Raw genomic sequence first — 70,568 nt, forward strand, 5'->3', positions numbered from 1 at the left:
GCCTAAATCCCGTGGATGGGGTTTTGCTTGTTTGTGCGGCCCGGTTTCTAGCATGCCGGTGCCAATCTGTAGACCGGACAGTTAGGGACCCTTGATGTAAAATATGGAAACCACAACAAGCAATGAAACTGTGAACAGAGGATGCCAGGAGTGAAATAGATATAGTGATTAACCATTAGCAAGTCGTCCTTGACTTATGAGCAGTTTCTTGGCAACCATTGAAAGGTATGACAGATACCACAGTGTTCCAAGTATCATGCAGAATTAAATCAGAGTCCAAGGCAAAGCGATCCTTAAAGTTCCAATTTAATAAGTCATCCATCTGTGGAATCCCAATTCTGGAAGTTACCTAAGATTCCCACCCAGTTGAAAGTTCATGATCTTGTCCCCATACCCACAAATCCATCACTTTGTCCAATCTTCTTCTTCCACACTGGCATCTCCGCCCAGGTGCTTCCGGTCAGGTGCAGAGGTGCGGAGGCAAAAGATGACCTTGGGCTTCTAGAAAAGAATGACAACAACACATTCCACAATTCTACTCCTTTCTATTCCCCCCTCCCAACTACTACACTAATGAAAGAGCATAATGAAATAAGAGAGTGTGTGGCAGGCCAAAGATCCTAAAAGGGATATAACTGCAGGCCTGACAACAGCCTGATTATAAAAGTTCTGATGGCCACGCCCCTCCCCGTCCCCCCATAACACATGACTGCCTTTTGGACCCTTGGCAACCAGCCTCCCTTATGGCTATTTGCAGCATCCACAATTTGTGATGGCGTTTGCTTCTGTTTTTCAGCCAAAATGCCCCCATAGCGATCAATGGGTTTGCGTAATGATCGTGGTGTTCAGTTAATGACCAGAGTCACTTAACGACCACCACAAAAAGCGGTCGTAAATGGCAGGCACCATTACGGTTGCAGGTTCGAGGACTTGCCTGTATCTTAAAGCAGGATCAAACTAATTTGTGGAAGTGAAGATAATTGAAGAGAGAGTGGGTGTATATTTTATTTAGTTATTAACAAGCATCTAGAAGCGTAGCAACGATTAAAAGGCCTGGAGACTAAAACATAGGGAGAATGGTTGCAGGGTTTGGATTTGACTAGTCTAGAGAAAAGAAGAATTAGGGGTGACATGATAACAGTATTTCAGTATTTGAGGGGCTGCCACAACAAAGAGAGGGGGGATCAACCTATTCCACAAAGCATCTGAAAGCAGAACAAGAAACAACGGATGGAAACTAATGGAGGAGACAAGCAACCTGGAATTGAGGAGAAAATTCCTGACAGTGAAGACAATAAACTAGTGGAACATCTTGCATCCAGAAGTGGTGGGTGCTTCATCACTGGAGGTTTTAAGAGACTGGACGTGTCACGGCGGCCTCTCTCACTAACCAAGAAAGAAACCACTCAACTCCATTTTGCAGAATTAAGAGTACTTTCACTGGTCATGAGTAGATAGCAGCTAAGCAAAGCAAGATCTGAGGCAAAAGCGCACATAATCATAGATATCAATACGTGACCCAACTCCCTCCCCCTGTTAACCCCATCCCATAGGGAGACAACTTCAAAAAACATCATCAGGTTGGTATGCTGGACAGTTGGCCTTGGTGGCAAATCCTCCATCTGCACATGCACAGTAGATGGTGTGAACACTCCCTTTTCACAGTCACTCCTGCACTGAATACTTTCCCACCCAAATACCATGCACCCTGTCCCCATTTCAATGACAGCTGAAAGCAAGCAGCAAAACAGAGGCTGACAGGACGGCTGCTTGTCTTAAATGGTATATTATAGGATCTCCTAGTCTGAGCAGGGGGTTGGAATAGAAGACCTCCAAGGTCCCTCCCAGCTCGATTCTGATTCTGATTCTGATTCTGTTTTCCAAAGCATCAGAAAGCAAGACAAGAAGCAACGGGGGGGGGGGGGGACTAATCATGGAGAGAAGCATTCTAGAACCAAGGAGAAACTGCCTAACAGTGAGGACAATCAACCAGTAGAACAGTTTTGCCTATGGGTGCTTCATCACTGGAGGCGTTTTAAGAAGAGACTGGGTAGACACTTGTCTCAATTGGTATAGGGTCTCCTGCTTGAGCAGGGGCTGGACTAGAAGACCTCTAAGATTCCTTCTAGCTCTATTCTGATTGATTGATACAAAATCCAGGTCCCTCAGGGCAGATTTCCCCAAGATAGAAACAAGCCGGAATTAACCTCCCTGTTGTCATTTTCAGGTGATGTGGTCTTTCGAGGACTTGATGTTGAACCCTACCCGGCCACCACCTGTCCAGTATTCTGTCATGACACAGGTCCATTACCCCACAGTGGCATTGCCCATGCAGTACCCACCCTTGGCACCACAGTCCCAGTACCCTGCCATCGGACAGCCGGCCCCCCATCCCATTGTGGTGGAGCGAATGCCAACCCACGCTCGGCAGAGGACGCTTGGCAGGAAGTCCGCGGCAGACGATGGTGCCACCCTCCGCCCTTACGGTAAGTTGATCTTCCAGGGGAGACAGAGCTCCCTCTACTGGTGGGACTCCACCTTCCATAACTTCCCTCAGGTGATGTGTGCCAGCTGAGAGTCTTGGGGTTGGAGCTCCATCTTTCCAAAGAACAGCAGGAATGTCTAAAACAGGAAAATTAATCTTTTGGGGTCTTTGAATAGATCTAGTTCTCATTCGGTCTTTAAAAATTAGCTTTTTAAGAAGTGGTTTTCTATCTTGGCTGTAAAAGGGAAGAAACCACCGCAGGTAGTCTTCGACTTAACAACAGTTCCGTTTGATGACCATTCAAAATTATAACAGCACTGAAAAAAAATGATTTCTGACCGGTTTTCACACTTAATGACTGTTGTAGCCTCCCCATGCTCACATGATCAAAATTCAGACACTTGGCAACTGACTCACATTTCTGACGGTTGCAGTGTCCCGGGATCACATCATCTGACAAGCAGAGTCAATGGGGAAGCCAGATTCATTTCACGACAGTTTGACCAATTGAACAACTGTAGCGATCCACTTCACCACTGAGGCCAGAAAAGTCATAAAATGGGACCAACTCGTTTAACAGATGTTTCACTCAGCACTCAGTTTGGGCTCCACTGCGGTCATTAAGTCGAGAACTAGCTGTAAGTCCACGTTCAGTAGGAAAGCACCCCTACGAAGATTACTGGTTGCTTTCTGGGAAGAGGTGATTCATGCAATTTTCTTACATCCTCAGCGTGAAATCGTGAAAAATCTTATGCAGGAATGCCATTTCCTCATTTTTGTTGCTTAACATCCTACTCGTGAAGATTCACAGGGTCTTTCCCACCTTTTGACCCTGTTAAAATAATCAGCGGTCAAGTGAGGCCTCTCTCCAATGTACCATTCTTTTTCTGTGTTTCAAGGAAGCTTTTCTCTCCCTCCCTCATTTTTTTTTGGTGGTGGTGGGTCTGTTGGCTATACCTACAACAACATGTCCCAAAGGTGCTTTTTCCAGAGGCAATTCGACCTTCTGGTTTTTCTTTGAAGATGTTTCACTTCTCACCCTCAGAGCTGGCCGGAGTCCTTCGGGAGTGGGCGGCATACAAAACTAATAAACAACAAGAAGCTTCTTGGATGAGAATCGAAACATCTTTAGAGAAAAAGTTGCCTCTTGAAAAAAACAGCACCTTTGGGATATCGACACTAGGTGTTTTTGAGCTCCTTGGAAGGTGAACCACCCCACAGGAGGCATCTCCCAAGGGGTCCCAGTGTTCGGCTTTTGAACTACACAACCCAACATTGCTTTATTTTTTAAATAATTTTTTAGGGTGTGGGACGTGATGGCTCAGTGACTAAGATGCAGAGCTTGTTGATCAGAAAGGTCAGCAGCTGGACGGCTCGAATCCCTCGCGTTGCGTAACGGAATGAGCTCCTATGACTTGTCCCAGCTTCTGCCAACCTAGCAATTCAAAAGCATGTAAAAATTCAAGTAGAAAAATAGGGACTACCTTTGGTGGGGAAGGTAACAACGTTTCCTGCTCCTCCGGCATTTAGTCATGCTGGCCACATGACCATGGAGATGTCTTTGGACAGCGCTGGCTCTTCGGCTTTGAAACGGAGATGAGCATCAGCCCCCTAGAGTGGGGAACGACTAGCACATACACCATATTGCCAAAAGTATTTGCTCACCTGCCTTTTCTCGCATATGAACTTACTGTAAGTGACATCCGATTCCTAATCCATAGGGTTCAATATGACGTCAGTCCACCCTTTGCAGCTATAACAGCTTCAACTCTTTCTGGGAAGGCTGTCCACAGGGTTCAGGAGTGTGTTGATGGGAATTTTTGACCATTCTTCCATTTGTGAGGTCGCACACTGATGTTGGACGAGTTTACGTGGCCTACTACTTGGTGGCTGAGTTGCCGTCGTTCCCAAACACTTCCACGTTCTTATAATACAGCTGACAGTCGACTGTGGAATATTTAGGAGTGAGGAACTTTCACAACTGGATTTGTTGCACAGGTGGCATCCTATCACAGTTCCACGCTAGAAGTCACTGAGCTCCTGAGAGCGACCCATTCTTTCACAAATGTTTGTAAAAACAGTCTGCATGCCTAGGTACTTGATTTTATACACCTGTGGCCATGGAAGTGATTGGATCACCTGATTCTGATTATTTGGATGGGCGAGCGAATACTTTTGGCAATATAGTATATGTGCAAAGGGAATCTTTACCTTTACTTTTAAGAGAGGAACAATTTCCACGGCTATAAATCTTAGGTCTCCAGCAAAAATCTAATAGTTTCCCTCCCCACTCCCCTTCTGCATCTTCCACCTATCTCTCCCTCCCTCCCGCCCTCCCTCCCTCCCTCCCCCACCCCAATCCCAACCCTTCCCCCTCAGGCCCCATCCAGGAGTTCCGGAGGCCCCTCACCAACGCCGAACGGATGAGGAACCGGAGGATGAGGAACCGGAAGCAGCGCTTGGAGACCAGCATGCAGCTGGTGGAGTCGGCCTCCCGGGCCCCCTCCATGTTGTTGGACGCCATGCGAGGCCTGCACTGTCACGACCTGAAGGCCTTTGACATGGCCAGGCAGGAGGAAAGGCAGCACCGCAAGCAGGAACGGCGGCAGGATCGAGCCACGGCGCAGCTGATGGTCGACGCCATCAAACGCTCCCACAGCGACCTGGGGGAGTTCCTGGGAAGGCAGACTTCTGCCATGGCTGCCATCGCGGAGGTCTTTGCGGGCCAGAAGTCACCTGCCCAGAGCACTCACGCCAATCACAGCTCTTACACAGCGTCCGGCCACCCACCCTGGGGCCCTCCGGAGCCTGGAGCGCCAGTGCCGTCCGGCCATGTCCCTGGCATGCCTTCCGAGCCGGTAACCGATCCAGTCATTCCCTGCCCGGTGCCTCCAGTGGCCCTGCCTGGTGGCAGCGGTGACCCCGTCCTGGAGCCGTCTCCCACCGATGGACCAAGCGAGGCTGTTGCGCCCGACTCCCCAAAGCCTTCCACTTCTGATGCCACTTCCCGGGGTCTTGAGGCCAGGCCCAGCAGGGGCACCAAAAGGAAGGCGTGGGACTGAAAAAACCGAAACAATCGCATAGTTTTTTTTTAGGCCAGTTTCATTTCCAGTGGCCACCCTGGCAAATCCCACTAGGTCTCCCTGCCCCCCTAGTTTGTTAGGAGGACAGCCCATCTTATCTATGCATAAGGAAGCACAAGGCAAAGCTTTAGGCCCATAGGAAGGATTGCTGCCGGGTTCCAAGCCCATGTGGTTGCAGATTATAAAAGAGAGAAAGCAGCAGAGAGCCTGATCTGTCGGAGGTGGATTCGGAGTGCAACTTTGGGGAAAGTTGCCTCTCCCCATCTGCAAAATAGTAATAACCCACGTTTACATAGTCACTTAAAAACAGAAACTCTAAAGGTCATTTTACTTGTCTGGTAATTAAAAGATGGAGGTGGAAATTGTAAGCTCTTCAAATGACCATAAGGGGCGCTATTCGTCTTCCCATTTCTCAAGTTACAATTTATTTATTGTATTTATTGTATATATGTATGCACACACACCAGTGGTGGGTTTCAATTTTTTTTAGAACCTCTTCTGTAGGTGTCGCCTGCTTTGTGGGAGTGGCTTACTGGCCATGTGACTGGGTGGGAGTGGCTTGCCAGCCATGTGACTGGGTGGGCATGGCCAACTTGTAAAATGTGGTGAATCTCAATAACACTCTTGCTTAGCAACCAAAATGTTGGCTCAGAAACTCTGGCATTTGAAGCACACAAGTTGTAAAGCTGTCAAGTTACAAGACCCCTGCACCCCTAACCCTTTAGAAAAAAACCCCCAGGGGTGTTCAAACTTGACAGCTTTAAGATTTGTGGACTTCAACTCCCAGAATTCCTCCTCCAGTCATGTTGGCTCAGGAACTCTGGCATTGAAGTGTGTAAGTCTTAAAACTCTCAAGTTACAAGACCCTTGCACCCCTAACCCTTTAGGAAAAAACCCCCAGGGGTGTTCAAACTTGACAGCTTTAAGACGTGTGGACTTCAACTCCCAGAATTCCTCTTCTTGCTCTTCATCTTGATGATGTGTGCGGATGTGCGGGGGGGGAGGGAGCTGGAACCAGTTTTAAACGGCACTGTAGATTTGTGGAACCTCTTCTATAGAAGAGGTTAGAATTGGCAGGAACCCACTCCTGACACACACACACCAGAGGTGGTATTCTGCTGGTTCAGACCTATTCGCCTGAACCGGTAGCAGAAATTGCAGGTGGCTCTGCCCACCTGCCCAGCTCTATGGCATCCCATTTTTTTTCTGCCAAAAGTGAGCCTGCATACTCACATGTGCAAATCAGTCAGGGAAGGTAAGCGTATACCACCCCTGACACACACACGTATACTGTCTAAGAATAGTGAAGAACCAAGTTGGTTTCAAGAATCAAAACACAGGCTTGAAAAGTTAAAATAGTGATAGAGGGTATGTGTGTGTGTGGGGGGGAATATAGTGTTTACCGAGCTGCTGTTTCGAGTAAGATCCTTTTATACCCATTTTGCAGATGGGAGGGACGGGGTGAGGCTGAGGATATGAGGTGTGCCAAATGTTTTCACATCTGGAATTTAGAAAGGTCCCCTCCCGACCTCAAAAGTGTTGGTTCTGACTTCATGGTGAGATCCTTGTAACCTCTGGAATAATCTCCCACATTTCTGGGAGATCATAAAATCAGGCTGGATTTCTGAAAACATTTAACCTTCTTCTCCCAAGTGTCAGTTGCGTTGGACTGTTTTTTTTTTTTTCAAATTCTACTACTTTAAAAAAAAAAGTGCACTGTTGTTTGGTTCCCTGCCTTGTTTTTACCGTGCTTTTGCTGAGAAATTAGGATTTTCCCTCCATTTCAAAAAATAAAATAAAAAATCCAGTAAACTGAACATTAACCATAGCACTACCGTATTTCCCCCAAAATAAGACAGGGTTAGGGTTAGACAGGGTCTTATTTTCTTTTGACCCCTAAAATAAGCTCTTGGCCTTATTTTCGAGGAGGTCTTATTTTTTAGGTGTAGGAGGTGGCGAGCATGGTCACCTCATGGTGCTGTGTTGCAATATTTTCGGGGAGGACTTATTTTAGCGCCTGCACTCAAAAGCCCAATTGGGCTTATTATCTGGGGAGGTCTTATTTTCAGGGAAACAGGGTAGCAATAGCATTTACACTTACATACCACTTTATAGTGCTTTTACAGCCCTTTCTAAGCAATTTACAGAGTCAGCATGCTGTCCCCAACAATCTGGGTCCTCATTTTACCCACCTTGGAAGGATGGAAGGCTGAGTCAACTTTCAGCCTGGTGAAATTCAATCTGCCAAACTGCAGCTAGCAGTCAGCTGAAGTGGCCTGCAGTACTGCACTCTAACCACTGCACCATCTTGTTGCCTTGATTCTGGATATTGTATTTTAGACCTGTTGAAACAGAAGGCCAGAGAACCACGAGTTTCCCTTGTCTGTTTCTTGTTTGTGTGTTCGTTGTTGTTTTTAAAACCATTTTGTCCCCAATGCGCTGGGTAGAAAGGCTTAAAATGGAGCTGGAGATTATGGCAAGGCCCATAATTTTCTGCTCTGAAATGACTTTTGGCGTTGCAGATGAAGTCCCGCTTAGCATAGGAAGCAATTAAGTTGGGGAATGAACAGCTGGGCTGGATCAAGGAGCCCAAATCATAATTCCAGCTGCATCTGAGGGTTGTATCCAATTTCCTGCTCTTAGTGCTCCTTAGTTAGCTACCTGTAACACCTGCTGGAGTGTCCATGTTCATATGTGCAAATAAATAAAATTACGGTAGATGTCCCAGGCTGCCCCTTTGCCTCTGTAATGTGGTTGTCCCCTTTGAGGCATCTAAACACCAACGTTTGCCCTCCCACCCAATGCCGGTCGCCTGTTCTCAAAGCAACAGGGAAAGGGGGGGAAAATTTCATTGGTAGCAGAGGGAGGAAGTTGGATTCTAGTGGCTCGGGCAGGTTGAACTGCCTAAACCTGGATTCATGTTTTCCAAAGCAGCAAATGTCCCATTTTAGCCTTTAAGTGGAAGAGGAGGAGTTACTGAGTTCCATGGAGAATACCAGCATTTGAGGAAGGAAACCACCCGGAGTGGTACATTCCTAAATTAGGTGCAGGGTTATGCAACCTTGGCAGCTTTAAGACTTGTGGACTTCAACTCCCAGAATGCCCCAGCCAGCCATGAATCTGCCATTCTTCAAGGGAAGGGGGGGGGAGTCTATATTTCCTCTAGACTTGTCTATCCTTCTTTCCTATATATCCTGTACCATGTAATTAACTGCTTTATAACTTCTAGCCTGGCGCCTAGAGGCCTGGCACTTCCTCACCTTTCGGGCAATGGGTGGGGAGGGAGGGCCACGTGGACTGCATCGCTCGGAAGCAAGCCTGAGAAAATCTTATCATTTTTCCAGAGTGTCCCTTACAAAAAACAAACAAACATCTTCACACCTGCGGATTGGCCAAATCCACATCAGATGGTTGGCAGGGGATTCCAACTTCTTGGATTCCTATTGTATTGCCTTAAAGATCCCAGATCCTGGTTTGCTTTCATCCAGCTTTTTTCAATAAAAGGATCCTTTTGAAATGCAAAGTTTTAAGAGTCTTTACCCCCTTGATTAAGGGGGAGAGGCCGGGCCTTACACTTTAAGTCCACAAGCCTCAAAGTTGCCAAGGTTGGACACCCCTGTGCTATTGCTATAAATCGATTGGCAATTCCCAAAATGAGGGCACTTGGATGGCTTCTAGCGATCCAGATAGTTTGCCAACCCTTTTCTGATGCCTTTCACTACAGCGCCAAGCTGTTGCAGGTAGTCCTCGACTTACGACCACAAATGAGCCCAAGATTTCTGTTCAATGAGACGTTCATTTGAGTTTTGCCTCATTTTACGACCTTTCACTTTTCACTTTTCCCTTCCCCTTTCTGTCCTCCTATCTTCCTTTTTCCTTTCCTTTCTCTTCCTTTCTCCTTTCCTTTCTCCTTTCCTTTTCCATTTCCTTTCCTTTTTCCTCTCCTTTCTCTTTTCCTTTCCTTTCTCCTTTCCTTTCCTTCTTTTCCATTTCCTTTTCCTTTCCTTTCTCATTTCCTTTCCTTATTTCCTTTTCCCTTTTTTTCTTTTCCCTTCTCTTCCCCTTCCTTCCCTTCTTCATCCTTTCCTTCTTTTGCATTTCCTTTCCCATTTCCTTTCCTTTCCCATTTCCTTTCCTTTTTTCTTTCCCATTTCCTTTCCCTTTCCTTCTTTTCCTTTTCCCTTTCCTTTTTCCTTTCCTTTCCTTTCTTCTTTCCCATTTGAAGATGCTCTTCAAAGAAAGAGCTGAAGAAGCTTTTTGGATGTGAAGTGAAATGTCTTCAAAGAAAAACCAAGACAGTCCAATTGCCTCTTGAAAAAGCACCTTTGGGACAACCATCACTTGAATGACTGAAAATCTTCTTAGACAATCCAGGTCATGGTTTGTCCTAAAGATTCTTTTTCAAGAGGCAACTGCACTTTCTTGGTTTTTTTTTAACTTGGAAAACTGAAGAAGCTTCTTGGATGAGAAGCAAAACATTTTGAAAGGACCCCCCTCCCAAAAGAAAATCCAGTTGCCTTTTGGAAAAGCACCTCTGGGACCTTATTACTGCCCAATTTTTTAAACGCTTGCACCAATGTGTCTGCAATTGCTTTGGCACAGAAACATGGACAAGGAGTTTGGGCAGTAAAAGGGCAGAAGAGCATCCTCAATTAGAACTGCTCAGCCTAGAAGAGACGGACCAGAGGCTTGCATCTCTCCAGAACCGGGGATAGAAATGGGGGGAGAGGCCTTGCTTCCAAAAGGCCTGGCATCTACTGGAAACACCAGACTCTCTTACAATGCAATAGCAGAGTTGGAAGGGACCTTGGAGGTCTTCTAGTCCAACCCTCTGCCTAGGCAGGAAACTCTATACCGTTTCAGACAAATGGCTATCGAACATCTCCTTAAGGACTTCCAGTGTTGGGGCATTCACAACTTCTGGAGGGAAGCTGTTCCACTGATTAATTGTTAATTAATTGCCTGAGAAACCCCGGATGGGCAGAGAAACGTAGGCTATAACCAGCGAATCACGTTTTCCCAGGAACTGACGAAGCCCCAGAAGACCAATGGGAATTCTCCCTTCTGCAGCGTCATCGGTCTCCGGACAGAGTCTTCCTTGATTTCACCAATCACCAGATGGAGGAGAGAGTTTGGTGCAGAGAGAGAAGGGAGGGAGGGGGATATTTTCAGTCATATTTTAAGACATTAAAAAAACACTGCGCGGCAGTTTGAAACTTCTGCGCGGTGTTTTCTTGTTACGTGGGCGGCCGCGCAGCTTAGAGGGAACATTGCTTTGGAGAATAGGCTTGTCAACCTAAACTGGATGTAGTTTTCTAGATCAGTGTTTCTCAACCTGGGCCACTTGAAGATGTCTGGACTTCAACTCCCAGAATTCCCCAGCCAGCGAATGCTGGCTGGGGAATTCTGGGAGTTGGAGTCCAGACATCTTCAAGTGGCCAAGGTTGAGAAACACTGTTCTAGATCGTACCAAGCAAGATGAGCTTGGGGGGGGGGGATTTTTTGGCTGCAGCTCAGTCCTAGCAAGCTGCTGGGTTTAATAACTGGGAGATTACTGCCCCCATCCCCATCCCTGGCATATTTATTGGGATGTGACCTGCTGTTTTCATCCAGTAGATGGCAATCCTCATGCACGTAAAAGCTGATATTGTAATAACAACACCCTTGGCTCTCTGCCTTCTCCCTGACACCCGTGCTTTCTATGCCTAGGAAAAAGTGTGTTTGGTCCTGTCAGTCCCTATCTGCAGCCTGAGCTGGTTTAGGGCCTCAAAAGGTTTTCTTGCCGCCCCAAGGTGCGCCCCTCAGGAAGGATCCTAGATGAGACCCTGGTCATCTAGCAAGGAATTGACCCATGCTAAAGATATGTGCGTGAATTCATTTTCCCAGAATCCTTTGCAGAGGGCCATTTCCCTAAATCCTTTGCAGCGTCCATCACTTCTGCAAGAGATACTCAGAAACACCGTTTTTCAACCTCGACAAGTTTTAAGATGTGAGGACTTCAACTCCCAGAATTCCCCAGCCAGCTGGCTGGGGAATTCTGGGAGTTGGGAGTCCACACGCCCTTAAACTTGCTGAGGTTGAAAAACTCCTCAGGGATTTTCTTGCAGACTTTATCTCCGTGAAAATAGTTCACTCGGATGCAAAAAGTTTGAAAGACAGGATCCTCAGGCGAACATCCTTTCACACCTCCAAGCAGTCTAAGGAAAAGTAGCTTCTGGGATGTCATCATCTCTTTAGCAAGATCCATCCAAAAGGACGTAGTTTACCTGATCTTGATTATTTTTCTCTTTCATCCAGGGATCAACCCTATATCTTTGCAATATGAGAGGTTGTTGTAACAGGTTTTATTTTTAAATCTCTCTTGGATTATTTTTCTTTTCTCCTTTAAGTTTTGAAAACATCCAATAAAAGTTTGTAAATTTGGGGGCTGTGGTGTTGCTGTCTTCTGTATTATTTGTGCTATTTCTGCTGAAGCTTATTAAGACCGGCCTTTTCAAGGGGATCTCCTTCTTCTCCAGAAGGAGCTGGAGAAATGTTCAAAAATGGGGAAGTTTTGTTATAATCATGGAAGACTAGGCTGAGGAAGACCATTGAGGATGGACTCAAGGTTACCTCATGAGGCCTAGTTTCTTAATATCGAAAGTATTTCCAAGACACCTTTCTTCCCACCAGGACGGTCAGTACAACGTACATCTTCGAAGAGCAACCGAATAAAAGCCATCAAAATGCTCTAAAAGCAAACTCTGTATTTTTAATAATATGACTTATTTATTGAAGATGAGAACCAGTTTAGCGTGGTGGTTGAAGCAGAGGTAGCCTTCGACACAAGAATTCATCTAGTAACTCTTCGAAGTTACAACAGCACTGAAAAAGTGACATGACCATTTTTCACACTTATGACCATTGCAGCATCACCATGGTCATGTGATTTGCATTTAGATGCTTGACAACGGGCTCACATTTATGACGGTTGCACAGTGTCCAGGGGTCATGTGATCATATTTCATGATTTCCCGACAAGCAAAATCAACGGGGAAGGACGATTTACTTAACAACCGGGTTACTAACTTAACAATTGCAGTGATTCACTTAACAACTGTCGTACAATGGGGCAAAACTCACATTTCTGACTTGGCAACAAAAAAAATTGGGCTCAATTGTAGTTGTAAGTCGAGGACTACCTGTAACAGGCTATATACTGGATCCTCCAGTGCTTCAAGCTAATCCCGTTTGGAAACCTGGATCAGCCGTATAAGCAATGGAGGAAAAGAGGCCACCCAGTAAAGCTAGGGAGAGGCCTGGGGATCTTTAAATGCATGCATGGTTGTTATACTGAAAAAAGAGAGGGATAATTATCTTGTACTTTGGTGAGGACTACAACCAAGACGTTAAAATTGCAAGGAAGGAAATTAAAATTAGATACCAAGAAGAATTTTCCAGCAATTGAGCCAGGGGAACTGGCTACTCCATGAAGTGGCGTGTCTTCCTCTGCCAGATGTCTCCAAACCAAAGCTAACAGGTCATCTGTCAAAGATGTTATACAATACAATACAATACCAGAGTTGGAAGGGACCTTGGAGGTCTTCTAGTCCAACCCCCTGCCTAGGCAGGAAACCCTATACCGTTCCAGACAGATGGCTATCCAACATCTTCTTAAAGACTTCCAGTGTTGGAGCATTCACAAATTCTGGAGGCAAGTTATTCCACTGATTAATTGTTCTAACTGTCAGGAAATTTTTCCTCAGTTCTAAGTTGCTTCTCTCCTTGATTAATTTCCACCCATTGCTTCTTTTTCTACCTTCAGATGCTTTGGAGAATAGCTTGATTCCCTCTTCTTTGTGGCAGCCCCTGAGATATTGGAACACTGCTATCATGTCTCCCCTAGTCCTTCTTTCTATTAAACTAGACATCCCCAGTTCCTGCAACCGTTCTTCATATGTTTTACTCTCCAGTCCCCTAATCATCTTTGTTGCTCTTCTCTGCACTCTTTCTAGAGTCTCCACATCTTTTCTACATCGTGGCGACCAAAACTGAATGCAGTATTCCAAGTGGGGCCTTCCCAAGGCATTATAAAGTTATAGTAAAACAGGGCGGAGGGAAGGGAGTAGAAATAATAGGAGTCAGAATAGCTGTTTTGAACTTTGGAACCTCACTCAAGATCTTTATATTCAAGTGAGATTCTGCACTAACAGCTGGATTCTGAATCCTGGTTGTGCCAGACCCCTGATGGGGAACCTATGGCATGCGCAGAGCCCTCTGGGTGGGCTTGCTCACAGTCGCCAGCTGCTCTTCTGGTTTTGGCACGCATATGCACGCCGACCAGCTGTTCTTTGTGAGTGCCGGAAAACACCCTGAAAATGCCCCAGCAAATGGCCAAAAATCCAAGCCATTTTCCAGCTGTTTGGGGGGTGTTTTCAGGCCCTTTTTTGGGCTGTATTTAGCCTGAAAAAAAGGGAAAAATGGCTGAAAAATGATCTGAGCCCTCCCCCCCAAAAAACAGCCTGAAAATGTCCAAAAACTGGCCAAAAAACAGGTATGCACTTGCTGGCCAGGTGGTCTTCAGGTTTCCAGTGCTTTGGCATGCACGAAGACCAGCTGACCGGAAACCCAAAGACTAGCTGGCTGTTTCTGGTGCGTGCACATGCGTTCCAGTTTGGACACGATGCCGAAAAGGTTTGCCATCACTGTGCCAGACAAATATTATCTACTTGCAATTTTTTTTTGCACATTTTCTTTCCTTCCTTCCTTCCTTCCTTCCTTCCTTCCTTCCTTCCTTCCTTCCTTCCTTCCTTCCCTCCCTCCCTCCCTTCCTCTTCCTCCCTTTAGGCAGCTCTCTGTGCAATGATGTTCATCTTCTGACAGCTTATTATCTTCTTTGTGGCTTAAAACAGGGGTGTCCAACTTCGGTGACTCTTTAAGACTTGTGGACTTCAATTCCAGGCAAGAATCAGGCATTCTGGGAGTTGAAGTCCAGAGGTCTTTCATTTGCCAAGATTGGCTACCCCTGGCTTAAAGGTTAATAAGGCCATCTAATCTGTTTTTCAGCATATGCAAATTCAGCCCTTGGCACTTCTGTTTATTCAAAAGAGCACAAACACATCCTTAACCTTAAAGACTTTGTTCTCAATGGGCCTTAATAGCTGACCTCTCTTGCAATTTATTTAGTTTTTTAATTTTCTTTTACCTCTGGTCAGAAATATATCAGTGTATCCCTGGTTATAAAACAAGTGGTACAGTGGCCTAGAGGTTGAGCTCTCACCTCATAATCAGGAGGCTGGGAGTTTGATCCTAGGTAGTGGCAGGTATCTCTCTCTCTCTGGGTGCAATTAATAAATAACTGCTGAGAACTCTGCATTGGCGACAGGAAGGGCATCCGGCCAGTAAACACTCAGCTCTATTCAGCTGCCCCGACTCCACCCCAATGCAAGGGATTAGGGATCATTAAAAGACTACCCCCCCTCCAGTGGTGGGATTCAAATAATTTAACAACTGGTTCTCTGCCCTAATGACCAGCTGGGTAGGCAGGGCTCAGTGGTCATGTGACTGGGTGGGAGTGGCCAACTCAACGTCACTCATGTCGATGGGCGCTTCGCCTTAGCTGTTACAATCTAATAAGGGTTAACTGGAGAGGCAGTTTCTGTAAGCAGGGCAATAAACATTAGGCTAGAAACAACACCAGAGTGTTTCCTTCCTGCCTTCCTTACAGGATTAGCCCTGTAAAGTGGAAAAAACCAAAATGAGATTTCTTCCAACAACCGGTTCTCTGAACTGCTTAGAAAGTTAACAACCGATTCTCCTAAATAGGTGCGAACCGGCTGAATCCCACCACTGCCCCCCCCCCCAATAATTATCCCTTGTTATAAGACGTGCTCCTGAATTACTCAATTTAAAAAAGAGATCAACATAGAATTCAAAGCATTAATATATTAATTAAGGACACCTTGTGAATGGGACACGAAAAGCAAAAATCATATTCTCCACATTTCTCTTTTTCTCCTGATCACGTTGTTTTTATATTTGTCAGGGAGCGAAGCCGAATGTTAAGTACTTTAACTGCTACCACGCCAAAATTAGGGCACTGCTGGCATGTTTTGTGTCCTTGCTAATTCTGTATATCATAAGCTGGAAATCTGGGGAATGCAGAGACCTGAACAAAAATTTGGAATATATTAGTTTATGCTGGAAAAAAAAAATTGAATTTCTCTATGCCCACTGGCTTTTTTTTGACAATAACAAAATGATATTATTTTATCTGGTTAAAGGCATCCCCTCCGCCTTCAGAGCTGTACAAATTGGATGAGTAAATAGCCATTAATACTAGAGGAGAAAGTAAAACACTTGTTGTTTTTTGAGTTTGTTTTTTAAAATGTTGCATGAGGCCTTGGGACTGTAAGCCCCCCCCCCCCTTTCTCTCCTGGATAAAAAGGTTTTGCACTGGATGCTGTCATCTTTCAGCTGCTGGGCTGTTTGTGCCTGTCATCATCTTCTCCAAAGGCAAAACCAGGAGCTGGAGGAATGATTTTATCTGAAGCTGTCTGGAGGAAAAGAGAAAAAAACAGGTAATCCTCAATTTAGGACCATAATGGAGCCTGCCCATCAGGATTGAAAGTTGATGGTTAAAAAAAAAAAGGTGATCCACGGGACTGACCTGATTTTATGGCTTTATGGCAGTTGTTAAGTGAATGTTCCAGTTGCTAAAGTGAACCAATGGTTCATTATGGACCAGTTTGGCCAAAAACCAGAAGTAAACATCCATTTCAAGCGCAGGAGCACTTAAGACTTATATACCACTCCATAGTGCTTTGTAGAACTCTTTGAGCGGCTTATAAAGTCAGCCTATTGCCCCCCCCCTCAACAATCTGGGCCCTCACTTTACTGACCTCGGGACGACGGAAGGCTGAGTCAACCCTGAGCTAGTGAGAATCAAGCTGCTGGCAGTGGGCAGAGTTAATCTGCAAGGTCACATTCTAACCACCGCGCCATCAGGGCTCCCTAAGGCTGTCATAAAATGCAGTCACAGGACTGCAAGACACTACAAGTGAACATAAATTCAGGCTGGTTGCTGGGGCCTAAAATGCAGGCCCACGCTCATGTGGAATTGATCTGCTATCTTGGGCATTTTACGCCCACCCACGGGCCACATCTGGCCCTTTGGCTGTCCATGTCTGGCCTGTGTGGATTGTTTTTTTTTAAATTTTGAAAGCGACTGCTATTTTTTTTTAAAAAAAATGTGTATGTGTATCAGTGGTGGGTTTCAAAATTTTTTTAGAACCTCTTCTGTAGGTGTGGCCTGCTTTGTGGGAGTGGCTTGCTGGCCATGTGACCGTGTGGGAGTGGCTTGCCAGCCATGTGACCGGCTGGGAGTGGCTTGGCAGTCATATGACTGGGTGGACATGGCCAACTTATAAAATGTGGTGAAACTCACTTAACAATGCTCTTGCTTAACAACCAAAATGTTGTCTCAGAAACTCTGGCATTTGAAGCACGCAACTCTTAAAGCCGTCAAGTTACAAGACCCTTGCATCTCTAACCCTTTAGGAAAAAAACCCCAGGGATGTTCAAACTTGACAGCTTTAAGACTTGTGGACTTCAACTCCCAGAATTCCTCCTCTCGCTCTTCATCTTGATGATGTGTGGACAGGTGGGAGGAGGGAGCTGGAACCGGTTCTAAACAGCACTGTAGATTTGTGGAACCTCTTCTATAGAAGAGGTTAGAACTGGCAGGAACCCACCCCTGGTGTGTATCCATGCATATGTATGCACCTTCACAGACCTATTGGTTTGTCTCTCCACAAAAGTCCCAGTTTGGCATATGGACTCTTAGGAGAATTAATTACCCACTCTGGCTCTCTACCTCATTGCTAAATTTCAGCGCAGGCTTATCTTAACCTTGGATTTGCCCAGACTAAAGTATACCCATCTACAGAGTGGTGCGGTGGCCTAGAGGTGGGGCTGTCGCCTTACAATCAGGAGGCTGTGGGTTCAATCCTAGGTAGAGGTAGATATTTCTCTCTCTTGGCACAATGAGACTGTATCTTCTGTGAACTCTGCATTGGCGATAGGAAACACATCCGGCTAGTAAACACTCCGTTCCAGTCAGTTGCCATGACTCCACTCCGCAAGGGATTATGGGGTCATTAAAAATATCTCCCTCCCTCCCTCCCTCCCTCTCTCTCTCACACACACACACACAAACCACACACACACACGAAGTATAACCCTCTATCTCAAAAGTGCTTTTTTTTCAAGAGGGAACTGGAATTTCTGGCTCTTCTTTGAATATTTCGCTTTGAGAATTTCCCTTCAAGAATTGCAGAGTACAGGAACCAGGAGCACTACCCTGTTGGACACAGATAAATCTCCAAGTGCTTCAGCAACCCTCTAAAAGGATGCAGATGACCCGCTGTCTCCAAGAAATATTAATCCTTCCATTCCTCACTATCCTGTCAAAGCTCGAGAAGTTTCTTGGATGAGAAGCGAAGCGTCTTCAAAGAAAAAAACCAGAAAATCCACTTGCCCTTTGAAAAAAAACACCTTTGGGATAACCATGACCTGGATGACTGGGAATCTCCATAGACATAAAACCATCTACATGCTTCCATCTTTAGCTGTATGAAGGAGCATACAATCAGATGAGTTCCTGCCAGTGTTTTTTTTTTAAAGCTATGGCCCAAATAGAGCTTTTAAATGCACCTTGCAAATATAGGACTTTGCAACACAAGAGACAAAACAGCTTGGTAGATGTCTTTTTCCCTTTCCAGCTTGTAAAAAAACAAAATACCACTCCCTAGAATCCCTTGGGATTGTTTCTACAGCCATAAACTAACTTGTTCAACCTGCACATCCATTTGGCTGCCAGAATTCTCCAGCAAGCTGGGTCATTCATGAGAATTCTGAGAATTACAAATAATAATAAACAAATAATTCCCTCACCCCTGTCAAACCATTCACTAAGGCTGCATTACTGTTACTATTAGTCTTCCCATCCTTCCTATCCACCCATCTCCTCCCACTTATGACTGCAGGATTATAACTTTGTTGGTTGTATCCTTACATTTATACTGATATTCATTGCTTCCTGATTGCTTATTTGTACCCTGTGACTATCATTAAGTGCTGTACCTTGTGATTCTTGACGAATGTATCTTGTCTTTTTATGTACACTGAGAGCAGAGCACCAAAGACAAATTCCTTGTGTGTCCAAACCAGAGGTGGGTTCCTACCAGTTCGCACTTATTCAGTAGAACTGGTTCGTCAAATCTATCAAACCGGTTAGAAGAGGTTCTACCAGTGGACCCGGAAAGCAGGCCACACCTACAGAAGAGGTTCCAAAAATGTTTGAAACCCACAAACTTGACCAATAAACTATTCTATTCTATTCTACTCTATTCTATTCTACTCTATTCTATTCTATGCCATCAAGGTGGAAGCCCGCCATCTTGGAGAAAAAAAGCCACAAAGCCTAAAAGTCACAGAGACTAAAACATATGAAGAACAGTTGCAGGAACTGGGTATGTCTAGTTTAATAGAAAGAAGGACCAGGGGAGACATGATAGCAGTGTTCCAATATCTCAGGGGTTGCCACAAAGAAGAGGGAGTCAAAATATTTTCCAAGGCACCTGAGGGTAGAACAAGAAGCAATGGGTGGAAACTAATCAAGGAGAGAAGCAACTTAGAACTGAGGAGAAATTTCCTGACAGTTAGAACAATTAATCAGTGGAACAGCTTGCCTCCAGAAGTTGTGAATGCCCCATCACAGGAAGTCTTAAAGAAGATGTTGGATAGCCATTTGTCTGAAGTGGTGTAGGGTTTCCTGCCTAGGCAGGGGGTTGGACTAGGAGACCACCAAGGTCCCTTCCAACTCTGCTATTGTATAAATTGTATAAAGCCTAATACGATGGTTTGGGTTTTTACGTGAAGTCCGTCGATCCTACTAACCGGATTCAGTCCTTTTTTTCCTCAAGCATTTCCGCTTTTGAAAACTACCCTGGGCTGTAGGGAACCATCTCTGTCAGAGCTGCGTGGTAACACACCACCGACTTCTCCTGCCCCAAGGTCACTCCGTGATTTATTTTCTGCCAGGCCTTTGGCTGTCACGTGGTCACCTAGCAAGAAAGAACATTCAGATGTTCAAACGTCTTGAAGGGATGGATAGTCTCAACTAAGAACCTATTGTCCATTACAGGTAAGTCCTCGACTTACAACCACAATTGAGCCCAAAATTTACGTGGCTAAGTGAGAAATTTGTTCAGTGGGTCGTGTCCCAAACTTTTCTTGCCATGGTTGTTAAGTGAGTCATTTGCAGTTGTTAAATTAGCAACCCTGGTTGTTAAGTGAACCTGGCTTCCCCATTGACTTTGCTTGACATGTCGCAAAAGGCAATCACATGGCCCCGGGACATTGCAACTGTCATAAATGTGAGTCAGTCGCCAACCGCCTGAATTTTAATCATGTCACCACGGAAATGCTGCAACACTCATAAGTCTGAAACACGGTCATAAGTCACCTTTTTTTAGTGCCCTTGTATCTTTGAATGGTCATTGTTGTAAGTCGAGGACTGCCTCTACTTAAAAGTCAAGCTTCCTATCTGGACTGATGTAATAGAAGGCATGGTGGGTGGCTTTGAGGAAAGAGGAAAAGCGATGTTGCCTAGGATAAGGGTCCCCAACAGTGGTGGGATTCATTTTTTTTTCCTATCGGTTCTGTGGGCGTGGCTTGGTGGGTGTGGCATGGCTTGGTGGGCATGGCAGGGAAAGGTTACTGCAAAATCCTCATTCCCTCCCAATCAGCTGGGACCCAGGAGGCAGGGAATAGATGGGGGCGGGGCCAGCCAGAGGTGGTGTTTCCTGGTTCTCTGAACTACTCAAAATTTCCACTACCAATTCTCCAGAACCTGCTGAATATCACCTCTGGTCCACAACCCACAGACCACAGGGGACCACAGACACGGGAGTGGGTCGGAGCATTACGGTCGTAACGGGGAGGGGCAGATATGGCGGGGACTTTAGGGCTGGCCATTACCGGGGAAGGAGGGATCGCTACGTAATAGAGATCCCTCCTTCCGGCCCTATGAGTCCCACTCCGAGACCAGATGGCGCGAGCAACAAGGACCCTGGTCTCCGGCTGTTGTCGCTAAACGCCAGGTCTGTTGTCCACAAAGCTCCCCTCGTCCGGGACTTAATTTTAGACGAGGGGGCAGACCTGGCGTGTATTACTGAAACCTGGCTGGGCCCGGAGGGAGGAGTCCCCCTCGTAGAAATGTGCCCAGAAGGATTTCAGGTGCTTCATCAGCCGAGAGCTCAGGGAAGGGGTGGGGGTGTGGCTATTGTTATTCGGGAGTCTTTAGTTCCTCGTAGGATCCCTGCTCTGGAGCTTGTCGGGTGTGAGTCCCTGCTGCTGAAGTTGGACCTCAAGGGTCAAGTGGGCCTGCTGTTAACGTACCTGCCTCCCAACTGCGTTGCAGCAGCCCTCCCCTCGCTCCTCGAGTCGGTAGCCGAGCTGGCAGTTGAGTTCCCCAGGCTTATGGTCCTGGGGGACTTCAACTTGCCTACGCTCGGTGAACACTCTGATGGGGCACGGGAGTTCATGGCTTCCATGACAGCCATGGGCTTGACCCAGATAATTCGGGGCCCTACCCACTCAGCGGGTCACACGCTCGACCTCGTATTTCTCTCGGAGCAGTGGAGTTGTGATCTTGGTCTGAGGGGTAATGAGATCATACCCCTGTCGTGGTCAGACCACTGCCTACTGAGGCTTGACTTCCGGAGACCAAACCCCCACTGTAGGGAGGAGGAACCAACCAAGTGGCTCCGCCCCAAGCGACTTATGGACCCCTTGAGGTTCCAGACGGAGCTTGGGGTTATTCCTGACACTCTCGCCCACAATCCGGTAGAAACTCTGGTTGCTGCCTGGCACTCGGCAGCATCGGAGTCCCTTGACCGGATTGCGCCACTATGGCCACTCCGCGGTGGTGGATCCCGGAGGCCTCCTTGGTTCACCGAGGAGCTCCGGGAGAGGAAACGCCGAAGGAGACGCCTAGAGCACCTGTGGAGGTCCGATAGATCCGAATCGAACCGAGCACTTTTAACAACCTGCACCAAGGAATACATCAGGGCACTTAGGGCAACAAAAAGAGCATACATTGCCTCCTTGGTTGCGTCCGCCGAGTCCCGTCCAGCCGCCCTGTTTAGGATAACCCGTTCCCTCTTAAATAAGAGGGATACGGGGGACCCCTTGCAGGGTAGGGCTGAAGACTATGCCCAGTTCTTGGCGGACAAAGTTGCTCGGTTTCGGTCGGATCTGGACTCCACCCTTGCAGATCCAGCCGAGGCACGAGTGGACGACTTGGTAGACCAGCGCTGGGTTGAGTTTCAGGACGTTACCCCCGGGACGTGGACAAGGCCATGAGGGCTGTGAGTGCCTTCACCTGTGTACTGGACTCGTGTCCCTCCTGGCTGGTTGCTAACAGCAGGGAGGTGACACGGAGCTGGATCCACGCGGTCATTACCGCCTCGCTTCGGGAGGGGCACTTCCCCGCCGCACTTAAAACGGCGGTGGTGAGACCCCTCCTGAAGAAACCATCTCTGGATCCAGCTGTACTTAACAACTATCGTCGAGTCTCCAACCTCCCCTTTATTGGGAAGGTTGTTGAGAAGGTGGTGGCCTACCAGCTCCAGCGGTCCTTGGAGGAAGCCGACTACCTGGACCCCTTCCAGTCCGGCTTCAGACCTGGTTACAGCACAGAAACCGCTTTGGTCGCATTGACCGATGATCTCTGGAGAGCCAGGGATGGAGGTCATCCCTCCATCTTGGTTCTTCTTGACCTCTCGGCGGCTTTCGATACCATCGACCATGGTATCCTTCTGCGACGACTGCGGGAGGTGGGGGTGGGAGGCACTGTTCTACAGTGGTTCTCCTCCTACCTCTCGGACAGGTCGCAGTCGGTGTTGGTCGGGGGACAGAGATCGACCATGAGGCCCCTAACATATGGGGTGCCGCAGGGGTCGGTCCTGTCCCCCGTACTATTTAACATCTACATGAAACCGCTGGGAGAGATCATTCGGAGGCACGGGATAAGATACCATCAATATGCGGACGATACACAGTTGTATCTGTCCGCCCCGTGCCAACTCAATGAAGCGGTGGACGTGATGAACCAGGGTCTTGAGGCCGTCAGAGACTGGATGCGGGCTAACAAGCTTGTACTTAACCCAGAAAAGACCGAGTGGCTGTTGTGTTTCCCTCCCAACAATTTGGCTAGCATTCCATCACTCAGGCTGGGGGGCCAAATTTTACACCCCTCAGACAGGGTCCGCAACTTGGGAGTCCTCCTGGATCCACAGCTGACCTTTGATCACCACCTGTCGGCTGTGACCAGGGGGGCATTCGCCCAGGTTCGCCTGGTGCGCCAGTTGCGACCCTACCTGAATCGGGAGGCACTCACAACAGTCACTCGCGCCCTCGTGACCTCTAGGCTGGAATACTGCAACGTGCTCTACATGGGGCTGCCCTTGAAGAGCATCCGGCGACTTCAGCTAGTCCAGAATGCGGCCGCGCGAGTGATTGTGGGTGCACCTCGGTTCACCCACATAACACCTATCCTCCGCGAGCTGCACTGGCTACCTGTTGATCTCCGTGTGCGCTTCAAGGTGCTTCTTACCACCTATAAAGCCCTCCATGGTAGTGGATCTGGGTACTTGGGAGACCGCCTCCTGCCGATTACCTCCTCGAGACCGATTAGATCTCATAGATTAGGCCTCCTCCGAGTGCCATCTGCCAGCCAGTGCCGGCTGGCTACTACGCGGAGGAGAGCCTTTTCAGTGGCAGCTCCGACCCTCTGGAACGAGCTCCCCGTGGGGATTCGTACCCTCACCACCCTTCAGACCTTCCGCGCAGCCCTCAAGAACTGGCTATCCTGCCAGGCCTGGGGGTAGAGATTTGATCTGCCCCCACCCGAATGTTGGATGAATGTTGTTTACTTTTTAATTATATGTTATGTTATATGTTATTGTCTGTATCCCCCTCCCTATGAGTTGTTAGCCGCCCTGAGTCCCCTCAGGGAAAAGGGCAGCCTATAAATAAACCTATTCAATTCAATTCTATTCAATTCAACCCCCAGTCTATGGAATGGCACCGGGCCACAGCGTGCCAGAAACCGGGCTGTGCAAACAAGCGAAGCCCCATCCACGGGATACAGACAGACAGCACAAGAAAACACCCCCCCTCCGGCCCATGGACAAACTTTTCTCCACAGAACCAGTTCCTGGTGCCCAAAAGGTTGGGGCCTCTGAACTAGGAAGGATTCAGATAAGAGGGGCAAAATCGCTATTGATCTGAGAATAAAATTAAGGAAGGACCCCGCTCGAATGGAACAAGAGGTGGGAAGTTTGTACTTTCAGACTCACAAAATTCTATTAATGTAGCCTCACAGTGAAGTAGATCAGAGGTCCCCAACCCCCCAGTGTGCAGACCGGTTCCAGTCCGCAGCATGCTAGTAACTGGGCCATGCAAACAAGCGAAGGCCCATCCACGGGATGCAGGAAGCACAAAAAACACATCCTCCCCACCACTTCAGTCCATGAAAAAAACTCTCTCCATGGAACCAGTCCCTGGTGCCCAAAAGGTTGGGGGCCTCTGAAGTAGATTTAGCTCATCTGGTTGTGTTTCCTGTCTGGTTTAGCTGGGAAGACCAATAGCTACCTTGAAGGACTAACACAAGGTGGGTGGGTCAAACTGGATTTTTTTGTAGGCTGGATCAGCATTGTAGCTCTCTGCAGGTCAGTAGGGGTAGATGGAGGGGGAGATGGGATGGACACCTCCTGCAGCACTTTACCAGCCAAAACGGGGCATTAGGGGGCGCACACGCCCCCCCCACCTCATTTTCCACCTCCCCGGCCTCCAGCAGCACTCTGCCACTGTGGTGAAATTCAATTTTTTTTCAACTGGTTCTGTGGGCGTGGCTTGGTGGGTGTGGCAGGGAAGGATACTGCAAAATCTCCATTTCCACCCCAATCTGGGGTCAGCCAGAGGTGGTATTTGCCAGTTCTACCCGAACTACTCAAAATTTCCGCTACTTGTTTTCCAGAATCTGTCAGATGGACTTCCAAGGCCCCCCTGTGGCCCGTTTTCGGCCTCCCCAGTCTCCAGCAGCACTCTGCAGGCGAAAAGCAAGCTGCACAGAGTCCTCTGGATGCCATTTTAGCCGGCAGGGGCACAGTGGGCTGGTCCTTTGATATTTCCAGGTCAGCCTTCTGGCCCAGATTTAAGCACCCCACTGGCCAGATCTGGCCCACAGGCCTTGAGTTTGACATCCCTGGATTAACACCAGCTTACCTGGTTGGTTCTCCTCCTGATGCTCTGGGAAGGAAGAGCTGTCATAAAGGGTGTCCCTGCTGTCGAAGTATCTGTAGGTGTTCTCTCCCAGGTGGACCCTCTGGTGTTTGGTCAGGTAGGGCCTCCAGCGGAAGCTCTCCCCGCACTGGAGGCACTTGTACGGCTTCTCCCCGGTGTGGATCCTCAGGTGCTCCGTCAGGGTGGAGCGCCGGTTGAAGCTCCGCCCACACCGGGGGCACTCGTAGGGCTTCTCGCCCGTGTGGATGCGCAGGTGGGCATTGAGGTGCGTGCTCTGGAAGAACCGCTTCCCACAGGCCAGGCACTCGAAAGGCTTCTCCCCCGTGTGGGTCCTGCGGTGCTTCACCAACTCGAATTTATACTGGAAGGCTTTTCCGCAGTCGTGGCACACGTGCTTCTTCTCGACCTGAATGATCTTGATTTGGCTGATGTCGGTGACGTCGTTCCCACCAAGGAGTGGCTCCGATTCAGTCTTTATGGGCCACCTGAGCGGCTGCCCACCTGAGCCTTGCCTGAGCCCACAGATCTCAGGGTTGGGCTTCACCCCACTGCAGGGTTTCGACAAGATAGAGGCAGTACATAGGGACTCGGCTTCAGGGGCGCCACTCTCAATGGTGTCACCTGCTGGAGGAAAGGGGAAGAGCAAGGCGGAGACAGCAGCTGATTTAAATGTATTTATATCACAAGGTATCTATTCCTACCCCAAGGGTTTTTCCTTTAACTCTTTTTAGGTATCTAAAGATGTATATTTTAGCTATTTTTATTTTATTTATCTGATTTATATGGTATTGTATTGTGTTGTACTGTACTATTTTATTTTATTTATTTTATTTATTTTATTATTTTATTTATTATTTTATTTATTATTTTATTTATTTTATATATTTTATTTTATATATTTTATTTTATATATTTTATTTTATAAATTTTATTTTATTATTTTATTATTTTATTATTTTATTATTTTATTATTTTATTATTTTATTATTTTATTATTTTATTATTTTATTATTTTATTATTTTATTATTTTATTATTTTATTATTTTATTATTTTATTATTTTATTATTTTATTATTTTATTTATTTTCATTTTATTATTTTATTATTACTTTATTTTATTTTATTTTATTATTTTATTTATTTTATTTATTATTTTATTTATTTTATTTATTTTATTTATTTTATTTATTTTATTTATTTTATTTATTTTATCCACACACACGAATAGTGAATGGCACAACCAAGTAGCTGGCATTGAACACTGAGGGCTTATGCACCGGAGACAAATTCCTTGTGTGTCCAATCATACTTGGCGAATAAAGAATCCTGTTGTGTACAGGAACATCTGCACAGTGTATAGCCTAGATCCTCACAAGTCCAGATGGGAGATTCTATAGAAGGTCATGGAGAATAACAGCGCCAAGACCCTTTGGGATTTCCAGATGCAGATGGACAAGCAGATGCAAGCAATCAACCTGTCACCGGGTAGTAGCCAAGGAGCAGAAGACAGAGGTGTCAAGGGACAACAACATCAGGCAGAAGAAGCCTAAAAAATTCTATCAGGCCCTGAAGGAGGAACTAGAGAGGATGTGGAAAGTGGAAGCCAAAGTGGTCCCAGTAATGGCAGGAGAAATTGGGGCAGCGACTTCTAAACTGGGAGATCTAACTGATCCCAGAATAACATCAGAGCTGTCTGACCAGTAGAGGGCAGTGTTGAGATAACAGTTGGGATAATAGAAGAACAAACTCATCAAGACAAGATTCAGGAGTCCATCTGCATTTAAAAGACAAAGGCTTTTGAAGACAGCAAAGTCTACATTTTGGACAGAGAGGACCGCTAGTTTGAAAAAGGGGTCAGAGAGTCCATCTATGTCAAAATTGAACAACCCTCTCTCAACAGAGGGGGAGGGATACGGCATCATCTATCTCCAGTCTATAACACAGTCCTTTCAACAGTTTCAAGAACCTATTTGCACCACTCAGATGTCCCTAAGGACACCTCCAGGCGCTCTCAACGACTCTCTGAAAGGATGCAAATGACCAGCTGTCTGCAAGGAATATAAATCCTTCCATTCTCCACAATCCAGTCAGAGCTGAAGAAGCTGCTTGGATGAGAAGCAAAACATCTTCAAAGAAAAACAAGAAAGTCTAGTTGCCTCTTGAAAAAAAACAGCACCTTTGGGACAACCATGACCTGGATGACTGAGAATCTCCACACATCCTTAGTTCTAGGTTGCTTTTCTCCTTGATTAGTTTCCACCCATTGCTTCTCGTCCTGACTTCAGGTGATTTTGGAGAACAGCTTGACTCCCTCTTCTTTGTGGCGGTTCCACCACAAAACCGCGTTCGCCTAAAGGGCGCTCGACGAAACCGCGTAGCTGACGTCATAACAGCGCGACAACAGCGCGGAGAAAAAAGCACGCTGTAAACACTAAACCTAAAATTAACCCCTAAACCTAAACCTAACCCCCCTAAACCTAATCCTAAACCTAACCCTAACCCTTAACCTAACCCTAAACCTAACCCTTAACCTAACTCTAACCCTTAACCTAACCCTAAACCTAACCCTTAACCTAACGCTAAACCTAACCCTAACCCTTAACCTAACCCTAACCCTTAACCTAACCCTAAACCTAAACCTAACCCTAACCCTTAATCTAACCCTTAACCTAACCCTAAACCTAACCCTAAACCTAACCCTAAACCTAACCCTTACCTTAACTTGAATCAGCTTGCTTTCAAAGCGCTATTTAAAGCGCCCTTCTTTCTCCGCGCTCGCTGTTGTCGCCCTGTTGATGACGTCAGCGACGCGGTTTAATCGGGCGCGCTTTAGTCGAGCGCGGTTTTGTCGTGCCACGCTTTGTGGCAGCCCCTGAGAAAAATCTAATCTACCTGTTGCTTTTGAAATGTGGTGTTGGAGAAGGCTCCCGAGAGTCCCCTTGGACTGCAAGGAGATCAAATCAATCCATTCTAAAGGAAATCAACCTTGAATGTTGTTTAGGAGGACAGATAATGAAGCTGAGGCTCAAATGCTTTGGCCACCTAATGAGGAGAGAGGACACATTGAAAAAAAAATCTAATGTTGGGAAAGATTGAAGGCACAAGGAGAAGGGGACGGCAGAGGATGATATGTTTAGACAGTGTCATCAATGCGATGAACACGAATTTGGACAGACTCCAGGAGACTGTGGAGGGCAAGGGGGCTGGCAAGCTATGGTCCATGGAGTAGCGAAGAGCCGGACACAATTTAGCGACTGAACCAGGGGTGAAATCTACTTACCTTCGCTACCGGTTTGCAAATGTGAGCGCACGGGCCATCTCCACGCATGCGCAGGACCTTCCGTGCATGCAGAGCATCAAAGATGGACGTGATAATGCCTGCAAAGGTTAAGTAGAACAGCGGGGGGCGGGGGGGAATCCGCTGTGCCACATGACTTAGATTAGGATTTCCTGCTTTCTAGCTAATATAAATTGCATGTCACAGCTGATTGTTGGAAATACGGATTTGCCCGAACCGGTAGCATTCTTTTTACTACCGGTTCGGGCGAACTGGTCCGAACTGGTAGCATTTCACCCCTGGACTGAACAACAACAAGAAATCTATAAAATCAGAGAATAAAACCAGACTTGCCTGTTAGTCTTCCCAGAGGCTCAGGATGGGCTGAGACATCAAAGATGGCTTCTCTCTTGTTGAGGCCTCTGTAGACCGCATTGCCCAGGTGGACCCTCTGGTGCTTGGTCAGGTAGGGCCTCCAGCGGAAGCTCTCCCCGCACTGGAGGCACTTGTACGGCTTCTCCCCGGTGTGGATCCTCAAGTGCTCCGTCAGGGTGGAGCGCCGGTTGAAGCTCCGCCCACACCGGGGGCACTCGTAGGGCTTCTCGCCCGTGTGGATGCGCCGGTGGGCACTTAGGTGGGAGCTCTGGATGAAGCGCTTGCCGCAAGCCAGGCACTCGTAAGGCTTCTCCCCTGTGTGGGTCCGCCAGTGCAGCAAGAATTCCGATTTGCAGTGAAACCACCGGTCGCATTCCGGGCACATGAGCTTTTTCCGGCCCACGTGGAACATGGAGTGCTTGGAATTGGCTGCCCTTATGTGCCTGGAGGGCTCCCGCCAGATGTGCCCGGCTTGCAGCTCCCACTGTCTCTGCAGGCCACACCGGGCTTCTGAAGCTAAGGAAGGGTTCTCTGGGGGTGCCCTCAGCAAAGCCCACGGGGGATCTTCTGGATCCAAGATTTCAGGTTCTGTGATCTCTTCCTTGATCTCCCTCATGATCACCCCGCTTGCTGGCATAGTGGTAGAAGTCAAAGCAAAGTTGTTTCCTGAGAAAAAGAAAGGGAATCAGCTAAAGGACAAGGAGGGGAAAAAGTTCTCTCTCTGATTCCCCACTGTAGAGTAATTAGGCTCAATAGTGTGTAGTTTTGGGGTACCATCAGGGGGTGGTATACACTTACCTTCCCTCACAAAGGTGAGCACCCATGCGCAGCCTTCCACCACCTCTGTGCATGCACTTTTGGCGAAAAAAGGGCCTAAATGGGATGCCATAGAACCAGAGTGGGTGGGCGGGGCCATCCGCGATTTCCGCTACCGGTTCGGGCAAACTGGTCTGAACCGGTAGAATACCACCTCTGGTACCATCTCTGAATTACAATTACAATTACAAAAGACCTTTGATCACATAACCTTGGCTGCCATCTTGGTTCCCCCCCCAACACCTATACACATTTGTGGACATCCCCGAACAAATGATAAAGGAAAATAGAGAAACGACAGTCTGACCTGAGGGGTCCTTGATATTTTCTCTGAGCTTGGTTGTTTTCTTGCAGACGTTTCATTACCCAAACTAGACAACATCATCAGTGCTAGTAAGGGATGGGGTTTGATCTCAGTTTATTTCCTGACAGCTTGCCTTGTCAGTGTTGGTGCTGGTGGCCTTGGAGTTTGTTTGTTTGGGCTGTTTACTCTTAGCTTGTTTTGCAATTCCTTGAATGTGGGTAGTGTTTAGTTCTTGATTATTGTTCTGATGTTTTTGTTCCTTTTTTGTTCATTGATTATCTCTTTTGCACAGCATGTAGATGTTGTTTATGTCTGTCTGTCTATGATGGCCAATTTGTCAGAGTGGCAATCTTCCAGGAATTGTTTAGAGTTTTTGGACTTGGTTTAGTTTAGCATGATTTCAATAGTTTCCACTTTGAAACTATGATTATGTTTGTCCACATGTTGTGAAATTAAAGAGTTTGCATCATGTCTTCTGACTATTAGTTGGCATTGATGGATACACATATGGGTGAATTCCTGAAAGGCTGGCACTCTGACAAATTGCCCATCGAGAGACACATAAACATAAACAATATATATAAGGCAAATATTATATATAAGGCAAATACCACTCACTCATCACAAAATATCCAGAATTGTAAAGCCTACAAACTTGAAATTTGGCACATATGTTCCTCTTGGCTTCTAGGTGCTCGCTAATAAAGGATTTTTTGATATGATCATCAGATCATTAGTATTTCTTGTATGGTAATTAACACACTCTGATGCTAAGGAGTTCTACTCCCCCTACCCACCTCAAAAGAATTCTGTTCCAACTGCCAGTTGTCTCGCATTCCGTTACCTCAGTTTAAACTGACGGACGTTCCACTCGTTTACTCAGGAGCGGTCTGGGGCTCCTTACAGTACTAAACGTCGGTACCTCACCAAAATGTCTATGCCTTTCACCTATGGAACTGCCTCCGGACTCAAGGCGGTGGGAATGGTATTCCCTTAAGTGTTTCAATCACCAACTACCACTGAGCCAACGGATTGTGTACCGAATTTCTCCTGCATAGCCCGATCACATAGTTTTGTCGTGAAGCACAGGTATTTAGCTAGTATCTACATATGTGCAAAAGAGACCATTAACAATGGACCAAGCTGGAGACAAGGAATCAATCGGGAACCAGTTTTCTTGGACATCTGAGATATGGACCAACCAGAGACCAGTGGGCCAGCTTCATATAAAAGAGCCTAGTCAGCTCAGATCAGTTGTGTATGGGCTGCCAAGCGGCATACCACAAAGCAGTTCACTTGGCCTCCGAAGATGCTATCGGTGGAACATCAGGACAACAGAATATTAGACCACAGCCATTTAGCCCCAAAGCTCATCTCTGTTTCACACTCTTTCTCTCTCACCTTCATAAAGGTTAAGGGGGATTTTTTTCTCTTCTGAAGCTGCTTGGGCAGGGATCCATGGCTCTTCTCCCCGTTCCAGACGACAGATCAGCTCGGGCTTGGGGATTGCAACAGCTGCATTGTGCGCACACACACAAGCGTACACAAAAGAGGGAGAAAATGATGACATCAGTTAAATGCATGGTCTCTCCTTGATGTGTTTCTATCCATTGTTTCTTGTCCTGCCTTCTGATGCTTTGAAAAATAAATAGACCCCCTTCCATTTATTTCTGACAGCCTTTCAAACACTGGAATACTATCATGTCCCTCTCTAGTCCTTCTTTCTCTAGACTAGCCAAACCCAAATTTTGCAACCGTTCTTCGTATGTTTTAGTCTCCAAGCCTTTCATCGTCTTAATTGCTCTTTTCTGCACTTTTTCCAATGTCTCAACATCTTTTTTGTAATAAGGTGCAGTGGTGGGTTTCAATTTTTTTTAGAACCTCTTCTGTAGGTGTGACCTGCTTTGTGGGAGTGGCTTGCCGGCCATGTGACCAGGTGGGAGTGGCTTGCCAGCCATGTGACTGGGTGGGCATGGCCAACTTGTAAAATGTGGTGAAACTCACTTAACAACGCTCTTGCTTAGCAACCAAAATGTTGGCTCAGAAACTGTGGTATTTGAAGCACGCAAGCCTTAAAGCTGTCAAGTTACAAGACCCTTGCACCCCTAACCCTTTAGAAAAAAAACCCCAAGGGTGTTCAAACTTGACAGCTTTAAGACTTATGGACTTCAACTTCCAGAATTCCTCCTCTCGCTCTTCATCTTGATGATGTGCGGACGGGCGGGGCGGGGGGAGGGAGCTGGAACTGGTTCTAAACGGCACTGTAGATTTGTGGAACTTCTTCTATAGAGGAGGCTTTATAAAGCAGTAGTGGGAGACTTAAATCAAGACTACCTATAAAAGTACAGCTGGCAGGACGATTGCTTCACACCCTTCATTTGCACCACACTAAGTAGAATTAAAAGACGTTTGCTCCTGGGGAGGAAAGCTATGGCAAACCTAGAGAGCATACTAAAAAGCAGAGACATCACCCTGCCAACAAAAGTGCGTAGAGTCAAGGCTATGGTTTCCCCAGTTGCAATGTATGGCTGTGAAAATTGGACCATAAGAAAGGCTTAGCACCGAAGAATTGAGGCCTTTGAACTCTGGTGCTGGAGAAGACTCCTGCGAGTCCCTTGGACCGCAAGGCAATCAAACCGGTCAGTCCTAGAGGAGATCAACCCTGACTGCTCTTTAGAAGGCCAGATCCTGAAGAGGAAACTCAAATACTTTGGCCACCTAATGAGAAGGAAGGACTCACTGGAGAAGAGCCTGATGGTGGGAGAGATTGAGGGCAAAAGAAGAAGGGGACCACTGGATGGAGTCACTGAAGCAGAAGGCGTGAGCTTAAATGGACTCCAGAGAATGGTAGAGGACAGGAAGGCCTGGAGGAACGTTGTCCATGGGGTCGAGATGGGTCGGACACGATTTCACAACTAACAACAAAGTAAACCGGGGGGGGGGGGATTTTTACCTAGTGAAGCCACAGTCTCATAGTTTTCTTGCATGACATCCCAGTACAGGTCTCTTTGCTCTGCATCCAGGAGTGTCCACTCTACCTCTGTAAAATACACAGCTACTTCTTCAAATGAGAACGGTGGCGCCTGCAAGGAAGACAGAAAAGATCAGGAAAAATGGTTCCCCTTGGGAGCTTCATTTTATTAAGCGCGACGTATTTCGGTTTCCCCCAACCCCTCTGCTACCTGAAAAGGTTCCGTGGTCACCATCTCTCTTCCTCCTGGAGGAGGGAAAGTTCCAAAGACAAACACACACATCATTTTGCCAAATCTGTCAGGGAGAAAACGGGAGGTGAGATGGGGTGCCATGGTGGAGGGGTCCTCCTATTCTTTGAAAAACCAGTCAGTTGCTCTCTTCGTTAGATACACAATAGAATACAATACAATAGCAGAGTCAGAAGGGACCTTGGAGGTCTTCTAGTCCAACCCCCTGCCTAGGCCGGAAACCCTATACTGTTTCAGATAAATGGCTATCCAGCATCTTCCTAAAGACTTCCAGTGTTGGGGCAGTCACACCTTCTGGGGGCAAGCTGTTCCACTGATTAATTGTTCTAACTGTCAGGAAATTTCTCCTCAGTTCTAAGATGCTTCTCTCCTTGATTAGTTTCCACCCATTGCTTCTTGTTCTACCCTCAGGTACCTTGGAGAATAGTTTGACTCCCTCATCTTTGTGGCAACCCCTGAGATATTGGAAGATTGCTATCATGTCTCCCCTAGTCCTTCTTTTCATTAAACTAGATATACCCAGTTGCTGCAACCGTTCTTCATATGTTTTAGTCTCCAGTCCCCTAATCATTTTTGTTGCTCTTCTCTGCACTCTTTCTAGAGTCTCCACATCTTTTCTACATCGTGGTGACCAAAACTGGATGCAGTATTCCAAGTGTGGCCTTACCAAGGCATTATAAAGTGGTATTAACACTTCACGTGATTCTATCCCTCTGTTTATGCAGCCTAGAACTGTGTTGGCTTTTTTGGCAGCTGCTAAAAACACACCAACATGTATAAAGACCATCTGATTCAGACAAATTTCAGCCCACCAGCCTTTAGACTCCTATTGCAGTTACAGGGAGGGGGAAAAAGAAACTTTAACCAGGGTTAAAGTCTGCTCAACCAGGATAAACTCTCTTTATTTTACAAAATTCGGAATGGGACTCTGGAATGAAGGGACCCTGGAATGAAGTGCAGGTAGTCCTCGACTTACCGCAACGTTTTTAGTGACTTTCGAAGTTACAACGGCATTGAAGCAAGAAGCAATGGGTGGGAACTAATCAAGGAGAGAAGCAACTTAGAACTGAGGAGAAATTCCCTGACAGTTAGAACAATTAATCAATGGAACAGCTTCCCTCCAGAAGTTGTGAATTCCCCAACACTGGAAATCTTTAAGAAGATGCTGGATAGCCATTTCTCTGAAGTGGTGTATGGCCATTATGGGGAACCTATGGCACGTCGGCATGGCAGCTCTCAGGCCAGCTGATTTTTGGCCATCCAGAGGGCTGGAGGAGGCCGTTTTCGCCCTCACCAGGCTTCAAGAAACTGGCAAACCAGGTAGTTTGGGAACTTCCGGTTGAGAGGGAAAGATGAGAGGCTCAAGAGGGTAGCTTTTAATCAGGTAACACAATAGAGTCTTGATGGCGAACCTCTGGCACATATGCCAGCTGATATTCGGCTGTCCATAGGACCGGGAAAGGCCCTTTTTTACCCACCCCACCCCCCCGGCTTCAGGAAGGCCTCCAGAGCCTAGGGAGGGCGAAAAATCCCCCCTGCACGTGGGGGAGTCGTGCACGCGTGTACCGGTGGACTTCAGGGGTGGGTTTCTGCCAGTTCTAACCTCTTCTATAGAAGAGGTTCCACAAATCTACAGTGCCGTTTAGAACCGGTTCCAGCTCCCTCCCCCCACCCGTCCGCACATCATCAACATGAAGAGCGAGAGGAGGGATTCTGGGAGTTGAAGTCCACAAGTCTTAAAGCTGTCAGGTTTGAACACCCCTGGGGTTTTTTTTCTTTAAAGGGTTAGGGGTGCAAGGATCTTGTAATTTGACCCCTTTAAGACTTGGGTGCTTCAAATGCCAGAGTTCCTGAGCCAACATTTTGGTTGCCAAGCAAGAGCGTTGTTAAGTGAGTTTCACCACATTTTACAAGTTGGCCACGCCCACCCAGTCACATGGCTGGCAAGCCACTCCCAGCCGATCACATGGCCAGCAAGCCACTCCCACCCGGTCACATGGCTGGCAAGCCACTCCCACAAAGCAGGACACACCTACAGAAGAGGTTCTAAAAAAATTTGAAACCCACCACTGGTGGGTGGGCACGCGTGATTGCATGCGCATGTACAATTTTGGCACACCTTTAGAAAAAGATTAGCCATCTCTGGTGTAGGGGTTCCTGCCTCAGCAGGAGGTTGGACTAGAAGACCTCCAAGGTCCCTTCCAGCTCTATTCTATTCTGAAGGAAGTGACTTATGATCGTATTTCACGCCGTTGCGGCAATCCCCATGGTCACATGATCAAAACTGAAATGCTTGGCAACTGACTCTTATTTATGATGACTGTAGTGTCCTGGGGCCGTGTGATCACTTTTTGCGACCTTCTGACCAGCAAAGTCAACCAGGAAGCCAGATTCACTTAACAACTTAACAACGAGACAGAAAGTTCGTAAAATGGGGCAAAACTCATTTAATAAATGTCTCACTTAGCAACATAAATTTTGCCTCCATTGTGGTCGTTAAGTCAAGGTTTACTTGAATAAGGGGAGCCATATCAGGGATATAATGGTAGCCTTCTAAATCATTGTTTCCCAACTTGGCAACTTTAAGACAAGTGGAGTTCAACCCCCAGAATTCCCTAGGCAGCATGTTGCCTGGGGAATTTTGGGAATTGAAGTCCACACATCTTAAAGTTGTTGAGGTTGACAAACACTGCTTAGATCAGGGGTGCCAAACTCGATTTCATTGAGGGCCACATCAGAGTTATGTTTAATCTTGGGGGTGGGGTGTGTGTGGCCAGGGTGGCCATGGCCAGCTTGACATCACTCATGTTGGGAGCGCCTGTAGTAGCTCGAGCGCTCTGCCAGCGAAAATGGGCTCCCGATCTGTTTTCGGCTGCGACTGTCACCTGCAAGTCTCTGCCTGCGAAAATGGAGCTTGGGAGGGCTGCGTTCGGCCCTCTTGCGCTCCATTTTTGCTGGCAAGGGCACTGTGGGTCGGCCCTTCGCTGTTTCCAGGGTGGCCCCGCAGGCTAGATCTGGCCCATGGGCCTTAAATTTGACACCCCTGGCTTAGATCAATACTGCAAACTATTTCAGTGATGTCTGTTTCCTGATCTGGCTTACCTTGAAGGTCGATGAACAATTTACAGTTTTGATGCTCGCCCCCCACTCTTTGACTGGCCTGAAACCGCATGCTTCACCCGCTTTAAAAACAGTCTGCATTCGTACAAATGTTTGGTGAGTTACATTTCTCGGTCTGCTTTGGCAAACCTGTCCCATTTGCTTAGTTCTATGTATTGTGCAAATCCAGGAAAAGATTTTACACAATTCTGGAGTTGCGTCGTTGTTCACTTTTCAATGTACTTATTTTTTTATTCCCTATGTGTTCAGTATGCAAAGGCAGCAACCCAAACTCTTCCAAACAGGCTGCTTTTTTAACAGAGTTAACAGTAATAGAGTTGGAAGGGTCCTTGGAGGTCATCTAGCCCAACCCCCTGCTTACGCAGGAGACATGTACTAGGGATTCGAACCGCCAAATTGCCGACCTTTCTGATCGACAAGCTCAGTGTCTTAGTCACTGAGCAAGAAACCCTTCCAATTCTACTATGAATTATGGACTAAAACGTGTGGTTGAATATCTGAGATATGAGGAGCCCGACAAAGAAAGTATAAGGATGGGAGAGTCTCCGAATTTTAATCACATGACCACAGGGATGCTGCGACGGTCGTAAGTGTGAAAAAATGGTCGTAAGTCACTTTTTTTCCAGTGCTGTTTTAACTTCGAACAGTCACCCAATGAACTGGGGACTACCTGTATAAGATGAACTCCAAGGGCATCTAAGGCAGCTTTTCTCAGTCTCAACAACTTAAGTTGTGTGAACTCCCAGAATTCCCCAATGTAGCTCAGATTTAGCAGATTTAACAAAGTTGGAAGGGACTTCATAGGTCATCTAGTCCAACCCTTGGCTCAAGCAGGAGACCCTACACCATTTCGGACAAATGGCAGTCTAATCTCTTCTTGAAAGTCTCAGGTGAGGACCCCCCCCCCCAAACCTCCGAAGGCAACTTCTGTTCCATTGATTGATTGTTCCTACTGTCAACACATTCCTCCTTGTGAATCTCTCCTTGGTCAGTTTCCATCCATTATTCCTTGTGTGGCCTTCAGGGGCTTTGGGAAATAGTTTGACCACCTTCTCTCTGTGGCAGCCCCTGAAATATTGGAAGACTGCTATTTATGCCTCCCCTGGTCCTTCTCTTCACTAGACTAGCCATGCCCAGGTCTTGCAAACGTTCTTCATATGTTTTAGTCTCCAGTCCTTTAATCAATAGCAGTAGACTTATAGACTTATATACCGCTTCATAGGCCTTTCAGGCCTCTCTAAGCGGTTTACAGAGAGTCAGCATATTGCCCCCAACAATCTGGGTCCTCATTTTACCCACCTCGGAAGGATGGAAGGCTGAGTCAACCCTGAGCCGGTGAGATTTGAACCGCTGACCTGCTGATCTAGCAGTAGCCTGCAGTGCTGCATTTAACCACTGCGCCACCTTGGCTCTAATCATCCTGGTTGCTCTTCTCTGCACTTTTTCTAGAGTCTAAACATCTTTTTTTATAGTGTGGTGGCTACCGACATCCAGAACTCTCCCCTGGGAGGAAGGGTGGGATGCCTTAACCATCTAACCTGCTTTTGTTTATTTTATTGTTAAAATCCATTCTTTCCTTGGAAAAGGCAGGTGGGAAAGAGAGGTGCATGCAACAGAAGCAAGACCGTCGGTTACCTTTTGTCAGATCCAACGCCTCTTTTCTGCTCCCCTCAAAAGGATGGAGGATGCCTCGTCTGGGTGGATGGAGGGGAAGAATCATAAGATCTCAGAGCTGGAGGGGACCTCAAAGGTCTTCTAGTCCAACCCCCTGCTCCAATTCGAAGAACAGAGGCTGGAGAGGGGGGGGGGGTCGCAATTGAACCTCCCACCCGCCACCCCGGCGCTGCTCGGTCGTCTCGTTCAGACCGACCGCCAAAGCCTCCACCGAAGGCGCGGACTCTTCGGCTCCATAGACGCCGCGGACCGGATCTCGCAGCCTCGGCCTCGAGGAAGACCAGCCCCTCTGAGGTCGCCGAGCGGGGGAGCGAGGGAGAAGGAAGAGAGGCGGAAAAGAGGAGCTTCGTTCGGGAGGGCCTCGGCCAGCCGAGGAACCGGAGCCATCTGCTGGCCGCGCCGGTTTGCCGGGAGGGAGAAGCAACCGGCGGGCGCACGGGAGAGCCCCTTACGCGCGCTCCAAAGTGGAGAGGAAGGGATCCCCAAGCCCAGCATCCCCAGCCAGCTGGCCAATCGGGGATGGTGGGAGTTGCGGCTGAACTGCCGGGTCTGGAGGGTGCTAGCTAGCTGAGGCCCGGGGCTGGTGGCTGGCTTACGATCTCCAACCTGGCGCCCTTCCCTTTCCAGCAGAGCCAGGTGGAAGGTGCGGGTTGGCAAGCAGGCATAGAGGTCGGGGATCACGGGAGCGACTCTGATCAGAGGCGGCTTGGAAGAAGGAAGCCAGAGGCTCCATACGGGTGGGTCCTCAAAGCACCACCGCAACTGAGCGCAACATTTCCGTGCTAAAAGTAAGACAGTTATTAAGTGAGTTTTGCCCCATTTTTACGACCTCTCCTGCCACAGTGAATCTGCAGTTGTTGTTACCTACACACGGGAATCTGGCTTCCCCGTTGGCTTTGCTTGTCAGAAAGTCACGAATATGGTCACATGACCCTGGGACTCTGCCACCTTCATTAAGTAATGCCAATTTACAAGTGCCCATCACATGACCATGGGGATGCTGCAAAGGTTGTAAGTGTGAAAAATGGCCATAAGTCATTTCTTTGGTCACTAAACAAATGAAGTTGAGGACTCTCTGTCTGTCTCTTTGTCTCTCTCTCATCTATCTGTCTGCCTGCCTGCCTGCCTGCCTGCCTGCCTACCTGCCTACCTACCTACCTATTTGTCTATCTGTCCGTCTGTCTGTCCGTCTGTTTGTCTATCATCATCTATCATCTAGCTATCACATGGCACTTTCTTGGTGTTCCTCAACTCCCAGAATTCTCCAGCCAGCAAGCCAACTTGAAGTTGGGCGGGGGGGGGGCAGTTGAAGTTCCTCCATTGTAAGCAGGGTTGGGTTCCTGCCAGTTCTAACTTCTTCTATAGAAGAGGTTCCACAAATCTACAGTGCAGTTTAGAACTGGTTCCAGCTCCCTCCCCATCACCCATCCGCACATCATCAAGATGAAGAGCGAGAGGAGGAACTCTGGGAGTTGAAGTCCACAAGTCTTAAAGCTGTCAAGTTTGAACACCCCTGGGGTTTTTTCTCTCTAAAGGGTTAGCGGTGCAAGGGGCTTGTAACTTGACAGCTTTAAGATTTGCGTGCTTCAAATGCCAGAGTTTCTGAGCCAACATTTTGGTTGCTAAGCAAGAACGTTGTTAAGTGAGTTTCACCACATTTTACAGGTTGCCCACTCCCACCCGGTCACATAGCTGGCAAGCCACTCCCACAAAGCAGGCCACACCTACAGAAGAGGTTCTAAAAAAGTTTGAAACCCACCACTGATCGTAAGGTCACCTAAGTTGAGAAACAGTGTAAATGTACCCCAGATTTTATGAACAGCAAGGAGCTAGAACAATGTTGGCGAACCTTTTGAGTGCCCAAACTGGAACGCGCATGCATGCATACTGAAGCGCTGGAAACCCGAAGACCAGCTGGCTGGTGCGCATGCATGCGTTGGCCATCTGGTTTTTGGTTCCCGGCACATGCATGCATACCAGCCAGCTGGTCTTCACACGTGCATGTCTGTTTTTTGGGCGTTTTCAGGCAGTTTTCCGGTGTTCTGGTGCCTGTGAAGACCAGCTGGTGCACGCTGGAAAACAGAAGAGCAGCTGGCGATGGTGCATGTGCCCACAGAGAGGGCTCTGCATGCCATCTCTGGCACATGTGCCATAGGTTTGCTACCATGGAGCTAGAACATCAGCTGCCTCCCGCATCTGTCCATGTCAAAGCTTGTCCTGCAATGCTCATCCCTGCTGGCCTGCCCAGCTTTCAGAGCCACAATCTCAAAAGTCGAAAGCTGAATAAACAGGAAGAAAAAAAAAAAAAAAGAACGGTTGCAGCAATTGTGTATGTCTAGTTTAATGAAAAGAAGGACTAGGGGAGACATGATAGCAGTCTTCCAATATCTCAGGGGTTGCCACAAAGAAGAGGGAGTCAAACTATTCTCCAAGGCACCTGAGGGCAGGATAAGAAGCAATGGGTGGAAACTAATCAAGGAGAGAAGCAACTTAGAACTGAGGAGAAATTTCCTGACAGTGAGAACAATTAATCAGTGGAACAGCTTGCCTCCAGAAGTTGTGAATGCTCCAACACTGGAAGTCTTTTAAGAAAAGATTTGACAACCATTTGTCTGAAGTGGTGTAGGGTTTCCTGCCTTAGCAGTGGGTTGGATTAAAGACCTCCAAGGTCCCTTTCAACTTCTATTCTATTCTATTCTATTCGCTCTACTCTGCTACACTCTACACCAGTGGACTCCTGGTGGTCCATGAGAAAACTTTGGTGGTCCGCAGAAAAAATATTTGCACTTTCTATATTGCACTAAATACTATTTATCTTTTAAAAAATCATATTAGTTGATTTAAAATTATGACTCTAGTGATGCCTGGGGTCCGAAAGGTTGGTGACCCCTGCTTTACACACGACTACACTACTCGGGAACCTCCTGCATCCCAGCGCAAAGAGAAAGTCTCTGCGCCTGGATTTCGGGGAAGGGCTCAGCGGAGCGAGGTACTCAGTGGGTTAAAGAGAGCGAGAGAGGCTGCTTGCTAGAGAGGCCCCAGGCCTTGGAGAGAAAGAGAAAGGGGTTTAGGGGGGGATTTAAATACTCGATGCACCTTCCTGTGCTGTTTTAATCTGCCCCTGTGTAAGTGGTGGGAAAGGGGGAAAAAGGGGGAGGGAGGGTGACTGGCGTTGGAGAGCTGGACCAGCGAGCGGCGCGTGGCCCGGGGCGAAGCGCGCGCGCCAGTTAGGTGAGCTTCTTTTGCAAAAAGCGAGAGCGTTCAAAGCGGGGGGCGAAGGGCAAAGGGAGAGCGGGCGGTGTTTTCCCCCCGTTCTGTTCTTGAGCGGGGAGGAATCCCGTGGCCGCAAAGTCTTCCAAGTCCGGGCCTGCTTGGCTTTCCCGCCCCCCGGGGCTCCGCTGCTAGGATGCACTACAATTCCCATCCTCCTCGTTTGCTGGAGCGGGGAGCAAGGGTAACCTTGCGCCGTGCAAAATTTTGAAGATCGGGCCTGCTGGCTTCCCTGCTCCGAGCTCTGCGGCTAGGAGGATGCACTACAACCCCCATCCCTCTCGTTTGCTGGGGCGGGGAGCATGGGTAACCTTGCGCCGTGCAAAAATCCGTGCAATTGTTGAAGTCCGGGCCTGTTGGCTTCCAGGCTCCAGGGCTAGGATGCAGTAACTACATCTCCCATCTTTTCCCTTCTTGGCCGGGAAGCGAGGGAAGTGTAAATTCTGCGCCCTGCAATTTTTGAGGTTCGGGCCTGTTGGCTTTCCCGTTCCGGGGTTGTGCAGCTAGGATGGACTACAGCACCCATCTTCTCGTTGCGATGTAATCCTGCGCCATGCAAAAAGCCAGGCCACTTAGGAAGGGTGACTTGTACAATGGCAGCATCCCCTCTCGGCATGAAGGTGTAGGAAGAAGGGGCGGGGGGGGGGAGAATATCTATGCAGATAGGAACTTGTAATGGTGGGGATGATGGTATTTGGAGTCTGGTGCCTCTTTTCAGGTTAGAAAAGGCAGGTGCCGTTCCTGCAGGTTTGCCAGCTCTTTGAATTGGCTCCGGCAGCTGTTGGTGTGACTTTGATCTGCCTGGATTAACAGGTGGAAAGCTCTTTAGCTCTATTTGTTTATGTTTATTGCCTGCTTAATATTTGCATATCAAAGGTGTGAATAGCGGGCCAGGTTGTGGTAGCCTTGGGATGAAAGTACATCCTTTAAAAGTTGTGTTTATAATATGATTGTAAGTGTTTCAAGGGATGCGGTGGCTCAGGGGCTTAAAACGCTGAGCTTGTTGATCAGAAAGGTCGTTGATCAGAAAGGTCGGCAGTTCGGTGGTTCAAATCCCTCGGACTGTGTAACCGAGTGAGCTCCCATTACTTGTCCCAGCTTCTGCCAACCTAAACATTTGAAAGCAAGTAAAAATGCAAGTAGAAAAATAGGGACCACCTTTGGTGGGAAAGGTAACAGCGTTCCGTGCGCTTTTGGCGTTTAGTCATGCCAGCCACATGACCACGGAGATGTCTTCGGACAGCGCTGGCTCTTCGGCTTTGAAACGGAGATGAGCATCAGCCCCCTAGAATCGGGAACAACTAGCACATATGTGCGAGGGGAACCATTACCTATATAAGTGTTTCATTATATAAGCGGCCCTTTGAGAGCTGTATGCAACAGAATTTCATTTTAATATATGCCGATTAGTGTACATTCAAAGTGACAATAAAGTTATTTTAAGTAAGTGTTGCAGGGTTATTACTAATGTAGATACATATCTATATAGCTATATACTCTTTTATTTAATCTTAATAATCAATCTCATCTTCCACTTCCCTCCTGTTTCCTCACCCTGCTGCATGTCTATTGTCTAATATGAACCACCCTTGCACAATTGTGTAACCAGTTGATTATAAACAATGAGTTATAATCTTCCAAAGGGCTTGAATTTCTGTTGACAGTTATAACTTCTGTCCTGTCATGAGGTGGCACCATAATATGGGACTCTTTATCTTGCTATTTCTCTACAGGTAGTCCCAGATGTACAACCACAGTGGAGCCCAACAGTTCTGTTGAGAGAGACATTTGCTAAGTGAGTTTTGCTCCAGTTTACAACCTTTCAGTTGTTACCGTATTTTTGGGAGTATAAGATGCACCTTTTCCCCTCAAAAAAGAGTGTCAAAATCTGGGTGCGTCTTATACACTAAATGCAGCATTTTTGGCCTACCAAAACCCCACCCCCTTTGCAAAAATGGACATGCAGAGGATTTTGGAGTCTTGCAAAGTGCTCTTGAGGGCTAGGGAGGGCCGGTTTTGCTCGTTTTTGCCCCCTCCAGCCACCCAGGAGCATTCTGCCAGCTTCCCAAAGCCTCTGTATGCCCCTCCTGTTTTGCAAAAAATGTCTGTTTTTGTGAAAAACAGGCTGGTTTTTGCTCATTCTTGCCCCCCCCCCAACCCCCCAGGAACACTCTAAGAGCCTCCCAAAGCTCTGCATGCCCCTCCCCGTTTTTGTGCAAAAAATGAGGCATGCAGAGAGTTTGGGAGGCCTGCAGAGCGCAAAAACTTTTTTTTTTTAAACCCTCTTCAAAATCATGGTGTGTCTTATACCCCGGTGCGTCTTATAGTCCGAAAAATACGGTAAGTGAACGACTGCGGTTGTTAAATGAGTAATACGATTGTTAAGTGAATCTGGTTTTTCCCATTGATTTTGCTTGTCAGAAGGTCGCAAAAGGCCATCACCACCATGTGACCCCGGGACACTGCAACCATCCTTAATATGAGTCGGTTGCCAAGTATCTGAGCTTTGATCATGTGACCATGAGGCTGCTACAAGGGTGGTGTGAAAAAAGGTCATCAGTCACTTTTTTTCAGTGCCGTTGTAACTTCGAATGGTCACTATATGAATTCTAGTCAGTTGAGGACTACCCGTAATCAACTACAGGTAGGTCTTGACTTACAACAGTTTGTTTAGTGGCCAAAGTTGCAATGGCACTGAAAAAAAGTGACTTACGACCATTATTCATACTTAGCACCATAGTAGCTTCCCTCTGGACACATGGTCAATGTTTGTGACGGTCACAGTGTCCTGGGGTCACATGGAGAAGCTTTTGCGACCACCTAACCAACAAAGTCAGTGGGGAAGCCCGATTCACTTAAGAGCCGTGTTTACTCGTTTAACAACCGCAGCGATACGCTTAACAACTGCGGCTGGAAAGGTGGTAAAATGGGGCAAAACTCACTTTTAACATCCGCCTCGCTTATCAGCTGAAGTTTTGGCTCCATTGTGGTTGTACATCGAGGACTACAATTCACTGGATGTGTCTGGGCTGAAAAGCCACCTGAGATCATCTGTATAGCGATTCTTTAGAGCGGGGATGGTGAACTTTTTTGGCACCGAGGACCCAAACTGGAACTCGTGCGCACATGCGCATGCCGGAGTGCCAAAAAACCAAAGACCAGGTGGCCAGTGACCCAGTGTGCATGCATGTGCCAGAAACCCAAAGACCAGATGGCCAGTGCTCATGCATGCACCCAAAGCCCAAGTAGCTAGTGCGCATGCATGCGCTGGAAAACCAAAGACAGGTCCCAAAGATCAGCTGATCTTTGGGTTCCCGGCACTCCGGCATGAGTTAACACCAGCTGGCTGATGTGCGTGTGCACACAGAAAAGCAGCTGGTGTGGGTGCGCATGCCCACATAGAGACCTCTGTGTGCCATCTCTTGCCCCTGTGCCATAGGTTGGCCATCACGGCTATAGAGAATCAGGAAGTTCCTTAATAAATTTCCATCTTGATATTGACAGAGATAAAAGCCGGATCTATTACCAAAGCCAGGAGAAGAAGACAAGGAGAAAACAAGGTGAAAATATGCGGAAAAGACTCAAAAAGAGCATGGATATAAGAGTGGGGGGTACGGGGTACGGTACAACCAGACTTGCAAGACTCTGGTACAATAGCCATTCCCTATACAGGTATTCCTTGATCTGCGACCACAACTGGGCCCCAAAATGCCTGTTGTTAAGTGAGACATTTGGGAAATGCGTTTTGCTCCCTTTTCCGACCTTCCTTGCCAGGCTTGTTAAGGGAATCTCTGCAGTCGTTAAGTTAATAACGTCCTTGTTAAATGAATCTGCCTTCCCCTTTATCTTTGCTTGTCAGAAGGTCGCGGAAGCTGATCACGTGACCCCCGGGACACTGCATCCGTCGTAAATATGAGTCATTTGCCAAGCATCCCGAATTTTTGTGGATGATGCTGCCACGTCCGTGAGTGTGAAAAATGGCCCTAAATCACATTCAAGGAAGGCAAATCGCTTCCCCCCTCCCCCCCGGTGCCGTTGTAACTTCAGTCAATGAATGAACTGTCGTAAGTCGAGGACCACCTATAAAAGTAGCTTTAGCTTTCCTGGGGAAGCGATTCTTAGTGTGGTCTTCTTGCTGGCCTGACAGTTTCTCAAATTCTTTTCTTTTTTCTCCTCAGAGGGTGCCACTTGGTTGCTGAATTAGGCCGCACGGCCCATCGCTTCTTTAATATCTTCCCCATCCTGGAGGAAACTGCCTTATCTGCCAGCTGTATTAGAGACAGAAATTCTGGATATTCCTGCAAGCTTCCGGCTCAGGATTGACTGAAATTGGCAATAGCAAAAGTACTTAGACTTATATACCCCTTCATAGTGCTTTTACAGCCCCCTCTAGGCAGTTTACAGTCAGCCTATTGCCCCCCAACAATCTGGGTCCTCATTTTGTCCACCTTGGAAGGATGGAAGGATGAATCAACCTTGAGCCTGGTGAGATTCGGACTGCCAAACTGCTGGCAGCTGGTGATCAGCAGAAGTATCCTGCAGTACTGCACTCTTAACCACTGTGCCACTGTGGTGCAAATTGCAAATTTTGTGGTCAGCGAGGCCTGCTTTTCGAAAGGCCATGGCGGCTGAACAGAGGGCCAGAAGAGCCGATGGCATCCCAAGACACAGAGGAGTCAAAGTGGAAGAGCGTCAAAGCGTCAGCCCCCAAGGGGCAGAGGGAACGGACCGTGCGGGGAAACTGCCTCGGGTCCTTCAAGTGGGCACCATTCGAGAGCTCCTGAATTGGGCCGCCCCACGGCAAATGAAGCAGGAGCCCAGGGAGGACTTGCCCGAAGCCTGGGAAGCCCAGTGGCAGGAGTTCCTCGCTGCGCTCCGGTCCTCTCCTCTAGGGGAGGGACACCAGCAGCTGACAGAGGGACCTGCCCCGTGGGGGGACAACAAAGCCTTCTTTGCCTCCTTTGAACGCCTGGCTGGAACCTGCCAGCTGCCCCGCCGGGAATGGCTGGCTCGCCTGGTGCCCGTGTTGGGCAGGGAAGCCAAGGAGGCCTACAGTAGCCTCAGCCTCCAGGACCGAGGCGAATATGCCAAAGTCAAGGCGGCCATCTTGAAAGGGGACGCCCTCCGGATGGAGGCGCATCGGCAACGCTTCCGGCAGTTCCGCTACCACGAAGCCCGGGGGCCTCGGGAGGTGTGCAGCCAGCTTCGGGAACTCTGCCGAGGGTGGCTGAAGCCGGAGAAGCACACCAAGGAGCAGATGCTAGACCTTCTAGTGCTGGAGCAGTTCCTGATCCTTCTGCCCCAGGAGATCCAGAGCTGGGTGAGAGAACATGGCCCGGAGTCCTGTGCCCAAGCGGTGCCCCTGGCAGAGGCCTTCCTTATCAGGCAGCAAGAGGCCGAAAGGAAGGGGAAGCAGGTATGTCCAAGAGGGTCGAATGGTTGTGTGGGGATGAATTTAAGTGTTGTTTTATATTTTCCTGAAAGAGATCTTTTTAGAGCCGAGGTGGCGCAGTGGTTAAATGCAGCACTGCAGGCTACTTCAGCTGACTGCAGTTCGGCTGTTCAAATCTCACTGGCTCAGGGTTGACTCAGCCTTCCATCCTTCCGAGGTGGGTAAAATGAGGACCCGGATTGTTGTTGGGGGCAATATGCTGACTCTGTAAACCGTTTAGAGAGGGCTGAAAGCCCTATGAAGCGGTATATAAGTCTAACTGCTATTGCTATTTTAAAAAAAGTTTTTTATTGAGCACAAATTAAAACATTGGACACAATGTAACTGTCCTGGCAAAATCTATGCCATACATGCTAAGATATAAAGTTATGCATTGTAACCACCCTGCTTTTTAACATTTGATCTATTCCGTATTTACAAATATAGAAACATCATATTTCCAGCCACATTGCTTTGTGTTTATCTGATAAATTTTCACTATTATAGTTTCATACATAATTCTAGTCTCCATGCTATGAGTCTTAGCCATTGCCTATTTTGAGTCTTTCCTTTTTTGTTCCAACCATCGATAAAATTTATCCCAGATCTTATAATATTCTGATTCATCTTTATTGTTCAATTCCCACATCAATTTATTCATTTCCACACAAGTCAGAATTTTCCTAATTACTTCCTCTTCTTGTGGAGTTTCCCTGTTTTTCCAGTTTGGGGCAAAGACCATTCTTGCTGCTGTAATAATATGTATTGTTAAGTAAATTACCCCCTTGTTATATTTATTATTTATAATTCCCAAAAGAAATAGTTCCGGTGTGAATTCTATTTCCTCTTCAGTTATCTCTATCAGCCACTTTTGGATTTTCTGCCAATATTCTTTTGTTTTTTGGCATGACCACCAAAAAATAGTACATGCCTGGTTCATGGTTTCATTTCCAACAATTTGGCGCCGAGTTTTTAAACATTTTGGCAATTCTCGCGGGTGGGAGATGCCACCTATAAAATATTTTATATAAGTTTTCCTTATACGGTATTGACAATGTTATTTTCCTGTTCCTTTTCCTGAAAGAGATCTTGACTACAGATAGTCCTCAGCTTACGACCACAATTGAACCCAAAATTTCTGTGGCTAAGTGGGACATTAGTTTTTGTCCTGTTTTACGACTCTGCTTGCCACAGTTGTTAGGAGAATCATTCCACGTGTTAAGTCAGCAACAGGGTCTTTAAGCGAATCTGGCTTCCCCGTTGACTTTGCTTGTCAGAAGGGTTGCAAAAGGGGATCACGATGACCATTTTACAACCGTCGTAAATACGGGTCAGTTGCCAAATGGCAGAATTTTGATCATGTGACTGTGGGGACGCTGTAACGGTCGTAAGTGTAAAAAACGATCCCAAGTCACTTTCTTTGATGCCATTGTGGCCTTCGAATGGTCACTAAACGGAACTGTTAGAAGCCGAGGACAACCTGTATATTCATCGCAAGGATTTTGGGGAAGGAGGTGAAAGTGATGTGAATAACTTAGGTGCCCTTATGACCATAATTGACCCTGGAATTACGGCTGTGAGTCAGTCATGTTGGTGTTTAAAAGAGTCCTCAATTGACTGATACAATTTTATGACAATTTTTCTTGCCGTTGTTAGGCAAATTGCAATGCTCATTAAACGAACGCCGCAGTAATTAAACAACCCATTGTCCACAATTCGCATTTTCGCTGGGAACCAGAAGTCAACACCGCTTTCCAGCAAAAGCTGTCATAATACAGTTGTAAGGTGGGAGAGGCCAGTTTCTCCTGTGATGCAGCCTGATTGTGGAATTACAGGTGAAAAACTAGGTGACAAGACCCACTGAATGGAGATGGAGGGAAAAGGATGAAATACAGGTATTATCCTTGACGATTGCAGGAGGGGGGTTGGACTAGATGACCTACCAGGTCCCTTCCAACTCTGTTAATATGAACAGGAACTGGACAGAGTGAATAGAGTGAGAAAGAATGCAGAGAAGAGCAACAAAGATGATTAGGGGACTGGAGACTAAAACACAGGAAGAACGGTTGCAGCAACTGGGTATGTCTAGTCTTATGAAAAGAAGGACTAGGGGAGACATGATAGCAGTCTTCCAATATCTCAGGGGTTGCCACAAAGAAGAGGGAGTCTATTCTCCAAGGCACCTGAGGGTAGAACAAGAAGAAATGGGTGGAAACTAATCAAGGAGAGAAGCGACTTAGAACTGAGGAGAAATTTCTCTATTATTTATAGATTATCATACTTATAGTTGAAAACCATCTCTATTTTAATACAGGCATTCATAGTCTTTTTTCCTCTTAATTCCTACCCATTGTCTCTAGCCACTCATAGAAACTCTTCCATGTCAGATAATACTCTGAATCTTCTTCATCCTTAATTTTAAAAGTTAACCTATCCATTTCAGCACATTCTAAAATTTTCCGAATTACTTCTCGTCTGGCGGACTGTTTTCGTTTTTCAGGGATGGCTTTTTAAGGCCTTGCTTTATGCTCTTCTTTCAGACTCGGGGATCTCAGGTGGTAAATTGGGCTGAGGTGAAACCGTCTTCTGTGGGTGCTGGGCTGAAGCGGATTCACCGAGAGATGAAGCAAGATGCCAGAATCCTGGGTAAGAGCCTGCTGCCCCTGGTTCTTTGGATGTCCTCCTGTCTCAATCAGCTGTTCCCCAGGGTTGTGGGGGACGCCAAGACCTAGAATTCCCACCCAAAATTCAGGGGTACTGATAATTCTGGGAATTGTAGCCTCAACATTTCTCAATAGAGGTGGAGATAGCATCCATGCATGGGTTGACATTGTCCGCCTTCGGATTGGACTGAGTCTGATTAAACACAGTTAAGCCACGCCCCCCGTTGCTAGCCTTACTCAGCTTTTCGACTCAGTCCACTTCGAAAGAGGACAGTGTCATCGTTAGCTCCTTGATTAATTAATATTACTGGACTTAATTGGATATCTATTTCCACTTTCTCGGCTCTCTTTGGCTGCCTGGATTGATAGAAAATATTCCTGGGGCTGTCAGGCGGGCTGAAGCTAAAGGGCCTGCGCCCATTGCTTACCCGGTAGAGGCTCTGCTGCCCATTGACATCTGGCAAGGTGGGAGAGAGCTTAGCGCTCTTTATCCGGGCCTCCGAGCAAGGCTAGATCAGATCCCCACTTATCTCCAGGTCAGCTGGATTTCGCGCTCTAGCAGGGGAAGGTGGCCCTGTGAACCTTGCGAGTTGTGGCAGAGCAGAAATGACTAGATATGCAGTAGATTAGAGGTCCCCAACCAGAAGTGGTATTCAGCCAGTTCGGACTGGTTTCGGCAAACTGGTAGTGATGACCTGTGGTAGGTGGTGGTGGGCCCTGCCCCAGCTCTATGCAGTCCTATTTAGTCATGTTTTCGAATCAGTGCACATGTGTGCAAGCCGCGCATGCAAGCAAAGCTTATCTGTAGAAGGCTCGCGTGCTCACTGGTGGTGAACTTCTGTGAAACCCGCCTCTGTCCCCAAAACCCCTGCACCACAGACTGGTACCAGACTATGGCTTGTTCAGAACTGGGCTGCACAAGTAGTGGACAGTCACATGTAACCATCCCCTCTCCACACACACACACCCCGCCGGCATCAATCCGCAAAGCTGGAAAGATGGGGAGCGCTGCAATGGATGACCCTGAAAGCTTGCTTGATGTTGGGCTTTGTAGATGGCAACCAACCCCTTGAATTGTATTTAAAAGCTGGTGGTCAACCTTCTCAGGTAGAGCAGACAGGAAACACAACCAGATGAGTTACCTCTGCTTTATTTAAAGGCTATATTAACAGACTCTTGTAAGCCTGAAAGTGCAAATCTCCTGCTGTTTCTGTTTATAGCCTGATAAGTTAGGCTGAGGTTCCTTTCCGAGTTTTTTTCTCCACCTGTTATGCAGCTATGGGCTGTGCCGCCTCTTATCTGATCATTCCCTAGGCAGCACCTCCCCCCCCCCCAACCTCCCCCCCCCCGCATATGCCAAGGTCATTCCCACAGAATGGGATAGTTTGTTATGGCCAAGCCACGGTCATCTCGCGGACAATTCCACATGGGATAACTCAACGCGAGAAGTGTTATCTGCCTCCGTTTCTTTGATACTAAGAGTGACAGACAGACAGAGTGGTGACAGTGCTTAGAATTCAGTACTTACTGCAGGCTACTTCTGCTGCTGGCTGTTGGCAGTTCGATTCTCCCCAGCTCAAGGATTGACTCAACTTTCCATCCTTCTGAGGTAAAATGAGGACCCAGAATGTTGGGGGCTTCTGTAAACTTGCTTAGAGGGGGCTGTAAAGCACTGTGAAGTGGTATATAAGTCTAAGTGGCCTTCCTAATGTTATTTTTGTCAATGGAAAGAATGCCAAAGAAACAGTGGTGGATAACATTTATCATGTTGAGTTACACTGTGTGGAATTGTCCATTTGCAAGTTATTCCGCGGCGAGTTGGTCGCAGCAAGATGGCCATGGCGAGTTACCCTACACCTTCATTCCCACATATCATTACACTCGTGCAGTTTGTAGAGGACAGGTGCGACTTGGCCTTAATGTGAATCAGCCAAGGCTGCCTGTAGCACTGCTTTCTGGACCTGCTGCAACTTGCAAACACTCTTCAAGGGCAGCCCCAGATAGAGCACACTGTAGTAGTCCAGCCGGGAAATGATTGTGTAGTGGGGGTGTGGAGAGATCCCAATTGTTACTGGACCACCGAGTAAAGCTTCTTGTTCCTTTTTTGTCTCAGACTTGGGGAACTCCAACGGGGAGCATGCCGAGAAGGCCCTGAACCGAACTACCGAAAATGGGGTGAAAACTCCCGGCCGAGCCCAGCTGGGCCAGAGGAGCTTCCAAAGTCCCGAGAGCAGGACCACTTTCCGGCCAAGCCCGGCCTTCTTCAAACACCAGCAGGTCCACGCGGCGGAGAGCCCGCACCAGTGCCCAGATTGCGGGAAGCATTTTACGCAGCGTTCGAGCCTCACCATCCATCGGCGGATCCACACGGGGGAGAAGCCGTACCCCTGTCCCGAGTGCGGGAAATGCTTCCGCCAGAGTTCCAATCTCTTGAAGCACCAGAGAATCCACTCGGGGGAGAAGCCCCACCGGTGCCCGGAGTGCAGCAAATGTTTTGCCCAGCGCTCCAACCTGCTGATCCACCAGAGGACCCACACGGGTGAGATGCCTTACGTGTGCGCCGAGTGTGGGGCCTGCTTCAGCCAGCACCGGGGTCTGGTCACTCACCAGCGGATCCACATGGACGAGATGCCTTACGGCTACAGTTGCCCGGATTGTGGGAAATGCTTCCAGCAGAACTCGGATCTGACGAAGCACTTGCGGGTCCACACGGGTGAGAAACCCTATAGCTGCCCCGAATGTGGGAAGAGCTTCAGCTACAGCTCCAACCTCAGCAAGCACCAGCGGATCCACACGGGCGAGAAGCCGTATCTCTGCAACGTGTGCGGGAAAAGCTTCAGCCACTTGTCGACTCGCAATACCCACCAGCGGGTCCACACGGGAGAGAGGCCGTACGGCTGCACGGAATGCGGGAAAAGGTTCATTTCCAGTTCCAAACTCACCCGGCACATGAGAACACATTCCATAGACACTCCTTACATCTGCAACGAGTGTGGGAGGAGCTTCGGCTCCCATTCGGCCTTGACCACCCATCAGAAGGACCACTCGGCTTCTGAGAGCTACAGCGTGGGCGGCCCGTGGGAGGGAGCCGAGCAGGGCCCTAGCGACTTCATGGGCAGGATGTCCCCTCTGTGAATGTGGCGGAGTTAGCCTATTCCTTATGAGACTTATTAGTCAGGGTGCTAGTCCCTCAGGTATTGGAATATGGCAGCCTGTGAGAATAGAGGTCGGAGGTATAGAATTTAAATGTGGTGGTTTTGGAAGATAGAATTAGGCTGAAGAAGAAGAAGAAAAAGATAGGGTAGTGCAGAGGATGGGGGCTTAGATTGTCAAGTTAGTTGTAGGGAGAAAGTAAAGCTTTCTTCGCAGAAGAGAGAGCTCTGAAGCTGGCTGCTCATTAAACCGGCTTCCCCCAGGCCCCGAGCCAGCATATTTTGAGCCTTCCATTATTGGTGTAATCCCCCCCTGCTGTAATTTAGCTATCTAATAGCTCCGTAGATCCCTCCCTCCATATTCAAGAGCAAATTATTTGTGATTATTGGGCACTTGTAGGTAATAAGTGAAAATTCTCTGATCTCCGAAAGAGGAAGGCTGAGTTATGATTCTAATTTAGCAGCTGAAAGAGAACCACTGTAGTTGTGAAAAATTGGGCGGGGGGGGGGGATCCAGAGGGGGACAAAATCTCTACTTTTGAAGAACTAAAATGTATTTTATAATAGTGGCCCCCAACCTTTTGGGAAACAGGGACCGGTTCTGTGGAGACAGGTTTTTCCATGGACTGGAGAGTGTGTGGTTTCAAGTGCTGCCTGCATTCTGCGGATGGGGCATCCGTTTGTTGGCGCGGCCCAATTTCTGGCATGTTGTGGCCCAGTGCCGGGTCAGGGACCAGAGATTGGGGAGCCCTGTTTTATAGGCTTTTTTTCCCCCTTCCATTCTCTTCCCTCCTCATCCTCGGTATTGCTAAAATCCAACTTGAAGACAGTGTTAAAAGGTTGTTTGAATTGACACACCGAATTAGCACTTGGTTTCGATGGTGCAGTTAGGATGATCATTGCAGATTATGCGCTGTGTCCAGTTTAGGGGTGGTATTCACTTACCTTCCCTACCGATTCGCAAATGTGAGAGCGCTCGGCCTTCCGTGCATGCACCTTTGGCGAAAAAAGGGCCTAAATGGGATGCCATAGAGCTGGGGCGGGTGGGCAGGGCCACCCGAGATTTCCGCTACCGGTTCTAACAAGCCGGTCTGAACCAATAAAATACCGCCTCTGGTCTAGTTATCCCCAGTTTAAAATGCTAGTGCATATGGTTTCAGGGGGCTAGTTGGTGTTTTGAATTGGGCTCCCGTTGTCTTCCTTTGCTCGGGCAAAGTTACTCAACCTTGGCAACTTTTAGGAGGTTTGGACTTCAACTCCCAGAATTCCCCTAGCCAGTCATGATTGGGGAATTCTGGGAGTTGAAGTCCACACCTCTTAAAAGTGGCTAAGCTTGAAAAATATGTGCTAGACTTTTCAGAGTGCAGAAGTACCGTATATACTCACAGTATACCGTATACATGGTAAGTATATATGTACCGTATATACTTACTCACATGTAACAGGCCCTAAATACTGTGAAAGAACCCTGAAAAATGGACCACTCACAGATAAGCCAACCTGCATTTTTCATGAGAGTCGGGTTAAAAAAATCCAAGGAAGGGTTTGCTTAGCTACAGATCGGCCTCTGTAAGATATATGAGTAATTTTTACAATATATTACCATATATACTAACGGATAAGCCAAATCTGATTTTGGGTACATTTTGGAGCCTGAAATTCTCGGCTTTTTTCTGTGTATATATATATGGTAGATTACGAAAGAGAGAAGGTTCTGGAATAGAATATTGTGAGATACAGTCCTTGATTTACAACCATTTTGTTCAGTGGCTCTTCAGAGTTAGAACAGCCCTTAAAAAAAAAAAAGATTCACAATCAGTCCTCACACTTACGCATTCTTATGGTTGCGTAATCAGAATTTGGGCATTTGGCAACTGGTATATATTTAGGATGGCTGCAGCGTCCCAGGGTCACTCAACCACAGTGATTTACTTAACAACCCTGCCTAAAAAGGTTGTAAAATTGGGTGTAATTCATTTAACCACCGCCTTGTTTAGCAATGGAAATTCTGATCCCAGTGACCTAAATCATAAGTCAAGGGCTATCTGAATTCCACCTAGCCTTCGCCCTCTTCCAGCATACTCCATTCTGTTCTTTCTATCCTGATGCCCTTCATTTTTCCCCCACAGAAATGGAAGCATAATTGGTTCTGTCCCATAATTGGTTAAGACCAGGTTTCCCTTATAAACTAGAGGAAAAACTCCACAGATACTAGCATCCCATCAAGTATGAATAGCTAACTCAATTATCAAGTGAATTTAGGTCTCTCCCTTTGTATTTAGAGGTCTGTTTTGTGTGAAATCCTGTTTTATTTTTCGCTAGAACAGAGGTGGGGAAAGATGACCCCCTTCCTGACTTGAGGACTTCAACTCCAAGAATTCTTGAGTCAGCCTTTCTCCCAAAAACGCCCAACTCCCCAAGTTTTTTACAAGGTTATCAACTCAGGGAGCAGAGGGGAGCAGTGCCTTGCGCAGCAAATGGCCCCGGGAGTTGCATTACGCTTCCCCCCCTCCCGTTGATTCCGGGGGTGCTGTGGAAGATTGTGGCAGAGAGGGTGGAGGTAATCCTGCTTGCCCCATATTGGCCACGCAGACCGTGGTTCATGGACCTCGTAGGTCTGTCCATTGCCGAACCCTGGAGGATCCCGCAGGAGAGGATCTCCCTTCACCAGCGAGTCCTGGTTCATTCAGAGCCGCAGTGGCTCCGGTTGACCACCTGGCATTTGAAAGGGAGATCCTGAAGGAGGCGAGGTTCTCATCACGAGTGATTCACACCATCGTAGCCTCTAGGCGCCCTTCCACGACCAGAATTTACAACGCCACATGGTCTACCTTTTGTAGTTGGTGCCATTCGGGACGGGGGGATCCCAAGCGCCTATCTCTGCCTGCTATCCTGGAATTTCTCCAGGACGGGCTGGAGAGGGGCCTGTCCCATAATACCCTTTGTAGGCAGGTTTCGGCGCTGTCCACCGTCCTGGTGCTGGACGGTCGGGAGGGTCTGAGCCGCCATCCTGTAGTGAAGAGGTTTTTGAAGGGGGTGACAAATCTCCGTCCCCCGGTAGTTCACAGGTTCCCGTCATGGGATTTGTCCACGGTTCTTCTGGCTCTCATGGATCCCCCCTTTGAGTCCCTGAGAACGGTCTCCCTGCAGTTCCTTAACTTGAAGGTGGCCTTCTTGGTCACCATCACATCTGCAAGGAGAATCTCCGAGCTGGGGGCTCTGTTGGTCAGAGAGGACCTCTGTATTTTCCATCCTAACACAGTTGTTTTGAGACTCGACCCCGTTTTCATCCCCAAGATTAATTCATACTTTCATAGGGCTCAGGAGTTAATTCTCCCGGATTTTTGGCCCAATCCCACACACAAAAAGGAGAATGATCCCCTTCCATCTTCAATAATTCTAGTCCCCCTTAGTGGGTGTCCTTTGCATAGTGGCTCAGTGGCTACGATTCTGAGCTTGTCGATCAGAAAAATCGGCAGTTTGAATCCCTAGTGCCGCGTAACGGAGTGAGCTCCTGTTACTTGTCCCAGCTACTGCCAACCTAGCAGTTCGAAGTAGAGAAATAGGAACCACCTTTGGTGGGAAGGTAACAGCGTTCCGTGCGCCTTCAGCGTTTAGTCATGCCGGCCACATGACCACGGAGACATCTTCGGACAGCGCTGGCTCTTTGGCTTTGAAACAGAGATGAGCACCGCCCCCTAGAGTCAGGAACTAGCACATATGTGCGAGGGAAACCTTTACCTTTACCGTGACAAATTATTTTCAAAAGAACGTGACTTTGGACAAAAGGAGCATCCCTCAGTCAATTAACAGTACATAATAAAGGAGAAAGTAGGTTTGGATGACAGTGGCTGCCTGATTGCTAAGCATCTAATGGTGAAGAGGCCTGTGTCTTTAAGGGAAGCACGTTTAAAGGAGAAAGAGATTTGGTAGGTTTGTATAAAATGTAGGAATAGAGTAGAGAAAATGAGGAAGGGTGAATGTTTGCTAAGTAGTAAAAGGTGAGGGAAATTGAATGAGAAGAGATTCGGGACAGATAAACAAGCATTCCTTGACTTACAACAGTTCGTTTAGTGACACTTCCAAGTTTGCAACGGCACTATAAAAAGTGACATTGCCTTTTTTCACACAACAGCCACAGCATCCCCGTGGTCACGGGATCAAAATTTGGACACTTGGCAACTGAACTTAGCGACGGTTGCAGTGTCCTGGGGTGTGTGTTTCATGGGGTCCCCTTTTGCGACCTTCTGACAACGGGGACACCAAATTCACTTAACAACCGGGTTGCCAACTGAACAAACCTCAGTGATTCACTTAACCACCGTGGCGAGAAAGGTCGTAAAACGGGGCAAAACTCACTTAACAAACGTCTCACTTCACAGCATACATTTCGGGCTCGATAGTCGTAATTCGAGGACGACCCGTAACAGAGTTGGGAGGAGTGTTCTAGCCCAACCTCCTGCTCAAGCAGGACAAGTGGCTGTCCACTTGAAAGCCTCCCGTGATGGATCACCCACAACTTCTGAAGGCAAATCTGTCCCACTGGTTAATTGTCCTCACTGTTAGGAAGTTTCTCCTCCATTCCAGGCTGATTCTGTCCTTCATCAGTTTCCATCTGTTGTTTCTTGCCTTGCCTTCTGATTGAAAACAGGGTAACCCCACTCTTTTTTATGGCAACTCCTCAAATAATGGAACAATATTTGAATAGTGGAGGCCGTAAGCAGGGTAAGCATTCAAAACAGGGGGGGGGGGGCTGGAGCACGGATTTTAAAACCATTGCGCCTTCCCCCAATATTAGAGGGAAATATGTAGGGCTTCCTCTTCTTGGTTATATACTACTAGCTGATAACCCAGCATTGCCCAGGTATGTTATGTATTTATCCTAATTTTCCAACCTAATTAGGTTGGAGCCCCCTTGTGGAGTACTATGAAGCCATTACCATGGCAACTCCACTGTGCTGTACAGTAGATACCATCTTAAGGCACGACAGCCTGTATCCTAACAGTATCACACTAATGCACACTATCACTATCAAAAGTACTGTGATTTGACACTATAGATAAAATTCATTCCTTTTCATTTCAGCGGCCCAGGCATTCCAGTGTTATGCTGGAACACACACACACACACACATACACACACACACACACACACACACACACACGTTAGGAGTGTCTTACCCAGTGGTGAAATTCAATTTTTTTAAATTACCGGTTCTGTGGGCTTGGCTTGGCGGACATGGCAGGGGAAGGATACTGCAAAATCTCCATTCCCACCCCACTCTGGGGCCAGCCAGAAATGGTATTTATCGGTTCTCTGGACTACTCAAAATTTCCGCTACCGGTTCTCCAGAACCTGTCAGAACCTGCTGAATTTCACCCGTGGTCTTAACCGCTACAGTATTTGTTTCCAGAGAGTAAGTCATCTGTGTACCAAGTTTGGTTTAAATTGCTTGAGGCGTTCCAGAGTAATGCTGGAACGAACGAACAAACGAATGAACAGCTACACAGGCAGATACATACATACATACATACATACATACATACATACATACATACATACATACATACATATTTATTACAGGTTTTTTTTTTCTTCCCTGTGCTTTCTTCTGCAAAATAGAGGAAGTGGATGTCCTCTCAAGAAACAAATACCATGAATATGAATACCAGTTTTACTGAAGGATTGCAGTAACCAGATTATTGGAAGTCTGAAAACATGGCTTCCCTTCTTTGCCTTCGCTTTCCAAGGAATTGGGGGAAGTCCTTTATGGGTCACTTTCTCTATTCCTGTTCCTTGTGTGGGCTGAGAGGTCTTTTACCTGACTGGTTGTGGCTCTCCTCCTATCTCTCAGGGATACAGGTAGCCCTCAACTTACAGCAGTTCAGTTAGTGACCATTCGAAGTGACAGCGGCATTTAAAAAAACAACGTATGACCATTTTTCGCACTGTAGCATCCCCACGGCCACATGATCAAAATTCAGACGCTTGGCAACTGGCTCATATTTATGACGGTTGCAATGTCCTGGGTATCCTCTTTTACGACCTTTTGACTAGTAGGGAAGCCAGATTCACTTAATCACTATGTGACTAAACCTAACGACTGCAATATTCACTTAATTGTGGTGGGAAAGATTGCACAATGGGGCGAAATCTGCTGAACTGTCTCACTTAGCAGCAGAAGTTTTGAGCTCAATTGTGGTCCTAAATTAAAGACTACCTATGTTTCCCCTGATTGTTGCATCCTTCCCAATGTAGCAACTTCCACAGGTTTTTATCCTGAGGCAAGGTAGTCAGGTAGAGTAACAGACAAAACGAGAGACACGCAATTGTGTGTGTTGTTGTTGTTATCTAGGGATTAATCCCCGTGTCTTCCCACTTTTAGCCTGACATGTTAGCCAATAGGTGGGCATAGAGTATCTCTTAGATTTAGTTAGTGTAACCTGGTTTCGTTGGGCGAACTGCAACGGGAAGGCTCACACAACACACTAAGCCAAAGCTAGGCCAACTCCTATTAAGGCTTAGCCGTGTGTGAACTCCGCTTCGTTCTCACACATTCAGGTTGGAGTCCAAATAAAGTTGAAAACCAAAGAAATGTTGTTGTGTCGTTTGATATTATGGGAAACGAGGGGATTTGGTCATCCCAACTGGCTTTGCTCTGGAAGATTTTTGGGGATGACACCCAGACAATGAAGATTGGTTTTAGAATGAAGAAGCTGAAAAGAGGTTCTTCATTATTTAGCAGCTGAATATTGGGAAAATACATCCTTGGGGTAAAGTGTGTTGTATTAGGTTGATTTGGGAAGAAAAAAGGGACAGTATTAAACCCTAATTACTGAGGTCATTGTGAACCCAATTGTCTTCTCCTAATCAGAGTAACCAAGTTGGAAGGGGCCATGGAGATCTTCTAGTGCACCCTTCTGCTGAAGCGGGAGACCTTATACCATTTCAGACAACTGGCTGTCCAGTCTCTTCTTAAAAGTTACATCGCAGCCATCTGAAACAGGACTCCCCAACCCCTGGGCTGCAGCCCACTACTGAGTTCAGAAGCAGGCGGTGTGACGGTGAGCATGGGTGCACCCACAGCTGCACTGCAGACAAGCAAGCGTGTCTTCACCCGCAAAACTCCCATTTGCGTAAGTGGCGGGCGCTTTTACTCTTGCACAAAGATTCATTCGCTCCCACAAATGCAGCGGAGTGAACCTGTGGCCTCCACTTGCATGAAACAACCCCCTCTCCCCCCAACCTTCTGCACCTGGCCGCCACGCCGAAAAAGTTGAGGACCGCCGATCTGAAGATAGTTAACTGGTTAACCAAACCTTCCCATCCATCCTTCAGAGCTGCAGAGCGGCTAACAGTATTAGGCGCTCCCTCAGGAGCATCTCTCCCCCCCCTCTCCGGTCAAGATCTGGCAGTATGAAAGAACCTCCCAAAAATTGATGGTAACTCTGAAGCTGCTTGCTTGGCATAAAACTAGCATTTGTGGGTCTTGGACATGATTGGAGGGAGTGCGTGGAGCTAGTTTATATCCAGGTTAGGGCAGTGGTGGGATGCAACTGGTTGAACAACTGGGTTGGTGAGGGCTCACTTCACGCATGCGCGCAGCATTAAAAAAAATGAACTTTTAAAGTGTCAAAACTTTTATGTCAGCTGAGGTAAAAAGTGGAAATATAGACCAGGAAAGCAGTCCGATCCAGCTGAATCCCACCCCTTGGTTAGAGGGATTTGGGCTGATGGAAATGATTTGTAGAGACAGATCAAATAACTAGGACAAGACTAGTGGGTTAAATGAACCTAGAATGCTCAAAAGCCCTCATAGCGGGCCCATGACCCGGGAAGTGAACATGAAGAAGAAGCTAAGGGTGAGGGTACAACATCTTGGAAACTGCTACTCAATCTTAATTAAGTCAAAAGGGTTTGGGTTTTTTTTTTTTTTGAATGCTAGGGAATGTCATCTTCCTGAGCTTTTTGGCAGCTGGAATTGAGGTTCCACTTGAGGGATAAGCTACGGATAAGACTCCTTATCTGATGGTGATGTCTGTATCACTTTCCTCCTGCTTTTTTTCCAGTCCCCTTCCCTCCACTCTTTCGCTCTCATGATTCTATGACCAATTTCTTTGCTTTCATTTCTACATTTTTTGTCCTCCTGCTAGGAATTTAGAGCAGTGTTCCTCAAGCTTGGCAACTTGAAGATTTGTGGATTTTTACTCTGGTTTTGGAATTCTGGGAATTGAAGTCCACATGCCTTAAAGTGGCCAAGAGTAAGAAACACTGATTGATAGGATGTTTCTTCAGACGGGGGAAAGCTTTTGGACAGTGGTGGTGGGATGCAACCGGTTTAATAACCGGCTGGCTCGGTGCCTGTTTTGCAGATGCTCCTAATGCGCATTTTGCCACCCATTTTAAGCTTAAAAACTTCTATGTCAGAGTCGGTGAGTAAAACAGGTGACATGCAGATCAGCTGAGCTAAAAAACAGAAATACAGGACAGGAAAGAGCAGGGGCGGGTGGCGGGAACAACTGCTTACCGGAACTACCGGTTCACCTGAATCGGTGCGAACCGGCTGAATCCTACCCCTGCTTTTGGAACATGGAATGGATACAGAGGCTTCTCTATACCTTTTTTTTTATGATACCATGACATTGGGGAATATGGTCTACAATCCCTTGGCCAATCCCACCTCTCTAAAGTATTTGGGAGGGGCTCCTCCGGATACGGTTATGGGACTGTGATTTTTTGTGTGGGCGTAATAGAAGGGGCAAAGTAATCAAATTATATGTATTTAATGACTTCTAAATTAAAACACATTTAGTTTCTGTCCTACCCTTGTCGACTTCTTTTACCTGTGCTGGGGAACGTCCAGATCTCCTGAGCCACTAAAAAGGTGAGTTAAGATTCTTGGCTTGAAAAAAGTTTGGGAAGTCCTATTGATTTCCTTTGATCCAAGATTCAGGCCCACCTGTGGTTGCTGGGTTTGCTGTCTGTTTTATTCCCTGCTTTTATTCTGACGGATTTGGGTTGCATTTTTTAACGATGACCCAACAGTGAGAGCCTGCAGAAGTAATTTGGAATTTTCCAATCCATCTCTCTTTTGGGCATAAACTTTCACTGTTTCTGGCCTATCATCTTCTTTGACTGAATTCAGCCAGCTCTTGCAAGGAGACATTTCTGGCAATAACTTGGGCTTTGTGACTATTGATTACTCTGGTGAAATAATTTAAATGTTGTGCCAAATTCTGATTTCCCCTTCCAAATATACCAAATATCTCTTAATGTTTCCTCCCAGGATTCATAATAGTGTGTTCTAATTTAGTTTTTCCTCTGCAAATAGCAATAGTAGCAATAGTTAGGCTTATATACTGCTTCATAGGGCTTTCAGCCCTCTCTAAGCGGTTTACAGAGTCAGCATATTGCCCCCAACAACAATCTGGGTCCTCATTTTACCCACCTCGGAAGGATGGAAGTCTGAGTCAACCTTGAGCCTGGTGGGATTTGAACAGCCAAACTGCTGAACTGCAGTCAGCTGAAGTAGCCTGCAGTGCTGCATTTAACCACTGCGCCACCTCAGCTCTGATCACAACTAACCATCTTTGGGAAGTTACTTACAGTTAACCTGTATTGTTCTTTTCCCCCTCTAGCTCAGGGTTGTTAAACTCGTAGCCCGCAGGCCGGATATGTCATGCGCTGGCCACACCCATGCTGGTTTAACAAAGGGGGTGGGGAATCCTGATATATCACATGACATGTGACGATGCGAGTTTGATACCCCTGCTCTAGCTCCAACCTTCGCAACTTCTGGGATTTGAAGTCCAGAAGTCTTAAAAGTTGCCAAGGTTGGACATTTCCTCCTCTAGCTGGAATGGATGCTATTTACTTAGGTGTATAATTTTGACTTCACAAAGGTTGCCAACTTCAGAAAGTTGCCTCCTCTAATGGTGGGATAAACCTCTCCTGTGAAATTGGCAACTTCACAAAGTTGCCAACTTCACAAAGTTGCCAACTTCACAAAGTTGCCAACTTCACAAAGTTGCCAACTTCACAAAGTTGCTTCCTTTAATAGTGGGGTAATCCTGTTCTATGAAATTGGCATTTAGCAATAGCAATAGCAAGTAGACTTAATCTACTGCTTCATAGTGCTTTACAGCCCTCTCTAAGCAGTTTACAAAGTCAGCATATCACCACCCAACAATCTGGGTCCTCATTTTACCAACTTCGGAAGGATGGGAGTCTTGAGTCAACCTTGAGCCTGGTGAGATTCGATCTGCCAAACTGCTGGCAGGCGATCAGCAGAAGTAGCCTGCAGTAGTGTACTCTAACCACTGCACCTCCACCACTTCTCAGAACATTTGCTCACAACATTAAAAAACAAATTGGCTGTTGGCTACAGGAGCCAATGAATTGATCAGATTAGAACAACAAAACTTAGTTTCATCTGAAGGCAGTGCCTGTGAGATATTGTTCTAAATGATTGGCAGTTGAGCCTTTCCCCCACCCCTCAATTCTAAGTTTTAAGCCCACACATCTTTAAAAAGTTGCTAAGCTTGCTAAGAGTTTTCAGAATGTAGAAGTACTGTATACATATATGTCTGTAAGCCCATGTGTGAATACGTTGACCCTCAATTTTTTTCACCAAAATATAGTAGGCCATATGCTGCTTGCAGATAGGCCTACCCACATTCTTAATGGTATTTTGGTTAAGGATTAAACCCTAAGGTCACAGGTAGCTTCTGTTGATGGTAGTATCAGCCCTGACTCGCTTGGCTGCCCAGGGTGGCCATTCCGGCAAGGAAAGGAGAGCCACGTGGCTGTGCCACGGCCACCAAATGCCCTACCTCCCATCCCATGCACCGACACTGACACCAGCTGGATGGGCAAGACCAGACCAGGCCTGATTGCTGCCTCTGCCTCCAGAGCTGAGAAGTGGAGCAAGGGTCTGCGCACCAGGGGTGCCTCAGCATTTGAAGCGCGTGGCTTGGCGGGGCTGGGGAAACACTTCAATCATTCGCGAAGAAGACAAACCATTGCAAACCAGGACTGTATTCTTTGGTGTTTTTTCTCGCGACTTACCGGAACCTGACAGGAAGCTTCTGTTGTGGATGGAGAGTAAGATTATGCATTTCCTCAAGTTACTTAAAAAAAAACCTAAACCCAGCATTAGGAAGATGGAATTTGTTCGTGATTCTAATGAATATGCAGACACAGGCTTGGCTGTCTGCCACGACTAATGATGGAGATAAAGCTACCCCTTGGCTAGGAGCCTAGAACGCTATCTTCAAAGAAACCAAGATTAGACTTACGGAATGCTTTCTCAACAGCTAGTAAAGTGGACTGTTGTTTCCTGCAAAGATTCCCCTCCCATCGCTCCACCTATAAGCTTTTTGGGAAGGGCCACAATAGTAGCCAGCTGTCCCTATTTCCTTCTATGACGTTTTCTCCACCACTGCTCCCTTCTCTTCTCAGCTCTTATATCATATCAGGGACAACCTCCCCCTGTTCCTCCTCACTGCTCCCTGACTCAGATGCCACCTGGTGGCCAACACGCCTCTCTAATCCCTGCTCTGACTCCAAACATCCTTCAGAGTCTTCTTCATCCTCCAGAGCAGTCCCATAATCGTCATCGCTGTCAGAGTCCACCAACAGCTCAGCCGGCCGCTGCTGCACCACAACAGAATTACACTAATGCACATATAAACCTTTCCACTGAACAAGCAAGTTGTCAGGCCTGCAGCGGTTCCTTTAAGAATCTTTGGCTTGTCACACTCTCATTGGGTTGGCGGGGGGAATAGCAAGGGGTAGAATGTGTTGTTTTCAAAATAAATTCCTTTCTAGAAGCTGAAGGTTATTCTTTGTCTTCGCACTTTTGCACCTGACTGGAACCAGCTGGGTGGAGATGCCCGTGAGGAAGAAGAGGATGGACCATGTGATGGATTTGTGAGTGTGGGGACAAGATCATGAACTTTCAACTGGGTGGAATCCCAGGAAGTTTCAGAATTGGGATTCCATAGCTCGATGCCAACATGTCTGTTTTATTAAATTGGAACTTTAAGGATAGCTTTGTCTTGGACGCTGATTTAATTCTGCATGATATTTGGAATGCTGACACCAGTGTTTGTTTCTTTGTTCATAATAACTGACTCCATAGGTGACAAGGAACTGTCCAGGGTGCTGGAGTCAAGTTTCCTCCTGAGAAAGCACCTTTGGGACAGCCATGACCCAAAGAGCCAAGGTGGCGCAGTGGTTAAATGCAGCACTGCAGGCTACTGCTAGATCAGCAGGTCAGCGGTTCAAATCTCACCGGCTCAGGGTTGACTCAGCCTTCCATCCTTCCGAGGTGGGTAAAATGAGGACCCAGATTGTTGGGGGCAATATGCTGACTCTCTGTAAACCGCTTAGAGAGGCCTGAAAGGCCTATGAAGCGGTATATAAGTCTACTGCTATTGCTATTGCTATTGCTATTGCTATGACCTGGATGACTGAGAATCTCTACAAACTTTTAACTATACAATTTAGGATGAACACCCTTTGAATGGTGTGGGAATAGGAATGGATAGGCTCACGAAAGAACTAAAAGAGAAAGACGAATCCGAATACTACTCCGTATGGGATTTATTGTACAATTGGCTAGAGGAAAGGAGGGGAAAAGCAGAAAAGCCAAAAAGAAAGGAAGAAAGAGCAACAAAACAACAGACAACTACAAAACCAGAAAAGGATGAAAAGACTGAAATATGAGATAGACTATAGCAAATAAATATTACGCAAAATGACGTAAATGTAGTAAAAACTGCTACACATAGAATATATAGAATATTACATATAGAATGAAAAAAATGTATGAAATAATGCAAATGCACAAATATATAAAGTCATAGTTAAAAATATTTAATATATTATATACTTTACAAAATGACATAAATGTAAAAACTGCTATATGTAGAACATAATAGAATATTACATATAGAATGAAAAAAATCTATGAAATAATGCAAATGCACAAATATATAAAGTCATAGTTTAAAAAGATTTAATATGTTATATACTTTACAAAATGACATAAATGTAAAAACTGCTATACGTAGAACATAATAGAATATTATATATAGAATGAAAAAAAAAGTATGAAATAATGTAAATGCATAATGTATATGAAGTCATAGTTAAAAAAGATTTATTGGTATAGATAAAACAGACACAACAGATAGGTAAAAAAATTGTAATGTGCTGCAAAGATGTGAAGTTTGTACAAACAAAATAAAATTTATTAAAAATTTAAGAAAAGGAATGGATTTTCAGAGGAAAAAAATGGCAGACTGCAGAAACCAGGAGCCAAATACTCCGGTGACCCTGAAGACACAGATAAACCTCCAAGTCCTTCAACAACCCTCCTTAAGGATGCAAAGGACCAGCATTCTGCAAGAAATGTAAATCCTTCTATTCTCCACTCTCCTCTCAGAACTGAAGAAGCTCCTTGGGTGAAAAGCGAAATGTCTTCAAAAGAAAAAAAAGAAAAAGAAAGTCCAGTTGCCTCCTGAATAAGCACCTTTGGGACAAATCTTTGAAACCACATTGGACGCAATTTGGATTCTGGCCACTAGATGGCAGCAAGCGACTCCCATCTTCTGGTTTCCGCTGAGGGTTGGAAAAACTCAAGGAGGAAACAAGTTTTAATCTGGTTCAGAAGAACAAGAGTTGGAAGGGACCTTAGAGGTCTTCTAGTCCAACCCCCTTGCTCAGGCAGGAGATACTATACCATTTCAGACAAATGGCTGTCCAATCTCTTCTTAAAAACCTCCAGTGATGGAGTACCATCCGTGGTCCATGGACATGGTACTCCCTCATGATTTCCTGATCGGAGAATTCCTGTAATTGAGATCTGAAGATTCTGGGAGTTGAAGTTCCCACATCTTTTGTACGGCAGAGTATAGAGTACCATTCTTTTCGCTTGTGAAATTGGGAGAGTTTTATAGTATCAGATTCAACCATCAGAGGATGTAGGGCTAGCCTAGAGCCACAAAAATGAAACCCTGAATTGAATGAGTAAATTGTGGTCAAACCTCAAGCTAAAAAGGAAACAAAGAATTCCTTTCTCCCCTGAAGAGTTCTCCTCTCAATTTCAAATCAGCCGTTCAAGTAAGACAAGAAATTCAGTGTATCTCTCTTTCTTTCTTTCTTTTTTGCATTTTTTTTTAAACATAAAAAAAAACATAAAACATCTCATCCATTACATACAGCATGTCGTTTGGTTACAAGCGTTTTTGCATCCATATTCTCAATTACATATACAATCACAGATTTTCCGTCTCATATAACTAAATACCTCACTTTCATTGTACAACGTATATTCAATTACAATTAATATTTTTTTTTCAATAAACCTAATTCCCTTACATTCTTGATTGTCTGTTTAATGACAATATACCTTTATGTAATCACTTATCTCATTCTAAATATTTTTACAGTATAAATTTTTTTTACCAACAATTTATATTTGTATATCACTATTTTCAATTATGTATAATCCCATCAATCATCTATCGAGTATGCTTATGTTCATTATTGTCCTTGTACATCATACATTCAAACAAAAATATTATTCCTTCATTTTTCAACAAGGTATTCTAAATAGTCACTTCATATATATACCAATTTTTGATTACTTATTAAAATTATTTATCAACAACAGGATATCTTTAGTGTGTATCTCTCTTTCCAAGCGCTCCAGTCACCTGATTTCCCTCCAAAATCATGGAAAAATACAGATTTTATACACCCTTAAGATGGCCGTGGGACAGTGCCAAAATAAGAAGAGAAATAGCTACTGACAAATTAAGCCTGTCTCTTTACCCTGCTAGGGGAAATGGATGTATTTATATAACCTACAGATTAGTCCACAGCTTACAGCAGTCCATTTAGTAACCGTTTGAAGTTACATCACTGAAAAAAAAGTGACGTGAGTATATTTTTCACGTGACCATATGCAGGCATCCCTAGGGCCACAGGATCAAAATTCAGATGCTTGGCGATGGACTCATATTTTATGATGGTTGCAGTGTCCCGGGGTCATGGGATCACCTTTTGCGACCTTCTGACAAGCAAACTCAATGGCGAAGCCAGCGTAACATCACAGCTGCAGTGATTCACTTAACAACTGTGGCAAGAAAGGTCGCAAAATGGAGCAAAGTTCACTTAACAAGGGTCTTGCTTAGCAACTAAAAATGTGGGCTCAATTGTGGTCGTCAATCTAGGGCAGGGGTGTCCAAACTTGGGAACTTTTAAGATTTATGGACTTCAACTCCTAGAAGTCCCCAGCCAGCTCCCCCTCCCCCCTATTCCCGCATCTCCTTGTAGGAACCACCAATCGCCAGGGGTATTGGACTCCAAATCCCATCGCAGCAGCCCCCAATGGCCAGTGTCTTAGGACTCCAAATCCCATCGCAGGAATCTCCACTCACCCAGATCGTAGGACTCCAAGACCCATCCCCCCCACTCATCCCTGCCAGCGCAGCCCCTAGCGCGAAGGTAGGGGCGGCAGGTGAGGGGAAAGCGCGGTGGGGGACGTGGACTAGCTGTGGTGTTGATGTCGCGGGGGGGCGGGGGGAAAGCTAGGCCGTGGCAGTTACTGGCAGCCCGTGGCCTCGCTAGGGAAGGCCTTCGCAAGGGAAGGCCTTCCCTTGCGAAAGCAAGGCCGCCGCCGCCCACCCGAAACCTCCTGAGTCCCGCCGCCGGAGTTGCTTACCTGAAGCAGCAAGAAGGCAAAGGTGAAATGGAGGTCAGACTCAAGCAGCGCGAAGCTTTTAAACTTAAACTTTCCCGCCCCCTCCCACTCACTGATTGGCTGGACTCCAGCCAATCAGTGAGCAGCAGGCTGGACTGGCTTAGTGCGGATGGGTGGGGGAGCGAGCGAGTGAGCTGCAACGCGCCAAAAATGAAAAATCAGGACTTTTTCAGTACGCCGTGGGATGCGGGACAAATTGTGGGAAATCGTGACTGTCCCGCCAAAAGTGGGCCATCTGGTCACCTTATTCCTGCAGCACTTTGTTGGCCAAAACGAGGTGCAGGGACGGGGGCACGTAGGGCTTGTTTCTGGCTATTTGCCTTTGCTATTTCCAGGCTGCCCCGCCCCACAGGTCTTGAGTTTGACATCCCTATTCTGAGCTATTTCAGACTTGCCAGATCTTTTAAAAAAGAAATAAAGACTTCTGAGCCCTGAGTCCATTACACAAAGATGTCCCCTCAGAATAAGCAACGAAGCTGTCTTGGACCTCATGTAGTGCCGAGAGATTTCCTTTCAGAAGAGAAATGAAATTTCTCTTGGAATCCATTACTCAGAAAATTCCCTTCATAGTTTTTCCATTTCCCAGCCCAACATTGGTTGATTTTTATCAGCTTTAGTTAAATGTTAGAGCAAAAACTTTATTATTGTTGTTGTTGTTGTTGTTGTTATTGTTGTTGTTGTTGTTATTATATGCAACAACAGAATTGTATCACAGCGGCCAGTTGTTTCGCCGGATTTGGCATTGATTACTAGTTGGGCCCCACCCAGGGGCCTAGGACGTCGTAATGTATTTTTGTAATATGTGTGCAGATCCAAGCGGTGCGGCTTTTGGCATTTGACTGATCGTGATTTTGTCAATTTTTAACTGTTTTAAATGTAATTCCAGTGTTTTTGGAATAGCACCCTCTGTTGTTGTTGTTGTTGTTATTATAAAATTGTATCACAGTGGCCAGTTGTTTCGCCGGATTTGGCATTGGTTACTAGTCGGGCCCCACCCAGGGGCCTATTATTATTATTATTATTATTATTATTATTATTATTATTATTATTCCCATTCTTCCTTTTTAAATGGGAAGTTACAAGTGTTCAACAACTGAGAATAACACATCCGTTACTGAGTTACAAAGAGATCCAGATATAATACTCGGTGTTCAAAATTGGCCAGAAGTTTCTATTTTCCTTTCAGCCAGGCCAAAAAGGCTCAGTCTGGAGCTCAAAAAAGATATCTGATTACTCCCCCATGCTGTTTAGGTTTAATTGTTTTTAATTCAAATTTGTTTCCATTCTGAAGGAAAGCAAACAAAATTAAGATAAAGGTAAAGGTTCCCCTCGCACATATGTGCTAGTCGTTCCCGACTCTAGGGGGTGGTACTCATCTCCATTTCAAAGCCGAAGAGCCAGCGCTGTCTGAAGACGTCTCCGTGGTCATGTGGCCGGCATGATTAAACGCTGAAGGCGCATGGAACCCTGTTACCTTCCCACCAAAGGTGTTTCCTATTTTTCTACTTGCATTTTCACGTGCTTTCGAACTGCTAGGTTGGCAGAAGCTGGGACAAGTAACGGGAGCTCACTCCATTGTGCGGCGCTAGCGATTCGAACCGCTGAACTGCCGATCTTTCTGATCAACAGGCTCAGTGACTTAGCCACTGAGCCACCATGGCAAATGAAATTAAGGGCGGGGAAAAACCATGAGAAACACTTCTACATCAGCAGACATTTGAAACAAGAAGCAGAGCAATATCAATCACAATTTAAATGAAACATGTAGTGGGGCGCTTTGCACAAAAAGATGGGTGTTAATTATGAGGTCCTTGGTGATCTCTAAGTTTGGTTGTTTTCTCTCGGACATTTCATTACCCAGCTAGGTAACATCATCAGTTTGAAAGGAGGGTGGGTTTTGCTTTGAAGCAGTGAAGATATTGTGCCTGTTTGGTTAATGAAACATCTGCAAGAAAACTATCATACCGAAGAGCAATAAGGATCCCACAGTTCAACCCTGATCTACACATCTTCTCTTAATTGGGTATGTATTAATTAATTTGAAGGAAGAAAATATTGAAATGAAGATGAATATACAGCTCAGCTCTGCCTGTTATCCAGCAAGATTGTCGCTGTGCTTTGAAAAGTACAGCACAGGAACTGTTTGCAGTCATTGCCTTAGACGTCTTCAAATACTTTGCTTTCTTCAAATATCTTTCATTCAAATCAGGCTACCTATATGTAAACTTTAGTTTTGGGGACAGTGTATGCACAGTAAGGTTCAAAAAAAATAATAATAAGGTGGCCACAATGGGGTTGCCGTTTTGACCTGCTTGGTCCTATCCTGTGGATGCTCCTGTTCTTGTAACTTTGGGTGGCAATCACACCATTCTGCCATTTTTCTTTAAGACGTGTGAACTTCAACACCCAGAATGCCCCAGCCAAAATGGCTGGCTGAGGGATTCTGGGAGTTGAAGTCCACCCATCTTAAAGCTGCCAAGTTTGTGGAACACTGCTCTGAGGTTATGTTTTCATTGCCTTTTAAGTGCAGTGTCATAACCTTGTTTATTTGCTCAGCAGAAAGGCAGGAGTTT

At 46.6% G+C, this 70,568-nt stretch overlaps 3 protein-coding genes and 1 long non-coding RNA gene across 4 annotated transcripts in view; 3 read left to right on the forward strand and 1 right to left on the reverse strand.

Moving 5' to 3' along the window:
* Window positions 1–6,058, forward strand: part of LOC116504761 — a 14,016-nt gene extending 7,958 nt beyond the window's left edge. Inside the window, exons 3-4 of the mRNA XM_032211985.1 lie at window positions 2,228–2,486; window positions 4,865–6,058. Of these exons, the coding sequence (XP_032067876.1) occupies window positions 2,228–2,486; window positions 4,865–5,547 (942 nt within the window). The 3' untranslated portion in view covers window positions 5,548–6,058. The remainder of the gene's footprint in view (window positions 1–2,227; window positions 2,487–4,864) is intronic.
* A 9,352-nt stretch (window positions 6,059–15,410) lies between these two features.
* On the reverse strand, window positions 15,411–38,596 carry LOC116504757 (zinc finger protein 383-like). The gene is made up of 8 exons (XM_032211982.1): window positions 37,668–38,596; window positions 32,874–32,958; window positions 32,645–32,774; window positions 31,093–31,206; window positions 28,551–29,237; window positions 24,901–25,539; window positions 19,507–19,673; window positions 15,411–16,103 (listed from the first exon to the last, which is right to left on the reverse strand). The coding sequence occupies exons 2-7, from the start codon at window positions 32,946–32,948 to the stop codon at window positions 19,528–19,530; spliced, it is 1,791 nt and encodes a 596-aa protein (XP_032067873.1). The 5' UTR covers window positions 32,949–32,958; window positions 37,668–38,596; the 3' UTR covers window positions 15,411–16,103; window positions 19,507–19,527.
* Window positions 38,597–40,857: 2,261 nt separating this feature from the next.
* On the forward strand, window positions 40,858–45,358 carry LOC116504810. Its single transcript, XR_004254851.1, has 3 exons — window positions 40,858–40,937; window positions 44,481–44,536; window positions 45,155–45,358. It is a non-coding gene; the product is annotated as an uncharacterized LOC116504810 (long non-coding RNA).
* Window positions 45,359–45,475: 117 nt separating this feature from the next.
* On the forward strand, window positions 45,476–53,223 carry LOC116504756 (zinc finger protein 391-like). The gene is made up of 3 exons (XM_032211981.1): window positions 45,476–46,392; window positions 48,948–49,053; window positions 51,184–53,223. Exons 1-3 carry the CDS (start codon window positions 45,598–45,600, stop codon window positions 52,203–52,205), a joined length of 1,923 nt encoding a protein of 640 aa, XP_032067872.1. The 5' UTR covers window positions 45,476–45,597; the 3' UTR covers window positions 52,206–53,223.
* Window positions 53,224–70,568: the final 17,345 nt, after the last annotated feature.

Source organism: Thamnophis elegans, chromosome 2, assembly GCF_009769535.1.
Source record: "Thamnophis elegans isolate rThaEle1 chromosome 2, rThaEle1.pri, whole genome shotgun sequence".
NCBI lineage: Eukaryota > Metazoa > Chordata > Lepidosauria > Squamata > Colubridae > Thamnophis > Thamnophis elegans.

What these genes read in the sequence shown, in the direction of transcription:
- LOC116504757 (XM_032211982.1), bottom strand. Translation starts at nt 32,948, where the DNA reads ATGATGTGTGTGTTTGTCTTTGGAACTTTCCCTCCTCCAGGAGGAAGA. An exon ending in TGACCACGGAACCTTTTCAG is followed by an intron (nt 32,775 to 32,873) that starts GTAGCAGAGGGG and finishes TCTTCCTTGCAG; the next exon opens with GCGCCACCGTTCTCATTTGA. An exon ending in CCCCCTTAACCTTTATGAAG is followed by an intron (nt 29,238 to 31,092) that starts GTGAGAGAGAAA and finishes TCTTTTTCTCAG; the next exon opens with GAAACAACTTTGCTTTGACT.
- LOC116504756 (XM_032211981.1), top strand. Translation starts at nt 45,598, where the DNA reads ATGGCGGCTGAACAGAGGGCCAGAAGAGCCGATGGCATCCCAAGACAC. An exon ending in CCGAAAGGAAGGGGAAGCAG is followed by an intron (nt 46,393 to 48,947) that starts GTATGTCCAAGA and finishes CTCTTCTTTCAG; the next exon opens with ACTCGGGGATCTCAGGTGGT. An exon ending in GCAAGATGCCAGAATCCTGG is followed by an intron (nt 49,054 to 51,183) that starts GTAAGAGCCTGC and finishes TTTTTGTCTCAG; the next exon opens with ACTTGGGGAACTCCAACGGG.